The sequence below is a fragment of the Dipodomys merriami genome, unplaced genomic scaffold, assembly GCF_024711535.1.
Source record: "Dipodomys merriami isolate MVZ:Mamm:240054 unplaced genomic scaffold, mDipMer1.0.p SCAF_195, whole genome shotgun sequence".
Classification (NCBI taxonomy): Eukaryota; Metazoa; Chordata; class Mammalia; order Rodentia; family Heteromyidae; genus Dipodomys; species Dipodomys merriami.
The window spans coordinates 1,994,336-2,066,424 of NW_027203326.1; positions in this window are offsets into that span (position 1 = coordinate 1,994,336).

A 72,089-nucleotide genomic window follows, 5' to 3' on the forward strand; every position below is an offset into this window, starting at 1 on the left:
ATTCTTGTTGTCTTTCCAGTCCTCTTCAAACTAGTCTTCTGCTCCATCTCCTCTATACGGGATGAAATTTTCTGGCACATTTGAAAAAAAAAAAAAAAAAGGGGGCAAATGCCACGATGACCCCAGTAAAGTCTGCTTAGCATGGGAAACCATCTATCAGACCATGATAAGGGCTTCAGAGACCTATCTCTGAGTTTTGGGACTTTACCGAAGTCTACCTCAGAGAATGGGGCTTTATAGAAACCTATCTCCAAGTTTTGGGACTTGACCGAAGTCTACCTTGGAGAATAGGGCTTCTAAGAGGCCTACTCCTGGGAAAAGGCTGGCAAAACCCCTGGAAAAAATGTGTTTCTGCCTATCTTTTCCTCATAAGAGTGCCTATTAATCTTTTACTGTTTCTACTGCTCTTTGTACTTGCTCATTGTCAATGTTTCCCTATACAAAGCTCTTTCTTAAGAGTGTTGACGACTCGAAAATCTGATGAGTGTCTTAAAAATATGACTAACTCACCAGAGTTAAGTGCTAACCTGAAGCCCCTCTTATGGAGGCTAGTAGACAAGTCATAAGCAAATATAAAAGTATTGGGGGTTTCACAAAGTCACTTCAGCAGAAGGAATTGTTTGTAAGAGATTTACAAAAAGCTGTAGGCACGGCTAGAACAGAAAGAATGTATGGCAATTGCTGAGATAACTACTTAGGAGAAAGAACTTCCTACTACTCTCTTTCATTTACTAAGAGACTTGCTAGATCTAAGTCTCCTTGGTGTTTACTATTAAAGAAGGAACAGAAAAGATCTTATGGGACAGTTAAGGCCTCTATAGAAATAAGGTAATGGTTAGTTGGTGACAAACATCAAAACCCATTATATTTCTTAGAGATAAGCCGGAAACAAGTGCCTATCAGGCGACCAGCTGGTGACCACCCAAGAATGAAGCCCTGCAGCAAGGTTGGGTAAACTTTTGCCCTTTCAGGCCACCAGCTGGTGACCGCCCAAGAATGAAGCCCTGCAGCAAGATTATGTAACCTTTTGCGCTTTCTTATGGAGACTTTTTGCTATAAAAGTTTGTTATCCTCTGCATTAAATCACACTCAGCATCCACTCCTCTTGTGTGTGAGTTGTCTGTTTGCCATCTCCCCACCTATTCCAGTTCCTCCCCTAGGTGTCCTCCGCCTTCCCGACAGAACACGGTCCCCGGCAGGCTCCAAGCTGGGCTCTGTGAGCTTTTCAGAAAATAGCCCTAGGGAAAAGCTACTGTTTGTTGAATGGCCTCAACTCTACCCAGAACCTAGCCTCATCACTGCATCCCCCTCTTTTGTGATACTCAAAGCAGATCTACCTCCCAATGAAATAGCCTGGGAGGAGGATCACCAAATCCTGGGTAAAGCAGAGCTTTTTTCTGCCTGTTTGAACAAACTGACTTAAGAAACCAACCAAGCCACAGGACCACAAGTAGACCAGAGACTCCAGCAAGAGGCTGGTTATGGAAACAAGGGAGATACACGATTTTTCCCACTCCTCCCAAAAATATCAAAGAACTTTGTTTTTCCTCTTCCTCTTCTTCATCTTCTTTTTTTAATGTTTTTATTTTTGGTACCTCATATAAATTTTATTTCTTTTCTAAAACATTTTTTAATCTTTAATCTTTGCCTTTTTTGAAAACGATATTGTTTTCCAGAAACTTTTTTTTTCGTCTTATAATCTTTATTTTAGGGATACGTGAGTGTGCGTTTTTCTTTCTTTTTTGGACTTCCTTCTCTCTTTTTTTTAAATTATCTTTTTGTTTTTTGTTTAGATCTGCTAAACTTCCCATCTTTTTCTTCTTCCTTGCTTATCCTTTTCACCTTCTCCTCTCATTCGTTCTTTTTCATGTGACTTAATTCTTGTCCTGCACATCCTCAGATAAACCCATATTTGACTATTAGACCCTATCCCCCATTGTGTACACACTTAATCCACAAATTTATTACTCAAGTCAAAACCTCTAAGAATTAAATTCCTTAATAGCAGTAGTACCTCTTTACACCTATATAATATTTTAAGCATTTTTATTTTTAAGTTTTTCACATCTCCTTTATATCCCTCCCATTCTATCATTAAATTCACATTCTTATCTAAATAGATTGTTATCGATTCTACATAATTTTATTAATTTTTACCTTTTTATTTTTTCTGGTCTCTTTTCTTTCCCATTCCCTTTCTTCTTTTTTTCTCTTTCTCTACTTTCATCCTACCCAACCTATTTCCTGCTTTGAGATTAGGACTTAGTTAACTCTCCCTGACCCTCCCCACATCAATCTATTCCTATTTTTTTACCCACATCTCTCCCTAACCCTAATAATTTCTGGTCTTCCAAATTCTTCTTTGCGGTTCGGAGCCCATTAACGTATAGTTGTTTGATGTTGAATAGATGTATCTGTTGAACTAGATTGTATTTGTAGACTATTGACTGTGTAAAATCAGACTTGGGTTGATGCTTGCCTTAAGATAATGTTCTAGCACAAAACTGGTGCAATTTTCATCTCAAATGGGCAGAGTAAACCGGAAAAACACAAGAAAAATAGGAAATCGAGGTATCTCAATTCCCAATCTTGATCATCAGGGGACAGAACAGATCATGAATAATACAGTGGAGAATTCCCAAATAGCTCTACAAACACTGCTGGCAAATATGATAAATCAAAAGATTGAAAGCATACAAAGGACTCTGTATGAGCGTGATAGGGAGAGAGAGGAGGCATTCCAAAAGTTTATACAGGAATATCATAAGCGTGAGGAAGCTACTCAAAAACTGATACAGGATTTGCATGAGCAGCTTGAGAATACTCAAAGAGAAAGGCAAGAATGGAGTGAATAGGCTGAGAACACTCAAAGAGAACTACAGAAATCCCATGAACGGGAGGAAGCTAATCAAAGAGTAATACAGGAATTGAGAGAGCAAGAAGAGAATACACAAAGATCACTAAAGACATGCATGGAATCCATTAACAAAGAGCTGAAGGAAGTCAGGGAGACCACAAAGGGAATGCTGAATGGAACCCAACAGGAGGAATGGGAGTGCAAGGAAACCATAAGCTATCAACTAAGTGATCTGAGAATAAACACTGAACATCAAATTAAAGAAGCAAAGAAGTTCATACAAGATCTAAAACAAAGCTTCAACAAAGAATTTGAAGCCATCAAAGCTGACCAATTAGAAGGAAAAGAGATAAAAACAAAGTAGAAAGTCTTGACAGCAGGTTAGACCATGCAGAAGATAGAATCTCAGGGATTGAATACAGCCTAGATATTATAGAGAAAGAACAGACAACAATCCAAGACAAGTCCAAGTAATATGATAGACTATTCAACACTTGGAAGACACCATCAGAAGGCCTAATCTAAGGATAATGGGTGTAGAGAAGCACATAGAAACAGAAATTAATGGCTTAGGAAATTTGTTTAACAGGAGCCTAGCAGAGAACTTCCCAAACATGCAAAAAGATAGGCCTATTCAGATACAAGAAGCTTTTAGAACCCCAAACAGACCAGACCAGAATAGAACATCACACCATCACATTATAATCCACACAGGATCAACCCAGACCAAGGAAAAGATCCTTAAAGCTGTCAAGGAGAAAAGATTAATCACTTATAAAAGAAAAGCAATTAGAATCACCTCAGATTTCTCAGCAGAGACAATCAAAGCAAGAAGAGCCTGGAATGATGTATGTCATGCCCTAAAAAGAAACAAATATCAACCAAGAATACTGTACCCAGCTAAACTCTCTTTCATACCTGAAGGCCAAATAAAAACCTTCCATAACAAAGAAAAATTAAAACAATACATCTCCACCAACCCAGCCCTACAAAAGTTTCTTAAAGACATCCTGCATATGGAAAACCAACAAGACCACAATAAAGGCCAAGAAACTGCACCCAAACTGAGAATCCAAGAACCATAGTAAGAACCTAGTTTTCGCAGGCCCTAAGAAGATGGATAACATTGCAGAAACTCCCAAACCCCTCTCAGTCCTTTCTCTTAACCTTAACGGACTGAACTCTCCAATTAGGCTACATAGACTGTCTAGTTGGATTAAAAAACAAGACCCTTCCATCTGCTGCCTTCAGGATTCGCATCTTGCCCATAAAAACAAACACATTTTCAATTCTAAAGGTTGGAACAAATCTACCAAGTAAACGGCCCCCATAAACAGGCGGGAGTTGCAATCCTAATATCAGATAAAATAGACTTCAAATTAAAATTCCAGAGAAGAGATAAAGAAGGTCGCTACATACGAATTAAAGGATCTCTCTTTCAAGAGGATATTATAATTCTAAATATCTACTCGCCAAACAATGGAGCACCCAAACTTATCCAAGAAACACTACTTTCCCTCGAATCCCATATAAATCCAAAGACATTAATTGTTGGGGATTTTAACACACCGCTCTCCCCACTAGATAGATCAACTCGGCAAAAACTCAGCAGAGAAACTGCAGATCTAAAAGCTGCATAGATCAATTAGATTTAACAAATATCTACCGAACATTTCACCCAGCAGCATCAGAATACACGTTTTTCTCAGCAGCACATGGAACATTCTCTAACATAGACCACATTTTAGGCCACAAAGCAAACTTGTCTAAATTCAGAAACATTGAAGTTATATCTTGTATTCTCTCTGACCATAAGAGAATAAAATTAAAACTCAACACCAAAAGCCACCAAAGAATGTCCGGTATCACATGGAGGCTGAACAACACACTGCTGAATCATGAGTGGGTCATGGAAGAGATTAGAAAGGAAATTCAAATGTTCATGCTATTCAACAAAAATGAACACACATTTACCAGCTCCTTTGGGAAACAGCAAAAGCAGTACTCAGAGGCAAGTTTATAGCTCTGAGCTCCTACATCAACAAATTGGAAAGATCTGAAACCAACAATTTAATCACAAATCTAAACCTCCTTGAAAAAGAGCAACATGATAAACCCCAATCCAGTAGACGGAAAGAAATAATTAAAATTAAATCAGAATTAAATGAATTAGAATACAAAAAACTATAGAAAGAATCAACAAAACAAAGAGTTTGTTCTTCGAAAAACTTAACAAAATTGACAGACCCATAGCAAATCTTATCAGAAAAAGAAGAGAACACACCCAAATTAATAAACTCAGAGATGAGAATGGAAACATCACCACGGAAACAACCAACATACAGAACATAATAAGGGAATAGTTCTCAAAACATTATGTTAATAAGTTTGAGAACTTGACAGAAATGGACCTTTTCCTAGCAAATATTGACATGACAAAACTAAACCAAGATGAGTTAAACCAGCTTAACAGGCCCATATTAAGCATTGAAATAGAAACAGCAATAAGAGACCTTCCAGCTAAAAAAGTCCAGGACCAGATGGTTTTACAGCGGAATTCTACAAGGCCTCCAAAGCAGAGCTCACACCAATAATCCTCAAACTCTTCAATGAAATTGAAGGAGAAAGTTCACTACCCAACACATACTATGAAGCCATCATCCCAAAACCAGGCAGGGACTCATCAAAGAAAGAGAACTATAGACCCATTTCTTTGATGAACATTGATGCAAAACTTCTCAACAAAATTTTGGCCAACCGACTTCAACAATTCATCTAAAAAATCATACACCACGATCAAACAGGATTCATTTGAGGGATAAAAACCTGGTTCAATATACTCAAATCAATTGATATTATTCATCACATCAACAGGAGCAAGAATAAGAACCACATGGTTTTCTCAATAGATGCAGAAAAAACATTCAACAAGATGCAACACCCCTTTATGATGAAGGTTTTGGAAAAATTAGTTATCCATGGAACATTACTCAATACATTAAAGGCTGTATATGACAAACCTACAGCCAGCATTATACTTAATGGAGAAAAACTAAAGTCAGTTCCTCTTAACTTAGGAACAAGACAAGGATGTCCACTCTCTCCACTTCTCTTCAATCTAGTATTAGAATGCCTAGCTACAGCAATAAGACAAGATGCAGACATAAAGGGGATCCAAATAGGGAAAGAAGAAATAAAACTCTCCCTCTTTGCAGACGACATGATCTTGTATTTAAAGAATCCCATAGACTCCACTCCCAAATTACTCAAGATGATTCAAAACTTTGGCAAAGTAGCAGGGTATAAAATTAACCCCCCAAAAATCAATGGCTTTTCTGTATGCCAACAATGAGAAAAGTGTGGCTGAAATTAGGAAAGCAACTCCATTTGTAATAGCGCCTCAAAATATAAAATACCTAGGAATTTACTTAACCAAAGAAGTGAAGGATCTCTATGATGAAAACTTTAAAATCTTGAAAAAGAAAATCAACAAAGAACTTAAAAAATGGCAAAAACCTCCCATGCTCCTGGATTGGCAAGAGAAACATCGTGAAAATGGCAATACTTCCCAAGGCTATCTACAAATTCAACGCGATACCTATCCAAATTCCAACCTAATTCTTGAAGGAAATAGAAGACGCAATCCAAAAATTCATATGGAACAATGAAAGACCCCGAATACCAAAAACACTCCTCACCGGAAAGAACATTGAAGATGGAATATCAATACCAAATTTCAAACTCTACTCTAAAGTCATAATAATCAAAAGAGCTTGGTATTGGCATAAGAACAGACCTCAGGACCAATGGAATAGAATTGAAAACCCGGAAATGAACCTCCACACCTATAGCCATCTAATCTTCGATGAGGGAGCTAAAACAATGGAATGGGAGAAAGACAGCCTCTTCAGTAAATGGTGCTGGCAAAATTGGTGAACTACTTGTAGGAAACTAAAGCTAGATTCTTATATATCACCCTGCACCAGAATCCACTCCACATGGATCAAAGACCTTGAAATCAAAGCAGACACTATGAAAACATTACAGGATGGAACAGGAGAACACTAGGTCTCCATGGCTCAGGCCGAAATTTTCTGAATAGAGACGCAGAAACACAACAAATCAAAGAAAGGTTGGACAAATGGGATTGCATAAAGTTGCAGAGCTTCTGCAAGGCAAATGACATAGCTAGCAATATCAATAGAAAGCCCACTGATTGGAAAAGATCTTTACTAGCCATACAATGGACAAGGGTCTCACATCTAAAATATACTTGGAACTCAACAACTTAAATCCCCCAACAACAAATCCTCAAAGAAACAACTGCCCAATAAATAAGTGGGTGAAAGAATTAAAGAGAAACTTCTCTGAAGAAGAAAGAAGCATGGCCATTAGACACATGAAGAAATGTTCAACATCCCTAGCCATAAAAGAAATGCAAATCAAAACAACATTGAGATACCACCTCACTCCAGTTAGAATGGCAAAAATCAAGAACTATAAAAACAGATGCTGGACGGATGTGGAGAGAAGGGAAACTTATTTCATTGTTGGTGGGAATGTAAACTTGTTCAACCACTTTGGAAAGCAGTATGGAGGTTCCTCAAAAGACTTCACATAGAGCTGCCCTATGACCCAGCAATCCCACTTTTGGGCATTTACCCAAATGTTTACAAACAAGACCACACTAAAGCTACCAGCACAACTATGTTTATTGCAGCATTATTTACCATAGCTAAGATCTGGAAAAAACCCAGATGCCCCTCAGTAGACGAATGGATCAATAAAATATGGTATATATACTCAATGGAATTCTAAGCCTCCATCGGAAAGAATGACATTGCCCCATTAGTTAGGAAATGGAAAGACTTAGAAAAAATTATGTTAAGTGAAGTAAGTCAGGCCCAAAAAAACATAATTCCCATTGTTTCCCTTATTTGCAATATCTAGTATATGTATGAGTCTAGCGGAAATGGTCAGATAATGTGATGTTAGGAAAATGAACCCTTAGATATGTATTTTAATGTTTTTTTTCTTTCATGCATGTGTTTCTAACGCATTTATAAGATTATTTCTTTGTTGCTTTTTATGTCCCTCCCCCACAGTATATCCCCTGCTTTCACTATATTTGATGTCAGTATATCTTGTGGAGGAGATGTGGAAAAACAAGTCGTTTAAAGATACAGGTGGACCTGTTGCAACAATGAGAAGTACAATTCTCATGTCCAAAATGAGCTTTACAACGTCGGTGCGGAGGGGTGGGTGGGAAGGAGAAGGATTAGGATTGGGGGTAGGGGAGAGGCTGGGAAGGGATACGAAGGGTAAACAAAGGAGGAGGCTGCAATGCTTGGTAAGAAATGTACGCATTATCCTGCCCATGTAATTGTAACCCCTCTGTACAGTATGTTCACAAATAAAATTAAATTAAAAAGAAAAAAAAAAGAAATACATTCCACTATCCCGACCATCTAGGGAGAAATAATGTCCTTATTTTCATTCTCATTCTTCATAGCAGATAGTCAAAATAGAAACACCAATGTGCTATGCTGAAATGTAAAAGTTTAAACCCTTTTTTTGAAAAACTGTTAAGTTATAAAATCAAAATGTATCCAATAAAGGTGAAGTGAACTTAAGAAAATATTAAAAATGCTAACAACCTCTCTGGCTTGGAATGTGTGGCATTTTTTGTCTGCAAGGCCTGGGATTTGAACTCAGGGTCTGGGTAACTCTGTTGCACTGTGGGGGAAAGGAACCTCATCGTGCTTGAAGACTAGAAAGTCAGGTGTATTCCCTAGGCCTGAATTCAAGCCCCAGACCTGGAAAACGTACTCCTTATATACATTATAAAGATATTATTGAACTTCCATGCAGATGTTCAGTCTATATTATGTTTCGTATGTTCATTCATTGTATTTTTTTATTTTTTCATTTATTTACTGTTCATATTATTGACTGTGGTGACTCCTAACTATGTATTACATTGTTTACATACTATCACACAGCATTTAGATTTGTAGATGTGTTCTCCATCATGCCTGACACTCAGGACTCTCCGAGAATAGAAAAATAGGTGTCACACTTGGCTTCTTACTCCAAGATTAAATTTTTGGCAGTGCTAAGATCTGAACTCAGGGCCTAGCAGGCCCAATTCATGAATGGGTGGGTGTGAGCAAACAGTCTTTAGGCAGGGAAGCTCTCAGGTGGTTCCCAGGTGCTGAGATCATGACCCAGGATTGACCAATACAACGACAATATATATACAAATATATATTGGTAAAAAGTGCCATAGCTGTCCCTCTATGAATGACATATACCACGTTCCTACCAACTCTTAGGTATTTATTATATCACAATTAAAGGAATATTATTCTTTTCGTGCTTAATAAACTATTAAGTAAGACTAATCAGCGTACTAGGATTATTGCATCCAATTTTAGGTTCTACTGATGCACAAACTTCACTTTCAATTGGTATTCCTATGCATAGGAATGAGTCTCTTTTGATCCTGTCATTGATAAGAGTCAGAACCTGGATTTGCACCCAAGTCCTATGTTGACAGTTTGGCCTATGGCTTCCCCAATAGTCTGCCTGCCTTCGGCAATGGCAGGTCAGGTCCACTTTGCAGCCGTGACATTCAGACCCAGGACAGTCACTGTCCAAAGGAAAAAACAAAAACAAGCAAAAAAAACCCCAAGCCATCTGCAGCTCTCCACTTTTTGTGCTATCGCAGTTGTATTTTTTTTCTTTCTGCAAGTCCTCTGGGCCTAAGATTTCAGGATTGGGTATGGGTCCCGAGGCTGCACCCAGCCTAGGGTGATCGAAGCTGAGGCAGAGCTACCAGGACCTGAGTTCAAGCCCCATGGACGGCCACAAAAAAAAAAAAAGAAAGAAAGAAAGAAAGAAAAGTAATTATTTAACTAAATAAAAAATAAATAAATAAAGCTCCCTCGTTTGGAATTTCTGCCAGTTTTCTTTTCTAGCCTGGGATTTGAACTCTGGATCTTGGGAAATCTGTAGCAATGTAAGGGAAAAAACAGATTTAACACTACTTGAGTTAAAACCCCGTGCCAAGCCAAAACTTAAAAAATAAAATCATTGATCTCGGTATGGGTGTAGTTGTGGAGATGGCAGGGAAGGGATGGTAGAGGGAAAACAAAGGAGGGGGCAACAATGCTCAATAGGAAATATACTCATGACCTTGCTCATGTAACTGTGACCCCTCTGTACAACATTTTTACAATAAAAAAAAATACAAAAAAACAATGTAGTGTTCAGAGAAGTATTTTGGGGGTAAGGGAAGGACGTCTAAACAGATGTACAAAATTCACTGCTTTTTTAATATTCAGTATGGAACAGAATAAACATAACTGCTACCATTAAAAAATTGTCACTGTCTTGGAACTGGGGCCAGTATTTCTACCATTAGTGGGATTTGATCTCACCATCCAGGTAACTCTTTTGTACCATGTGTGAAAGCAAAGCTCACTGTCCTTGAGGAAAAGAAATTCAGGCTAGAGTTCCCGTGCCCTGAATGAAGGCTCTACAATGGAAAAGATATTTCTATATATGTGTAATATATGATATATACTTACATATGTATATTTATTACATATTATGATTTTTATTACTGATTTTGTATTTATTTTTATTTTTATTTGATTCATTCATTGTTTATTTTATTTAGTATTATAAACATAATATTTATTACACTGTGCACATCTATTATAAAATTATACACAACCATTTAGAACATTGACTTAGTTTTCATTTAAACATTTTAAGTGTTGCAACATGTTACATAAATAAATAGAGGCATTTGTCACAGTCTTCATATGTTTAGAGTCTGTCCCAAGATTGAGCTTTGTCTTTTTTATCTTTGGATACCTTCCTATAGCTATTTATTTAGATGATTTATACTCAGATGCCTTTTCTTGAGGACAGGTACGTTATGGGAAAAAATTGTAAGGGCAAGGCTAGAAATGTGGCTTGGTATTAAACAGCTCACTCAACATGCATGAATACAGGATTTGAATCCTCAATGCCAGATACTTAGAAAAACAAATACAGAAACAGTGGAGTGGCTCACATGGTAGAATGCTGGCCTTGAGAAAAGGAACCCCCAGACCGTCAAAAACAATAGGCCAGATGCCTGTGGCTCACCACTGGAACCCTAGCTTCTCAGGAGTCTGAGATTTGAAGACCACAGTTCAAGGACAATCTAGGCAAGGAAAGCCTGTTAGACTCTTATCTCCAATGAACCACCAAAAAAAAAAAAAAAACATGTGGCACTGTGGCTCAAATGGTAGAGTGTTAGCCTTGAGCTTAATTGCTCAGGGACAGTGCCCAGGCTTGATACAAGACATACAACAGTAAAAAAGTAAGGGTTAATTAAAGTACTTTTCCTGTTTGCTAATTACAAAAATATTTTCTGGAAAATGACTGCTGATGTGCACCAGAATTGGAATCAGAGTAAGGTTCAAGTGTAGCATATCCATATGCCCAGCCTCTCAGATTCTAGCATTATAAATTTGTGTGCTAAAGTGATCTGAAAGGTACAATGTTGAAAGGCTTACTATGCTCCACAAGCCCTTTGTGAGAAGTAGTTGACTTGCATTGTCAATGTCATTACAGTTCTTAGCTCAGGAGGCTGAGGTCTCAGAATCACAGGGTGAAGCCAGCCAGGGCAGGAAAGTCTATGACACTTTGACTTCCCCTTCTGAAAGGTCAGATGTTCAAGAGTTTCTTGTGTTTCCCTTGGTGATGAGAAGTTACTTGCACTCTAAATGTTCTTGGAGTTCTTGAGCTATAGAAGAAGGAAAAAAACATCATTGACCCATCCTGAGTTCAAATGAAGTTCTCAGGATCCAAGCCCTAGCCCTGTTAACAGGAAGAACTCCAGTGTAGCACTGTAATTGAAAAACAGAAAACAGTTGCAAAGGCCAGGCTAGGTGAAGAGTACAAGTCCTAGAGGATTAAGAGGCAGAATGTAGACACTCAACCGGGAAGTGAGCTGCAAAACCATTTCATTCATTCCAAGCATGGCCAGCAATGTTGGCAAACCTGAAATATTTGTTAGAGTTACAACAGGGTCAGGCTTTTCTCAGCCTCTTCAACCAATGACTAATTAACCTTCCTCCCTCAGGTGAAGGGAGCCTCAGGCTATCTTTAGGTTACCAATAGAAATCCAGTTTAGTGAGGTAGAGGGGAGGAACAGAGTAGAAGAACCCTGCACTCTGGAGGGAGTGGGTTTTTGACTTTACATCTGTCAGATGTGAAGGCCCTTCTTCTAACTCTGCCAGTCCCTTCTCCTTCTTCATTCTCCACATCAGTAATGCAAATCCCCAGTCCAAGGGGAGGCAGGCCATTTCTCTTCTGTCTCCAAACAGCTGAGTTAGAACCTGGTTCTGCCCTCTTGGCTCTGGTGCTTTCAGCTGCCTGAGAAGTGGGAAAGAGACAGTCTTCCTGCTCTGTGTTTGTGTGAAGGCAATGCTGGTGGCCTGGAACACTGCAGAAGTCCTCATGACTGGGAATTCGTCCCTCCTTTGCTCGTGATGTCCAAGATCAGTTTCATCTATCATTTTTCTATGTATCTATGTATCAATGCATCAATGTATCTATGTATCTATCTATGTAAATATGTATCTATGTACCTATCTATGTATCTATGTAACAATGTATCTATGTATCTATCTATGCATCAATGTATCTATGTATCTATCTATGTATGAATGTATGAATGTATCTATGAATGTATGTATGTATGTATCTATCTATATCTATCTATCTATCGATCTATCTATCTATCTATCTATCTATCTATCTATCTATCTATCTATCTATCTATCTATCTATCTATATCTATCTATCTATCTACCTATATACCTATTTACCTACCTAACTACCTAGCTATCGGTTGGAAATACCTTGGGTTGAACTCAAGGCCTGGGCACTGTGTCTAGCATTCTACTACTTGAGCCACAGCACCAATTCTGACTTTTGGGTATGTGCTACTGAGGAATCAAACCCAGGGCTTCTTGCATGCTAGGCAAACACACTCTCACCAATCCACATTCCCAGCCCCCTCATCTTTTTTCTTAATGGTAGTTTATTTATTTATTATAATGAAAATACTGTACAGATGGGTTACATTTACATGGGCAAGATAATGAGTACATTTCTTATCAAGCACTGTAGCCTTCTCCTTTGGTTCCCCTTCCAAACCATGCTACTCCCACCACCCCATCCAAAATATCTCCCACCTCACCAAAGTTGTAAAATTTGTTTTCAACATAACAACTTGTACATCTCCTTGAAGAAATGGGTCCACCTGTATCCATAGTAAAACAATTTGTTTTTTTCCCTTCCCCTCCACAAATTATAAGAACATCAAATACAGTGAAAGCAGGGGTTATACCGTGGTGGAGGGACATTCAAAGCAACAAAGAAATAATCTTATAAATGTGTTAGAAACAATTGCATGAAAGAAAAAAAAAACATTTGAATATATATCTTAGGGTTCATTTCCCTAAAATCAACCTAACTGACCTTCTCTACTTGACTCAGACATATCCTAATTATTGCAAATAAGGGAAACAATGGAACCTATGTTTTTTAGGCCTGGCTTATTTCACTTAATATAATTTTTTCCAAGTAATTCCATTTCCTAACAAATGGGGTAATGTCATTCTTTCTGATGGACGCATAGAATTCCATTGTATATATATACCATATTTTCTTGATCCATTCATCTACTGAGGGGCATCTGGGTTGGTTTCAAATAGTAGCTATGGTAATAGAGCTGCAATAAACATAATCGTGCTGGTAGCTTTAGTGTGGTCTTGTTTGTGAACATTTGGATAAATGCCCAAAAGTGGGATTGCTGGGTCCTAGGGGAGCTCTATGTGGAATCTTTTGAGGAACCTCCATATGGCTTTCCAAGGTGGTTGAACAAGTTTACACTCCCACCAACAATGAAATAAGGTTCCCTTCTGTCCACATCCCCTCCATGATCTGTTATTATTAGAGTTCTTGATTGTAGCCATTCTAACTGGGGTGAGGTGGTATCTCAATGTTGTTTTGATTTGCATTTCTTTTATGGCTAGAGACGTTTGCATTTCTTCATGTGTCTATTTGTCATCCTTCTTTCTTCTTGAGAGAAGTCTCTCTTTAAGCCTTTAGCCCACTTATTTATTGGGCAGTTGTTTCTTTGAAGATTTGTTCTTGGGGGATTTAATTTTTTGTGTTCCAGGTACATTTTTGATATTATACCCTTGTCTGTTGTATTGCTAGTGAAGATCTCCTCCCAATTCATGGGCTTTCTATTTATCTTGCTAGGTATGTCCTTTGCCATGTAGAAGCACTGCAATTTCATGCAATCCCATTTGTCCAACCTTTCTTTGATTTGTTGCGTTTCTGGGTCTCTATTAAGAAAATTTCAGTCTGTGCCAAGGAGCCAAGGAGACCTAGGGTTTCTCCTATTCTTTCTTGTAATCTTTTAGGAGTGTCTGCTTTGACTCCAAGATCTTTGATCCATTTGGGGTTGATTCTGTTGCAGGGTGATATATAAGGATCTAGCTTTAATTTTCTACTTGTAGTTAACCAATTTTTCCAGCACCATTTACTTAAGAGGCTGTCTTTCTTCCATTCTAATTTTTTAGCTCCCTTATCGAAGATTAGATGGTTATAGATCTGTAGGTTCCTTTCTGTGTTTTCAATTCCATTCCATTGGTCCTGAGGTCTGTTGTTGTGCCAGTACCAAGCTTTTTTGATTACTATGGCTTTACAGTAGAGTTTGAAATTTGCTATTGATATTCCTCAGGCAGTGTCCTTTCTTTTGAAGATCATTTTGCCATTCGGGGTCTTTTATTGTTCCATATGAATTTTTGGACTGCCTCTTCTATTTCCTTGAAAAATGAGGTTGAATTATTGATAGGTATTGCATTGAATAAGTAGATAACCTTGGGAAGTATTGCTATTTTCACGATGTTAATCTTTCCAATCCAGAAGCATAGGAGTTTTTGCCACTTTCTAAATTCTGTTTTGATTTCCTTTTTCAAGTTTTTAACATTTTCATCATAGAGGTCCTTCACTTCTTTGGTTAATTCCGATGTATTTTATTTTTGTGGGGCTATTACAAATGGAGTTGCTTTCCTTAGTTCAGCTATACTTTTCTCATTGTTGGCATAAAGAAAAGCCATTAATTTTTGAGGATTAATTTTATACCCTGATACTTTGCCAAAATTTTGAATACGCTTGATTAATTTGGTAGTGGAGTCTGTGGGATTCTTTAAATACAAGATCATGTCATCTGCAAAGAAGGAGAGTTTTACTTCTTCTCTCCGTATTTGGATGCCCTTTATATATATATACATATCTTGTCTTATTGCTGTAAATAGGCATTCTAATACTAGATTGAAGAGAAGTAGAGAGAGTGGACATCCTTGTCTCATTACTGAGTTAAGAAGAAATGGCTTAATTTTTCACCATTAAGTATAATGCTGGGTGTAGGTTTGTCATATACAACTTTTATTGTATTGAGGAAAGTTCCATGGATTCCTAATTTTTCCACAACCTTCATCATAAAGGATTGTTGGATCTTGTCAAATGCTTTTACTGCATCTATTGAGATAACCATGTGGTTCTTATCCTTGCTCCTGTTGATGTGATGAATTATATTAATTGATTTGCGTATATTGAACCAGTTTGCATCACTGAAATGAATCCTGTTTGATCGTGGTGTATGACTTTTTGGATGAATTTTTGAAGTCGATTGGCCAAAATTTTGTTGAGAAGTTTTACATAAATGTTGATCAAAGAAATGGGTCTATAGTTCTCTTTCTTTGATGAGTCCCTGCCTGGTTTTGGGATGAGGGTTATGACGGTAGTGAACATTCTTTTTCAATTTCATTGAAGATATACAGGAATATTGGTGTGATCTCTGTTTTGAAGACCCTCTTTCTATGTTTATTTTTGGAATCGAATTCATTTAATTCTGTTTATATTTTAATTATTTATTTCCTTCTACTGGATTGGGTTTTGTCTTGCTGCTTTTTACAAGGAGGCTCAGATATCTCATTAAATTGCTTGTTTCAGATCTCTCTGATTTGTTGATGTAGGAATTCAGAGCTATAAATTTGCCCCTGAGTACTGCCTTTACTGTGTCCCAGAGGAACTGGTAGTTTGTGTGTGCATTTTTGTTAAATATAATGAACGTTTGAATTTCCTTTCTAATCTCTTCCGTGACCCACTCATGATTGAGCAGTGTGTTGTTCAGCCTCCATGTCTTACAGGATTTCCTTTGGTGGCTTTTGGTTTTAAGTTCTAATTTTATTCTCTTGTAGTCTCAGAGAATGCAAGGTATAACTTCAATGTTTCTGAATTTGGACAGGTTTGTTCTGTGGCCAAAAATGTGGTCTATTTTGGAAAATGTTCCATGTGGTGTTGTGAAAATTGTGTATTCTGATGTTGCTGGGTGAAATATTCAGTAGATGTCTGTTAAATTTAGTTGATCTATGCAGTTGTTTAAATCTCCGGTTTCTCTGTTGAGTTTTTGCCGGGTTGATCTATCTAGTGGGGAAAGTGGTGTGTTAAAGTTCCCAACAATTAATGTCTATAGATCTATGTGGGATTTGAGGGAAAGTAGTGTTTCTTGGATAAATTTGGGTGTTCAGTTGCTTGGCGAATAGATATTTAGAATTGTAATATTCTCCTCAATGAGAGAACCCTTAATTAGTATGTAGAAACCTTCTTTATCTCTTCTGAATAATTTTAATGTGAAGTCTCTTTTATCTGATATTAGGACTGCAACTCCCGCCTGTTTATGGGGGTCGTTTGCTTGGTAGATTTTGTTCCAGCCCTTCACATTGAAAATTTGTTTGTATTTATGGACAAGATGTGACTCCTGAAGGCAGCAGTTAGAAGGATCTTGCTTTTTAATTCAACAAGACAGTCTATGTCGCTTAATTGGAGAGTTAAGTCCATTAATGTTGAGAGATAGTACTGAGAGGTATTTGGGAGTTCCTGCCATTTCATTCACCTTCTTGGAGGCTGTGGCAACTTGCTTCTTCCTATGGTTTCTGGACTCTTAGTTTGGGTGCAGTTTCTTAGACTTTATTGTGGTCTTGTTGGTTTTCTATGTGTAGGACATCTTTAAGAATCTTTTGTTGTGCTGGTTTTGTGGATATTGTTTCAACTTTTCTTTGTTGTGGAAGGTTTTTATTTGATCTTTGGTTTTGAAGGAGAGTTTAGGTGGGTACAGAATTCCTGGCTGATAGTTGTTTGTCTTTAGGGCATAGCATACATCATTCCAGGCTGGTTTTGCTTTGATTGTCTCCGCTGAGAAATCTGAGTTGATTCTAATTGGTTTCCCTTTATAGTTGATTGTTCTTTTCTCCTTGACAGCTTTAAGGATCTTTTTCTTGGTCTGAATTGATCCTGTACGGATTATAATGTGAGGGTGGGATGTCCTATTGTGGTCTGCTCTTTTCGGAGTTCTAAAAGCTTCTTGTATCTGAATAGGCCTATCTTTTTGCATATTTGGAAGTTCTCTGCTAGGTTCATGTTAAACAAATTCACTAGACCATTAACATCTGTCTCTAAGGCTCCTCTACCTCCATTATCCTCAGATGGTGTTTTCCTACTGTTGAATACATCTATTGTATTTCTTGGATTTGTCTTGGATGGTTGTATGTTTTTTCTCTATAATATCTAGGCTGTCTTCAATCCCTGAAATTCAATCTTCTGCATGGTCTAACCTGCTATCATGACTTTCTAGCTTCTTTTTGATTTCTTTTTGTTATTGTTGGTCAGCATTGATGGCTCCAAATACTTTGTTGTAGCTTTGTGTTAGATCTTGTATGAACTTGTTTACTTCCCTAATTTGGTGTTCAGTGTTTATTATCATATCACTTGGTTGATTGGTTATGCTTTCCTTTGACTCCCCTTCCTTCTTTTGGGTTCCATTCAGCATTCCGTTTGTGGTCTCCCTGACTTCTTTCAGCTCTCTTTATGGATTCCATGAATGCCTTTAGTGATATTTGTGTATTCTCATCCTACTCTCTCAATTCCTGTATTACTCTTTGATTAGCTTCTTCACGTTCACACAGTTACTGTAGTTCACTTTGCGTGTTCTCAGCATTGTAACGCCATTCCTGAATTTCTCTTTGAATGATTTCAGCCTGATCATGCCATTTCTGACTTTCTCTTTGAGTGTTCTCAAGCTGCTCTTGCAATACCTGTATCAATCTTTTAGCAGCTTCCTCATACTCATGATATTCCTGTATTAACCTTTGTTTTGCCTCCTGTCTCTCCCTATCACACTCATACAGAGTCCTTTTCAGGTTTTCAATCTTTTCATTTACCATGATTACCAATAGTGTTTGTAGAGGTTTTTGGGAACTCTCCTTGTTATCTTTTCTGTCCCCTGATTATCATACCAGGACTTTCCATTTTCTTTGTGTTTTTCGGGGTTGCTCTGCCCATTTGGGATGAAAGTAACACCAGTGTTGTGCTAGCACACAATTTTAAGGCAAGTATTAACCAATGTTGTAGTTGCACATTCAAAAGTCTTCAGATATACTATTTTGTTCAACAGAGATATCTATTCAAAATCAAACAACTATGTATTAATGGGCAACGAACCACAAAGAATAATTCGGCAAAAAGAAATTATTAAATTTAAGGAGAAGTGTGGGTAAAAATAGGCATAGAGGGATATGTAAAGGCAGTGGGAGAGTTAACATAACTAAACCCTAATTTCAAAGCGAGAAATAGGTTGGATAGAATGATAGTAGAGGGAGACAAAAAAGACGAGAGAGAAAGAATAAAAATACAAGAAAAAATATAAAAACAATAATTAAAAATTAAAAAGTGCAAGACTTAAAAATTATGTATAATGAAAACATAATATACAGAGAAGAACGTGGATAGAATAAGAGAAGGGGAGAGTTAGAATGGAGATGTGAAAAACTTAATAATAGAAATGCTTTATATATTTTATAGGTATAAAGAGGTAGTACTGCTATTAAGGAATTTAATTCTAAGAGGTTTTAAATTGAGTAATAAATTTCTGGATTAAATGTGTACACAAATGGGGACTAAGGTCTAATAATTGACTAAGGGTATATCTGAGTATGAGCAGAACAGCAATTAAGTCACGCAAAGAAGAATGAAAGAGAAGAAAAAGTGAAAAGAATGAGAAGGAAAGAAAAAAATAATCAAATTGTCAGTAGAGCTAAACAAAAAAAAAAAAAATTAAAGAAAAAACAATGAAAAAAGTACACACACATATACCCGTAAAATAAAAATTATAAGAGGAAGAAAAAAAAAGTTAATAGAAAACAAAATTTTTTTAAGTTAAATATTAAAAATTTAAAAAGTTTTAGAAAAAAAAAGTTACAAAAAAAGAGTTCTTTGATTTTTTTGGGGGGGAGGAGAATGGGAAGATCTTGTATCTGCCTTGTGTCCGTAACCAGTCTCATGTTGTAGTCTCTAGTCTGCTTGTGGTGTTTGATTTTCCTGTGGCTTAGATGGTTTCTTAAGTCAGTTTGTTAAAGCAGGCAGAAAAATGCTCTGCTTTACCCAGGAGTTTGTAATCCTCCTCGCAAGTTAGTTCAATGGGAGGGAGATCTGCTTTGAGTATCACAAAAGAGGGAGATGGCTGTTTCCTCTAGTTTGGAGATGCTGTGATGAGGCTAGGCTCTGGGTAGGGTTGAGGCCTTTCAGCAAACAACAGCTTTTCTCTGAGGAGCTATTGCTGAGAAACTCAATGAGCCCAGCCATTCTCAGGGTTTATTTTTACTGAATTTCATTTGATTGGCAAGGCTGCAGTAGGGAGGGAAAGCCTCTGGCTTTGTTTACCCAGTGAAGAAAGCCACTCCTTGGGCTGGCACCTGAACTGGGTGACTTTTCCCTGGGGGGAGCTAAGCCTAGCAGGTCAACTTAGGTTCCTGTGACCTGTTAAATGACTCTTGTTTTCTTCCAAGGCCTGAGTTGGAGCTAGCTGCTCAGCCAGGCCTTTGTCAGTAGCAAAGATTGAGATCTCCGGTAGTAGGGGGGGAGGGGTGACCTTCCCTCCTCTGCTCCCTGAGAACGAGTGAGGATATCAGGCTTCTACTCACACTGGAATCTTGGTTCCTGGGTCATCTCTGGTCTACGAACTGCAGGATGAAAATATCCGCTCCTTGTCAGTTCTTGTTGGTGTTGAGTAGAATACGCTCTCCTGCTGCGTCTGGCGCCTTTGTCCTAGACTGTCTGTGTTGCAGGTATGGCAGCTACAGCCGCCGCCGCCACCACCATTGCCGCCGCAGCCGTGGCTGCTGGCAAGCACTCAGATATGTCTCCTTGCCTGGATTTTCCTTCTCTGGCCTAACTCTCTGTACAGTGATGGCACACTTGGTGTGATTCTCTGGCTTAGGATTGTTCACTGAAACATTAAAACTGCTTTCTATGCGAGAGCTTGTTTAGCCTCCAGCTTCTCCTCCCCCATCTTCCTAGAACTCTCTTAATGGTAGTTTTACATAAGTATGCTACCCTTTTGCACTCCTAAGTGTAATTTTCTGAATACCGGTTATTTCTATGAACCTTTATCTTCTCCTCCCCTGCCTGATTTCTGTCTGTTCCTGCATTGGCCTCATAATAAAATGTAAATAAAGGCTGCTGAGAGCCTAATTGTGCATCATATAAGGACACAGGCCTGGATCCCTGGAAGACCAAAGCGATGGGGCTGAAATGAAGAGACTGATGCAGTATGCACAACAAGCATATCTGAAAAATAAATGAGTAAATAAATGCAGTAGCATTGCATACAGCCTGTTTGCACTCAGGGAGGTAATTTCCACACGTAAGTAAGTAGGGTACTGATCCATAAACTTGGCCTTCTTTTTTTGAATTATTTTTTGTGGCCATCTCAAGGCTTAAACTCAGGTCCCAATGCCTTCCTCAGCTGAAGCTCTACCACTACCACCACAGCTCCACTTCCAGCCAGCTGGTCATTCACAGGACATAAGTGCCTCCCAGGCTTTCCTGTCTGGTCTGGCCTGTATCTCCTGCTTGGTTTTCTCTCTCAAAGCTGGAGCTCTGCCCTCTAGTCCACTGCTCCACTTCTGGTTTTCTGGTGGTATATTGGAGACAAGAGTCTCACTGATTTTCCTGCTAGGGCTGGCATGAAATGGTGATCTCCTGAGGAGGCTTCCAGGAACTTTCCTCTGGGATTCACATACGAGCCGCTCCACACAAAACTTTAGTTTAAATCTCGAGAGGTACTAGAGAAAAACAGAAATAGGAACATGCTTGTAGTGTATTCTAGATACTTAAGATTGGAGACTCAAAATACTCATAATTATTAGATCACTTTATTGGCAAAAGGAGCAATGCAGACAGTACAAGGATAAGTGCACAGAGAGTTGGCCTGCCATGGGACAGCATTTGATCCTCATACCCTGAGACAGTAAATTCACTTCAGCTCAATTATAAGTGACAGAACTGGCATGTCCTGTGGATATTTGCTTCTAAATCCTGTCACACTCATTTCTCACATTTGGCTTCAAAACTGGGACCAGAGGGGAAGATGAAGAGAGAAAATCCTCTCAGAGAAGCAGCTTTAAAGAACATTGGGTAGTTTACTTATAAGTCCAAACCATTGGAATGGTTGTCCAGATGATAAAATGAAGAAGAAAGGAAAGAAGGTGGCAAGGGCTGCTGACAACAATGTCAGCTCCTCAGGAGGCTGAGATGTAAAGAATCTGAGTTTGAGTACAGCCAGAATAAGAAAGACTTTTGCACAGTTATTTCTAAGACATCACAGAAAAACCCAGAAGTGGGGCTTTGACTCAACCGTAATGCACTACCTTTGAGCAAAAGGAGATCAGGGACAAGGCCTAGGCTCATGGTTCACCCCCAAAACCTGTCCCTTCAAAAAGAACTTTCATCTCCATGTCTTTGTGTAATGTATGGATGTATTCCTATAAGTGAAGCTCCCAAGAAGATATGATGAATGGCAGCAAGCTAAGAATTATGTGTTCAAGACAATGAGTTCATAACACAGAGACTGATATTATGACATTGTATGTTCCAGGTCCCCTCACTGCTCCCAGTGTAGCCTGAGGGTTTCTCAGCATCCCAGCCTGCTGGAAGAAGTCTCCCTCATTGTCTGGACAGGCACACAAAAGGCCTCACTCCTGCACAGCTATGTAACAAACAACTCCATCCGGGCCAATTAGTGAGGAGGAGTGTGGGAGAGCTCTGAAGGTCAGGAGAAAAAGGCCTGTTTGTACCACAAGCTAGCTCTCTTCCCAGTGTTGTGGTTTGACAGGAAGCCTTCATTTGTGCCACGTCCCATGGCAGGCCATTTTCTGTGCACTTATCGTGCTGTTATGAGAGTATATTCCAGTGTTGAGATACAGTGCTCAGTATAATTCAGAGGTCCCTCTGGCAGACAACTAGGGCACTGAACTTAATGAAATGTTTCATTGAGGGTGATGATGGACTTATGATGACTCTCCTAGGTTTCCGAAAGCTTGGGAAATCCAACCACATGTTGGATATCAAAAACTTCCTATCATCTAGGGCTGGTGAAGCTCATTAGGTTTTGAAACCTCTGACCTCTCCTAGTTGGGCCCTGAGTGGCTAGCTTTGGGGGTTGAACACAGGGCCTGGGTACTGACCATGAGCTCAGGGAAGATGTCTAGTGCTTTATCATTTTGTGTCACAGCTTCATTTCTGCTTTCTCTTTGTGTGTGTGTGTGTGTGTGTGTGTGTGTGTGTGTGTGTGTGTGTATGTGTGTGCGTGTGTGTGTGTGTACACTAGTCCTGGAGCTTGAACTCAGGATATGAGCACTGTACCTAGTTTCTCTGGTAGAAGGATTTGAGCTTGGTTGTAGTGGTATACCTCTGGTAAGTCAGGTTAGATGGCAGCTGTCAGCACCAGACACCCGGCTTGCTCTGTGATGAGGTATTTGAAGTCGTAACTTTATAGAGTTGGAGTCACAAAATTCAATCTTTTTGGTGCCCGTCCTGGGTCTTGAGTAAGGGTCTAGACACAGTCCCTAAGCTTTTATGCTCAAAGCTAGTGCTCAACTGCTTGAGCAACAGCACATCTTCCGAATTTTTATGTGGATGTGGTAGTGAGGAATCGAAACCTGGGCTTTGTATGTACCAATCATCACAGAGCCCCAGGAGTGACAAGTGTATAAACAGAAAACGTGTACTTTGGCATATATATATATATATATATATATATATATATATATATATATATATATATATATATATAAAACAAGAGAATATGTTTGTATATTATGAAATTATATATATATATATATTACTACCAATTATTGACAATTAAATTATTCCTTCCATTTTTAAGTATCATGGTTGAATACATAATAAAATATTAATTGAAAATTAGTCAATGTGGTATAATTGTTGTGTATAATTTTTTGTATACTCATACACTAACTACTAATTTAATTTTTACTTTTATAACATTTGTATGGATGTATATTGGAATGCAATTCTTAGAATCTCCCTCCAATTATTAGTGGTAGTCCCGGGATTCGACATCCAGGCCTAAGTTGAGATTTTGGGTATGGCTTCCCTAATAGCCAGCCAAACATCAGCATGCAAGGTCATGTACACTTTCTGGGCCTTGTCATTTAGATCCATTATGGTCACAATGCAAAGGGAAAAAATGTAAACCCCCCTTCTAGAACTTCTTAGTTTTATCTCTCCCCTTTTTATTCATTTATTTTTTGCCAACTCTGAGATTTTAACTTGGATCATAGGATCCAAGTGTCAGCTGTGGCAGAAATGCCGAGACAGGAGTTCAAGCCCTGTGATAGGCCAAAAATTAATAAAATAAGGCCCTAGCTTGGAATTTGCACCCTTTTTCTGGCAGGCCTGGGATTTGAACTCAGCGTCTGGGTAACTCTGTGGCAATGTGGGTGAAGAAGAAGATCACTGTCCTTGAAGACAAAAAATTCAGACAAGTTCCCAGCACCTGATTTGAAGCCCCAGCACTGGAAAAAATAATGTTCATGTATGATATCTATTCACATACATGGGTTTAGTAAGTATGATGTTTATTAGCTTTATTTATTTAGTATTATTACACATATAACATTTCATTTATTACATCCTATCACACAGGATATATTTGCATATGAATTCTACATCATACTGAGACCCAGTAATTTTTTCAGAAAAAAATGTGTCAAAAGTGGCTTCTTAATCCATGAATATATTTTTGACCATGCTGGGATTTCAACTCATGGCCTACAATGGCCAATCCATAAATGGGGTCACAGTCTTAGCACACCAGCCTCTGGAAAACAGCTACCAAGACATTCTGAGGACCTGTGATTGAGCCACAGTAGTGCCTAAAATATATATTGATAGATGTGTAGATTGCTATATATATATGTATATATATATATATTTATGTGTATATGTACATATATAGAGAGAGAGTGAATGTAAGGATATCATTAAATTACATGTATATAATTACCAATTATTAGTTATTATGTTATGTCTCCATTTAATGAAGTATCATGGTTGAATACTTAAAAAACATTAATTAAAAATTAGACAATATCCTTGCACTAAGGGAATCATACAATGGTGCTAGAATGGAAGATATGAATCCAATAATTTTTGTGTGGCATTCTAAAACAGGATCATGAATTAACTGCAAACTTATTACTTTGATAGCGTTCACATAAATAGGAACAAGTTTGTCAGGATTTCCTCCATTTGTGGGTGGTAGTCCTGTCATTCGAACTTCAGGGCTGGGTAGTTTACTTCGAATGCAAACCATTGGAGTGACACTGTGAAGATTTCAGATTGTCATGATTAAAAGAAGCAGAAGCAGAAGCAGAAGCAGAAGAAGCAGAAGCAGAAGCAGAAGCAGAAGCAGAAGCAGAAGCAGAAGCAGAAGCAGAAGCAGAAGCAGAAGCAGAAGAAGAAGAAGAAGAAGAAGAAGAAGAAGAAGAAGAAGAAGAAGAAGAAGAAGAAGAAGAAGAAGAAGAAGAAGAAGAAGAAGAAGAAGAAGAAGAAGAAAATAAACCCAGGTTGTCAATGGCTCCTGTATATAATCCTAGTTCCTCAGAAGGCTGAGATGTAGAGAATGCCAATTTGAATTCAGCCAGGGCAGGAAAGTCCCGACACTCTTATTTCTAAGTGATCACAGGAAAATATCCCCATTGGTTGGGGCTGTGGGTCAAGAGTAGAGCACTACCCTTGAGCAAGAGGAGATCAAGGATAGAGCCTTGGCTCATATTTCAACCTTGGACCTGCCAAAGAAAAAAAAGCAGGCAGTAACTCCATGTCCCTGTGTATGGATTGATGATGTATGGATGATGGTCATTCAGCAGATTGCCCATGCCCAGTCCCCCAACTTGGGTAAGCTAGGACAAGTCCTCAGAGAGTCCTAAATCTGAGTCAGTAGCTTGAACAAAGCATCCTTCTCTGCCTTTTAATAACTGAAGCCCCAAAGGCTTACCTGGTCTGGCGTATGAAACGGGTGCATTATGTTCTGTCTGAGGGGTCCCACTGGGATATCCAGCAGCCAGCCACTGCCTCCAGGGAGACAACAGTTCCTAGGTTGTAGGATTTGTCGAAGGTTCTAGTTTCATATTCCCTAACCTTCTGTACAATGTGAGCCTAGATCTCTGGCTATAAGTCATTCACAATTCCTCATTACCAAGTCTCAAACTGGTCCCAACTCCTGGCAAAGATACGAAAGGTTCAGTAATTTCTTTTTTTTTTTAATTTTTATTTATTTTATATTGTGAAAATATTGTACAGAGGGGTTACAATTAAATGGGCAAGATAATGAGTACATTTCTTATCAAGCATTGTAGCCTCTTCCTTTGTTTTCCCCTTCCCATACTTTCCCAGCTTCCCCTTGCCCCCCCCCCAGTCGTCCTCCACCCACCAAAGTTGTAAAGTTCGTTTTCGACATGAAAACTCGTAATTCTCATTGTTGCAATGGGTCCACCTGTATCCTTATTTAAATGACTTGTTTTTCCCCTTCCCCTCCACAAATTATACCGATATCAAATACAGTGAAAGCAGGGATTATACTGTGAGGGAGGGACATACAAAGCAACAAAGAAATAATCTTATAAATACATTAGAAACAAATGAATGAAAGAAAAAAATCATTTGAATACATATCTTAGGGTTCATTTTCCAAAATCACCTTATCTGAACTTTTCTGCTTGACGCATACATATCATAGATATTGCAAATAAGGCAAACCATGGGACCTATGTTTCTTTGGGGCCTGGCTTATTCACTTAATATAATTTTTTCCAAGTCTTTCCATGTCCTAACAAATAGGAGAAAGATAGGGGAAGATGGAGGAGGAGAAGCTGGAGGCTAAACAAGCTCTCGCATAGAAAGCAGTTTTAGAGTTCCAGTGAACAAGTATGCCATCACAGGACAGAGAGTTAGGCCAGAGAAGGAAAATCGAGGGTGGACACAGATCTGAGTGCTTGCCAGCAGCCACTGCTGTGGTGGCAGCAGTGGTGGCAGCTGCCGTAGCCACCATAACTGCAAAACAGAGAGTCCGTGATGAAGGAGCCAGACATGGCAGGCGAGGGGATGCCACTCAACACCAGCAAGAACCGACAAGGTGTGGACATCTTCATCCAACAGTTCACAGTCCAGTGACAACTTAGGAACCAAGACTCGGCATGAGTAGAAACCTAAAGTACTCGCTCCTTCTCAGGGAGCAGAGGAGGGAAGGCCACCCCTCCCCCACCCTACTACAGGAGTTCTCCATCTTTGCTACTGACAAAGGCCTGGCTGAGCAGCTAGCTCCAACTCAAGACTTGGAAGAAACCAAGAGTCATTTAGCAGGTCACAAGAACCTATCTGACTTTCCAGACTCAGCTCCACCCAGGGAAAAGTCACTCAGCTCGGGCGCCAGCCCCACGAGTGGCTTTCTTCACTGGGTAATCAGAGCCAGAGGCTGCCCCTCCCTTTAGCAGCCTTGACAATCAATTGAAATTAAGTAAAAATGAGAGTGGCTCCTGGCTGGGTTCTTTGAGTTTCTCCCAAACTAGCCCCAAGGAAAAGCTACTGTTTGCTGAAAGGCCTCAACTATACCCAGAAACTAGCCTCATCACAGCATCTCCAAACTTCAGGAAAAAGCTGTCTCCCTCTTTTGTGATACTCAAAGCAGATCTCCCTTCCATCTATCTAACCTGGGAGGAGAATCAAAAAATCCTGGGTAAAGTAGAGCATTTTTCTGCCTGATTATACAAACTGACTTAAGAAACAATCCAAGCCACAGGAAAATCAAACACCACAAGCAGACCAGAAACTCCAACAAGAGGCTGGTTACAGACACAAGGGAGATGCAGGATTTTTCCCACCCCTCCAAAAAAAATCAGAGAACATTCTTCTTTTTTTTGTACCTTTTATAAAAATTTTTCTTCCAAAACTTTTTTTTTAATTTTAATTTTTACCTTTTTTGAAAAAAATGGTTTTCTAGTAACTTTTTTTTCCTCTTATAATTTTTATTTTAGGGGTACATGTGTGTGTGCGTTTTTCTTTCTTGTTTTTTTTCTTCTTAAATTTTTTTTGTTTTTGTTTTTTGTTTAGGTCTACTGAACTACTGATCTTTTTTTCTTTCTTTCTTATCCTTTTCACCTTTTCTTCTATTTTGTTCTTCTTTATGTGACTTAATTGTTGTTCTGCACATCCTCAAATAAACCCGTAGTTGATTATTAGACTTTATCCCCCACTGTGTACACCCTTAATCCACAAATTTATTACTCAATTCAAAACTTCTTAGACTTAAATTCCTTAATAGCAGCACTACATCTTTATACCTATATAATATTGTAATTATTTTTATTTTTAAATTTTTCACATCTCCTTTATATCCCTCCACTTCTCTCATTATATCAACGTTCTTCACTGAATATTTTTCACTTCTGCATAATATTTTTAATTATTACTTTTCTAATATTTCGGTTCCTTTTTTTTTCTTTCTCTTTCTTCTTTTTTTCTCTCTCTCTACTTTCATCCTATCCAACCTATTACCTGCTTTGAGATTAGGACTTAGTTAACTCTCCCTGTGCCTTCCCACATCACTCTCTTCCTATTTTTTACCCACACCTTTCCCTAAACCAAATAATTTCTGGTTTACCAAATTTTCCTTTGCGGTTCATAGCCCATTAATATATAGTTGTTTGATGTTGAATAGATGTATCTGTTGAACCAGATTGTATCTGCAGACTATTGACTGTGCAAATACAGACTTTGGTTGATGCTTGCCTTAAGATAGTTTTCTAACACAAAACGGGTGTTATTTTCATCCCAAATGGGCAGAGTAAGCCGGAACAAGACAAGAAAAATGGCAAGTCCAGGTATCTCAAATTCCACTCATGATAATCAGGGGACAGAACAGATAATGTATAATCCAGAGGCGAGTTCCCAAATAGCTCTACAAACACTGCTGGCAAACATGATAAATGAAAAGATTGAAAACATACAAAGAACTCTGTATGGGCATGATAGGGAGAGAGATGATGCAAACAAAAGATCAATGGAGGCAAACAAAAGGACAATGCAGGAAAAGATTGAAAAACTACAAAGGAATCTGTATGAGCATCATAGAGAAAGAGAGGAGGCAATCCAAAGGTTTATACAGGAATATCATGAACGTGGGGAAGCTACTCAAAAACTGATACAGGATTTGTGTGAGCTGCTTGAGAACACTCAAAGGGAACTACAGGAATGGCACGAACGTGTAGAAGCTAAGCAAAGAATAATACAGGAATTGAGAGAACAGGATTAGAATACACAAAGATCACTAAAGGAATTCATGGAATCAATTAACAAAGAGCTGAAAGAACTCAGGGAGACCACAAATGGGATGCTGAATGGAACCAAACAGAAGGAAGTAGAGACCAAGGAAACCATAACCAATCAACTAAGTTATTTGATAATAAACACTGAACACTAAATTAAGGAACTAAAGAAGTTCATACAAGATATAAAACAAAGCTTCAATAAAGAATTTGAAGCCAACAAAGTTGACCAATTAGAAAGAAAAGAAATAAAAAACAGAGTATAAAGTCTTCACAGCAGGTTAGACCATGCAGAAGATTGAATCTCAGGGATTGAAGGCAGCTTAGATATTATTGATAAAGAATATACAACCTTCCAATACAAGTCCAAGAAATATAATAGATCTATACAACACTTGGAGGTACCATTACCATCAGAAGTCCTAATCTAAGGATAATGGGTGTAGAGGAGCTATTAGATACAGAAGTTAACAGTCTAGGAAGTTTGTTTAACAGGATCTTAGCAGGGAACTTCCCAAAGATGCAAAAAGATAGGCCTATTCAGATACAAGAAGCATTTAGACCAGACAAGAATAGAACATCCCACCCTCACATTATAATCCACACAAGATCAATTCAGACCAAGGAAAAGATCCTTAAAATTATCAAGGAGTAAAGATTAATCACCTATAAAGGGAAAACAATTAGAATCACCTTAGATTTCTCAGCAGAGACAATCAAAGCAAGAAGAGTCTGGAATGATGTATGGCATGCCCTAAAAACAAACAAATATCAACCAAGAATACTGTACCCAGCTAAAATCTCCCTCATAACTGAAGGTCAAATAACAACCTTCCATAGCAAAGAAAAATTGAAACAATATATCCCCACCAAACCAGCCCAACAAAATATACATTAAGATGTCCTACACATAGAAAACCAACAAGACCACAATAAAGTACAAGAAACTGCTCCCAAACTGAGAATCTAAGAACCATAGGAAGATCCCAGTTTTCACAGCCCCCATGAAGGTGGATAACATGGCAGAAACTCCCAAATACCTCTCAGACCTATCTCTCAACATTAACGGACTTAATTCTCCAATTAAGCTACATAGATTGTCTACTTCGATTAAAAAGCAAGATCCTTCTATCTGCGGCCTTCAAGAGTCACATCTTGCCCATTAAGTTAAACACATTTTCAATGTTAAAAGCTGGAACAAAATGTACCAAGCAAACGGTCCCCATAAACAGGCGGGATTGGCAATCCTAATATCATATAAAACAGACTTCAAATTAAAATTCTTAAGAAGAGATAAAGAAGGTCACTACATACTAATTAAGGGATCTCTCCTTCAGGAGGATATTACAATTCTAAATATCTATTCGCCAAACAACAGAGCACCAAAATTTATCCAAGAAACACTACTTTCCATCAAATCCCACGTACATCCAAAGGCATTAATTGTGGGATTTTAACACACCACTCTCCCCACTAGATGGATCAACTCAGCAAAAACTCAGATCTAAACAACTGTATAGATCAACTAGATTTACAGACATCTACCAAATATCTCACCCAGCAGCATCAGAGTACATGTTTTTCTCAGCAGCACATGGAACATTTTCAAAAATAGACCACATTTTAGGCCACAAAGCAAACTTGTCCAAATTCAGAAACATTGAAGTTATACCTTGCATTCTCTCTGACCACAACGGAATAAAATTAGAACTCAACACCAAAAGTCACCCAAAAAGTCTGGTAACACATGGAGGCTAAACAACACACTGCTGAATCATGAGTGGGTCATGGAAGAGATTAGAAAGGAAATTCAAATGTTCATGCTATTCAACAAAAATGAACACACAAATTACCAGCTCCTCTGGGACACAGCAAAGGCAGTTCTCAGGGATAAGTTTATAGCTCTGAATTCGTACATCAAGAAATTGGACAGATCTGAAACCAAAAATTTAATAAGACATCTGAACCTCCTTGAAATAGAGCAGCATGATAAACCCCAATCCAGTAGGCGGAAAGAAATATTTAAAATTAAATCAGGACTAAATGAATTAGAATCCAAAAAAAACTATAGAAAGAATCAACAAAACAAAGAGTTGGTTCTTCGAAAAAATTAACAAAATTGACAGACCCTTAGCAAATCTTATCAGAAAAAGAAGAGAACACACCCAAATTAATAAACTCAGAGATGAGAATGGAAACATCACCAGAGAAACCACCAAGATTCAGAATATTATAAGGGAATACTTCTGAAAACTTTATGCTAATAAGTTTGACAACTTGGCAGAAATGGACCTTTTCTTAGCAAATATTGACATGCCAAAACTAAACCAAGATGAGTTAAACCAGCTTAACATGCCCATATCAAACATTGAAATAGCAACAGCAATAAGAGACCTTCCATCTAAGAAAAATCCAAGACCACATGCTTTTACAGCTTATTTCTACAAGGCTTTCAAAGCAGAGCTCACACCAATACTCCTCCAACTCCTCAATGAAATTGAAAGAGAAAGTTCACTACCGAACATATTCTATGAAGCCATCATAACCCTCATCCCAAAACCAGGCAGGGACTCATCAAAGAAAGAGAACTATAGACCCATTTCTTTGATGAACATTGATTCAAAACTTCTCAACAAAATTTTGGCCTATCGACTTCAATAATTTATCCAAAAAATCATACAACATGATCAAACAGGTTTTATTTCAGGGATTCCAAACTGGTTCAATATACGTAAATCAATTAATATAATTCATCACATCAACAGGAGCAAGGATAAGAACCACATGATTATCTCAATAGATGCAGAAAAAGATCCAACACCCCTTTATGATGGAGGTCATCTCCAGTGATTTCTGTGAGGAAAAATGTATGCAAATAAGTCCCACACTCATAGCACCTGTTAGAAATGAGCCTTGGGCTTCCACTGAGGCTTAGTGATAGCGTGCTTACCTAACAAACCTAGCCCTGGGTTTGATTCCTCAGTACCACATAAACAGAAAAAGCCATAAGTGGCACTGTGGCTTAACTAATAGAATGTAGCCTTGAGCAAACGCAGCTCAGGAACATGTCCAGACCCTGAATTCAAGCCCCAACACTGGCAAAAGAAATGTGAGCTTGGTACGACATACTCGTCTGGGACTCAGAGCAGGGCTGAGGTTATAGGTGGGAGGTAGCGGGCAGCTGCTGGTGGCTCACCCCTGTAATCTTAGCTACTCAGGAGGCTGAGATCTCAGGATCATAACTGTAATCCAGTGCAGACAGGAAAGTCTATATGAGACTCTTCTCTAATTAAGCACCCAAAAACTAGAGCTGTGGTTCAAGTAGTAGAATGCTAGCTTTGAGCATAAAACTTAGGGATAGCGTCCAGGCCATGAATTCAAACCCTAGGACTGACAAGGTGGGTGTGGAGGTGGGATACCATCTGAGGTCAGAAAGAGGCAGACAGGTACCCAGGAAGGGGATAGAGAAAGATGAGGGAAAATTACAGGCGCGCGCGCGCACACACACACACACACACACACACACACACACACACACACACACACACACACACACACACACACACACACACACACACACACGGACATTCCAAGGACTCAGCAGTTCCTGAGAACAGAACCATGAACTCCCTCCATTAGGATCACATCCATCCTGTGAGAAGACAGCACTATCATACTCAGACTAACGATAGACACAACATTGATCCTCTCTCATATCTGTAATGTCTCATAACCCAGCATGGAATTTCCTACCGTACACACTACTATGTGGAAAACTCAGGCCGCCACTTTGTTTATTGTTGATCATGGGGTTTGAACTCGGGGTCAGGATGCTGTCCCTCAGCTCTTCAGCTGAAGATGAGTACTCTAACTCTTGAGCAGCAGCACCACTTCCAGTTTTCTGATGGTTCAGTGGTTGTCAGTATTACAGACTTTCCTTCCCTAGCTGACTTTGAACCTTGGTCTTTACAGTTTTATGAGTAGCTAGGTGACAGTTGTGACCACCGGCGGCACCTGGCTTCAGCCACCTTCATATACCCAGAGGAAACCCAATTCATCAGGCCACAAACTTCTTGCAACCCTTGAATTCAGATTTTGACAACCAGCATCCAAATCCATCCTTCAGTGGATAAAATACAGACACAACAATCCCACCCCTGCACCCATCCGCCCACTGCCTGCCTGCCACAGGCCTCATCCTCTTGAGTTCTTGGTAAGGCACCACCCATCCTACTATGGTTTCAAACTGGGGCAAACTTGGGGAATTCTTAGAAATGTCTGTACAGTGGGGCCAGGACCAGGTCTTTCAATTACAGCACCCACACACGCACACCTCCAAATCTTTGCAGGCAAAGATGTTTTACTTTCTTTTTTTGTCGGTTGTAGGGCTTGAACTCTAGGCCTGGGTGCTGTCCCTGAGCTCTTCAGCTCAAGGTGAGAGACACAGCACCACTTCCGGTTTTCTGGTGGTTTGTTGGAGATAAGAGTCTCAGTGTCTTTCCTGCCCAGGCTGGCTTTGAACCATAATCATCAGATCTCAGCTCCTGAGTATCTAGGATGACAGCCAATTGTTACTGGCACACGGTCAAAGATACTTTTCCATGCTAGTCATCCTATCCCCTCAGGAGACTGAGATCTGAGGACTGTAGTTGGATGCCACCCTTAGTCCATGAGAACTCTTTATCTCCACTTAAACACCACAAAAAGCAGAAGTGGAGCTGTGGTTCAAATGGTAGAGTGCTAGCTTTGAGCATCAAAGACAAGGCCCACACCCTAGTTTCAAGCTTTTTCTAGCAAAGACCCACCCAAGAAAGGGAAGCAGTTGGGCACACAGGAGCTTAAAGCTAACACATAATACTCAAGCCTCCCAGAACAGACCCCATCCAGCTCTGATTCTCTAGATTCTGTGTCCTACATCATGGCAGTCTTAGATGGGACTGACCATGCATCAAGTTAGGACATTCAAGTACAATCTCATACTGAGGATCCCCTGACTTTATCAAAGAAGCAGGGTCTCTCACTGTCCTGCCTTAACACTGGGAAGTGAGGTGAGGTCTAGTTATCCAACCACATGATATGGGAATAAAAGGGTTTCTTGGTTAAGGGATGGAGACTGGGGGTCTCTAGGTCCCTCTTAGGAAGGTGAAAAGGGCTGATCTATCCCAGGAATGTTCCTCTGTTGTGAATATTATCAAAGAAACAACACTGCTCAGATCCCAGTGCCTCTGGTTGTCCCACCAGCCTCTACCCAGCCCTGTCCCACCTTCAGCTGGCCTTATCTGAATCCCAGATCTTCCATCTAAACTAAAGGCTGAGCCAGCAAAGAGACTCACTTCTGCCTCTGAGAATGGCATTCATGGGGCCCTAGCACCCTCTCGATGAAGTCTCGGGGTGACATGGGTCCCAACTCCTGCCCTCATTCCCAGGCTGTCCTGTGACAGTGGCATGCTTACCTCTGCCTCAGGTGGAGCAATGAACACCGGGGTGTGATCTTCAGATTCAGCCCTGGGAAGTCCCAGTTCCCAAGGATGTACTGCACAGGCATCCTGCAGTGAATGATAGCCAGGACTTTTAATAGCAGTGTGGCTGGATCAAAGGCTCTATCACTGGTAGTCTAGGTTGTCAGGTGAGATAATGACTCCAATGTCCTGACACACCTGACCTGGGATCATCCTCCCTCTTCATCTTCCCGCTCAAACCTTGCCTCCCCCCCTTGACACTTCCTCACACCAATACGTCCCTAGCCCTTGGACACTTTCTTCTTATCTGACCAGAAAATAAACTCATTGGGGCCAGGTATGGCTCAAACCTGGTGACCCACCCTGAGCCCAAGGCTGATTCCCTCTGCAGTCGGTGACCACACAGTTCCTGGATGTCATGAAGTTGCTAAGGTGTCAGTGCCTTGGTCCTACATACTGGCTTTAGGCTCTGAAACTGTCCCCACAGAGATTGTGAATGGTTGGCTACCTTGATCCAGGGACTCCAAGCCAAGACTTGCATGTTCTCCCTTCTTCCTTCCTTTTATCTTTTCCTCCCTCTGTCCTTCCCTCCTCTTTCTCTCTTTCCTTTCTTTGTGTCACTCCTGGGTCTCTAACTTGGTGCCTAGGTGCTGTCTCTGAGCATTTTTACTCAAGGGTAGTAGTCTACGGCTTGAGACACACATCCACATCTGGCATTTTGTTTTTGATAGTTAATTGGAGACAAGAGTCTTACAGGCTTTTCTGCCAAGGCCAAAAGCCTCAAGCCTCCAATCTCAGCTTCCTAAGTAGCTACAATAAAAGTAGTGAAGCACCGTCATCCAGCTCAAACCAAGGTTTCTTCATGTGCTGTGGAACCACACTGGAACCTTTTATTGTCTATGACCCCCCAGAGACTGGCGTGCACTGTAACTGTTTGTGGAAAGATAAATGAACATCTGTCTATGACAATACTACAGAAAAGTCCCATCTGATTCAGATAAATATCCTCTGTGGGGGAGGAGGGACGAAGCCTGAGGTAGCTTCCATAGTTCTCCCACATCCCTCTTCCTTCCCTCCTGGTGCCATTGCACTTATCTGTTTTGGCTCTGAGGAAGTAAGCCACAATGTACTCACTGGATTCTGGGGCCTATGGGATGCCTATCTTCTCAAAGAACTCTGTCCAGCGGCTGACGAGTTCTGTGGCACTCAATTCCCCACTCAGGTGTGAATGAGGTTGCCGTGAGCTGAAGGCCCAGCTGAAGGGTTCTCCTCTCCTCCCCCTGCGGCCAGCCAGGATGGTCAACAAGTTTCATGTTGCAGATAAAGTATCCTCGAGGCATCCCTGGTTTCTGAATCTACAAGAGTCCAGTGTAGGTGCTGCGAATCATATCTACTCACAGCTGGAAGCCTGGGGATGGCGAGGTCACAATCTCTGCTCCCCATGATGTCCTCCACTGTGGTGGTCACCTTAGAGAGAGATGGAGGAGATTCAGCAGCTGCCAGAGAAAGTTAGTCAAGGCACAACGTCCAAAGCAGGAGACAATCTGGCTTAGGAACTCTGCCTGTGCTGCTTTGAACGTCATTTTTTGGCAGCTGAAATTATCCATCTAATTTTACCCATAATCCCAGGCAGTAGTGGAAATTTTCAACGTAAATAAAAGAAAAACCCTGGAAAATGTGTCATTTAATTTGTCCCAATCAAACTTAAAGTGTTCCCAAGTCAGTGTTCTCCTTTTCCTTCCAGACAGCCTACAGCAGGTTACAGAAACTGGCATTCATTGAGCCCTAGCTAACTGCCACCTCCTGATAAAGAGAGGGCTCCAGCAGGAAGAATGGACTTGCCTACCACTACCCAGCTGGAAACAGCCCAGGCGAGACACCGATTGGAGTCTGCAGGACTCCACAGATGATTGACCTGGTACAATGCCCCAGGAAGGAATCCACATCAGCAGTGGGTGCTTAGAGCCCTGTGACTGGATGCCCACAGAGACCATAAATGCCCTAGGTAAGGTTCCCCTCATATCCTCGCTCATGCTGAACCATCTGCCATGTCACACCTTATGCCAGCCCCCAAATCCTTATAGCTTCACAGCCCCTGCCCTACCCTCTCCCCCATCTAGTTCCCAAATGATGTTCGGCAGACACATTCCCAACCTTTGAATTAGCTCCAACTATAAACACAAAAGCAGAGTGTCTGGCTGGAAGAGTGTGGTTGTGGTCACACTCGCCTCACCAAACTTCTGGCTTGGGATAGAAGGATAGGTGTTCACTCTAGTCCAGGGTTCACATAGGTATCCTAGGGGAAGCACATGCAGGCCCACCATCTAAGCTATAGGAAAGGGGGAAGAGAGAGGTGGAAAGAGGAGAAAAAGAATGTATACTGAAATCTTCCTATAAAGGAGCCAAGAAACTGGGAAGGTAAAAACAAAAAAACAAAAATTGTGGCTGGGCTCGTACTTGACATTGAAAAAAGAACAACAACAAATACACACACAGAAATAAAATGCTTTAGCTGTTTTAGACATTGCTCTCATCTCCCTGCTATCCCAACACACACACAAGCACACACACACGCGCACACACACACACACACACACACACACACACACACACACACACACACACACACACACACACACAAATCCAGACCGGTGACAGACGACTCATCATCCATGCAGAATCTGCAATTTGCCAACTGGTCACTCACCTGAGCACAGGCAGGCTGTATAAGGTGAATGATTCTCTCTCTCTCTCACTCTCTCTCTGTCTCTGTCTCTGTCTCTCTGTCTCTCTGTCTCTGTCTCTGTCTCTGTCTCTATCTCTGTCTCTGTCTCTGTCTCTCTGTCTCTCTGTCTCTCTGTCTCTCTGTCTCTCTGTCTCTGTCTCTCTCTCTCTCTCTCTCTCTCTCTCTCTCTCTCTCTCTCTCTCTCTCTCTCTCTCACACACACACACACACACACACACACACACACACAGACTCAGAATAGTGCCTCTCCTAAGTTTGTTGGTTTCTTATCTGGGACAATGTACAAGCTGAAGCATGTAGGTTCCCATTCCCCTTTCCCTTGTAAAACACAAGGGCTCCCACCAAAGGGGAGCACCACCCTAATGACACAGCACCATCCACATCTCCCCTTCTCCAGGACCAGATCCTTCCCCTTGGGAACAACCAGCCTTAACTCTCCACTCACCAAAACCCTAGGCCAGGACACGTGGTGAAGAAACCCCCAGACATGTGGCTCCTCAGAAGCAGGATTGAAAACAAGCAGGGGGTCATGGGCTCCCCAGGGTGGTGTCTGACCCGGGGTGAGGGGGGTATTGGGGAAATGGATTGGGTCCTAAAGGCTACATACATAGACGGACTCTCTGCTTCCAACCTAGATGCTTCTGGGAGACTGAGTGGATTCTTCGGAAGGACAAGGAGACCAGATGGACTGGGAGCACCAACAGATGCTGGTATTGCTGGGAAATGTGATCACCCTGTGAGTAGTGTTGACAGCTGGAGGGGGGTGGAAAGGCCAGGTGTACAATTGTTGGAGAGGGGGTGTTCCTCCCAGAAAGTCAACTTCTATCTGACCTCCAGTGCCCTCACCTCCCTAGTGGGTTTTTCTGGGACTCTCCTCACGAGAAAGTGTGACTGAGCACAGAGGACAAGTGCTCACACAGCAAGGTGGGGGCCTATCTTCTGCATCCAACATCCCCCACCCCCAGAAAAAGGGAAAGACCCAAGAAGGCAGGTGTGGAGGTGCTGCTCCCCACCTTTAACTAAAGCCACCAGGTTCCCATCAGGGAGAAGAAGCACTGCTCCAGGCCAGGGATTCAGTGGCACCCCCTTCTCACCCATTCCTGCATCTCCCTGTTTCCTGGTATGCTGACCATTAGGGATTGGGGTGGGTTCCCCAAGTTGACATCCACTCCCTCACCCCCCCACTCCTGGGGCACATTTGTCTCAGAGTCAGGCCTGACCTGCCTGGCACTGGGAAGGTGTGGTTGGGATGGGAGAGGGGAGGCGGGAGACACTGGTCTGGCTCTGCGGGGGGCGGGGGAGGTTGGGAGGTGTGGGCCCATGGGGCAGCACTCATGTGTACTTCTGGGAGAAGCTGTAAGCTGCGGTTCTAGGTGCAGTGGGACGTGATGGCAGTGGCACGGTGGATACTCAGGCTCAGAGTAGGGGACCTGGGGCTGGGACCGGGTCAGGGCGGCAAGCCTGCCAGGGGCACACCATCGCTGTATGAGTACAAAAGGTGCCGCGGGTCTGAGCTGGCAGGGACATGTTTGAAAAACAGTGCCCTAGGGAGGGCACTAAAGGGGGCCGGGGCCCGGGGCGGGCAGGTGGTGGGGCTGAGCACAACAGCCTGTAGCTGAGCTCCTGGCACAGGGGCCTCGGATTCAGGGCCTACCTAGCCTCTGAGCCTCCCTGGGGCTGTGAGAGGGTTGTGCCTGCTGTGCTGTCTTTCTGTGCTATATGCTCCTGGCCCAGACCCATGCTCCTACAGCAGCAGAGGCCAGCCATTGATGCTGCCTCCCCTGGTGCATGTGCCTGCTCTTCTCTCTGCTCTCTCTCTGTCTCCACTTCTCTCCTGGGCTGCCCCACCCTACTGCACAATTGCACCAGCACCCTTGTGCCCCTGGTTGCAGCAGCCATGTGCCCCCTTGGCCATGTCCTGTCCTCCCCTGGGTCATGTCCCCTCCCTACTCATTGCCTTGTGCTGCCCTAAATCTGCCCTAAGGCTACCAGGCCCTGGAAGAACAACCTCGCCTCAGCTCAGGGCTTCCCCACAACCCCAGCAGCTGCTCATGGCGATTGAATCTCCCCTCAGCCCAACCGCTGGGGAAACTCTTCTCTATCCACCACACACACCAAGCAGGTATACAGTGAATCTGTGTGTGTGTGTGTGTGTGTGTGTGTGTGTGTGTGTGTGTGTGTGTCTGTGTCTGTGTGTGTGATTGTAGGTGATACCTACCTCTCAAGGACTCAGACATAGCACCCTTTGGGATGACAGCACACAGCACACTTTAAAAAAATAGCACAAAGGACCCAGTGTAATGGACTCAGCACAATGCGCCTTTTGAAGGACTCAGCACATAGCAACCTTTGGGATCCTCATGGTAATCTAATGACCAATAAGATTAGACACGCCATTTTGACATCACTAAACTTAATTATCATAGTATTATAACATCATATGTCATAGTGACATTATAGACATATCATGAATGTTATTCTGTGATTTCATTCTATTTCAAGAAAGCAATATTGGAGGATATCAGAAATCCATTGTGACCTCAAAGCCATTGTGACATGAAAATCCCTTTGTGACATCACATTCCCATTCATTAACCTGTTGTGACATCACAAACCTGTCTTGTCCATTGTGACCTCATCACCAATGTGACATCACAAAGCCATTGTGATATCACATTGCTATTGTGACATTACAATCACCTTGAGACCTCCCAAACCCATTATATGACATTTTTACCCCTTTTGAAAAAACCATGGCCTTTTTGACATCACAGTCCCTTTGTGTATCCATATCCTCATTGTGAAATGTCAATTGAGATGAGATATACCATTGTAGTATCACAAAGCATTTACAATATAATCATTGGTGTGACATCACATTGTCATTATGACAACATCAGCTCATTGTGACATCACAAATCTGTAATGACATCATACCACTATGACATCACATTGTGATATCATATATACATTATGAATGCCTATTATATGATTTCATTATATTTCAAATTTGGCATGTATGTTCATATCAGAAACATATTTTGACTTCATAACCATTGTGATATCACAATCCCTTAGTGACATAACATTGCCATTGTGCTATCTCTAAACAACTGTGACAACTGAAACATGTCCTGTTCTCATAGGTTTTGGGAGATGTTGCCACTGTGTTATGTTAGGCCCAAGAAAGCTCACTCTATTTTTGACTTCATATTATTTCAGTTATCACAAGAAATATTAGAAATATACTGTGACATCATGAATATTGTCACATCACAAGTCTGTTCTGACTTCAGCACATTTGTGCCAACAAAAGACTTTGGAGTCCTCAGAATCCCCTGCTAAACTTTTATATTCATTGTGAGTTAATGACAATTGAGGTCTGGAATGCCATTGTCACATCAGCAATCAACTGCGACATCACAAGACTTTTGAACTCATCATTTTATGGCATCACCAACTAATTGTGACATAACACTCTTATGACATTATAATTTGACATCATATTGCAATTGTGATATTACTGTACCATCATGCTTTCACAAACCTATTATGACCTTATCACATCTTAGAAAATTCATGGCCTTTGAGACAGCAAGCTCTTTCTTTTTCTTTTCTTTTTTTTTTTTTTTGAGTTTCAGTAATTTTTTTATTGTGAACATACTGTACAGAGGGGTTACAATTACATGGGCAATATAATGAGTACATTTCTTATCAAGCATTGCAGCCTCCTCCTTTGTTTACCCTTCACATCCCTTCCCAGACTCCCCCACCCCCTCAATCCTTCCCCCCCCAATCCTCTCCCTCCCCGCACCAAAGTTGTAAAGTTCGTTTTCGACATGACAACTTGTATTTCTCATTGTTGCTACGGGTCCACCTGTATCCTTAAACGACTTGTTTTTCCACTTCTCCTCCACAAAATATACCCACATCAAATATAGAGACAGCAAGCTCTTTCTATGAACGTGTATCATTGTGAACTTGTAGCAATTGAAAATTGAAGTAAGATGTGATATTACAAACTAGTTTTGACATCACTTACCCATTTTTATATCTTTAATACTTTGACAACTGAAACCTGTTAGGAACTTTAGCACTTTTGACAAAAAAACATGGCATTTGTGTCATCACAGTTCATTTATGTATGTCATTGTGATTTAATTCTCATATCCTCACTATAATCTAATGGCAATTAAGATCTGACATGCCATTTTGATATCACAAATCCTTTGTGACATCATCACCAGTGTGACATCAGACTGTCGTTATGACACCATCAGCTCATGGTGACATCACCAAGCTACAGTGACATCATAGCATTATGACATTGCATTGCCATTTTGCTGTCATAGACACATTGTGAATGTATATCCTGTGATTTCATTCTATTTCAAATGTGGCATATCAGTTGATATCAGAAAAACATTGTGACCTCATAGCCATTCTAACATTATAAACCCTGTGTGACGTCATAACCAGTGTGACATCACATTGTTGTTATGACATCTTTAGCTTGTGGTGACATCACAAAATGACAATGACATTATAGCATTTGCCATTATGTCATTTTTGTGACATCATATTCACATTATGAATGCCTAATCTGTCATTTCATTGTATTTGAAATGTGGCCTGTGGGTTGATATCAGAAACTCATTGTGATGTCATAACCACTGTCACATCAAAATCCCTTTGGGACATAAATTGGGGAATACGACATAACAATGGCAATGTAATGCTACTAAAACATCATGATATCACAATGGTCATAAACCCACAATGGGTTTCTGATATCAACCGACTTGCCACATTAGAAATAGAATCAAATAACATAATAGGCAAACACAATGTGTCTATGACATCAGAATGACAATGTGATATTACAATGATATGATGTCATTGTAGTTTTACATGTCAAAATGAGCTAGGGTGTCATAATGGCAACATGATGTCACAATTATGATGAAAGGGTTTGTTATGTTTCAATGTCAGTTTTCTGATGTCAGTTGTCATTAGTTCCCCATGAGGATATGGATGCAAAAAAGGTTCTGTAATGTCACAGAGGCCACATGTGTTTTCAAAGTTGGTAAGAAGTCATAAGAGGTTTGGGATGGCACAATGTGATCCATAATGTCACAAGGGAAATGAGATGTCCCATTGGGTTTTTGATTTCACAGTGGTGATGAGGTCATAATGGTTTTGTGATATCACAGTTTGTAATATCAGAATGATATATCCAATTTTAATTACTCATAATTAAATATGAGGATACCAGATGATAGAAGAAGCTTCATAGTACGCGGTCATACTATGTGAAAAACCAATGCAACAGTGATTTCACAATTACAATGTGATGTCTCAACGTCATGTTATAATAATGTTTTGAGGTCACAATTGTTGATGCCATAATGATGAGGGGTCACAATAGATTTGAGATGTCCCAAGGGGTTGGTGATTTCACAATGGCAAGTGGGATCTCAATTGTTCTTAACTCACCATGAGTATATGAGTTGCGGAAGGGATTCTGATGTCACCAAAGTATATGTAGTCACAAAGGTGAACTAACAGGTCTGAGATGTCCAAAGTGACACAATGGTTATGATGTCCAATGGTGTGATATCATGATGTTACACTGGATTTTAGATATCTCATGTCATATCTGAAATATGTGGTCGAACACAGATTTTCACCTCACAAAGGGCTTAAAATACCACAATGGCATGTCACAAAAGTTATGAGGACAGGAAAGGTATTTGATGTCACAGTGGGTTAGTGATATAACAAAGGCAATGTGCTGGAACAAAGAGATTTGATTTCACAATGATTTCCTGATATCTACCCACATGGCACATTTGAAATAGAATGAAATCAAAGAATAGGCATTCACGATGTGTTTATGACATCAAAATGACAATGTGATGTCAAGGCAGCAATGTTTGATATGTACTCATTACCTTGCTCATGTAACTGTAATCCCTCTGTACACTATACTTACAATAAAAAACAGAAGAAAAAAAAAGAAAAAATGATGTGGTGTCTTTGGGGTTGGGTGATGTCACAATGAGATGATGGTGTCATGATGACAATGTGATTTCACAGTAATAATTTTTACTCAAAGTATTTGTGATGATACAATGCTATGTGTGATCACAATTTTCATTAGTTCACTATGAGAATATGGGTACACAAGGGGTCTGGGATGCCACAGAGGTCACGTGTTTTTTAAAAGGTGTTAAGACTTCACAATAGCTTTGTGATGTCACAATGTGATTTTGAATGCTCAACAGCAATGTGATGTCACAATGAGTTTGTGATGTCACAGTGGTGATAAGGTCACAGTGAGTTTGTTATGTCACTATGAATTTTGACAATGACATGTTCAATTTCAATTTCTACTAGTTCACCATGAGGATACAAATTCAAAGAAAGAATCATAAGCTCCAAAGACCAGGAGTTTTTAGTCATAACATGTAATATGTTTCCATTAGGATATTAGGCCTTTAGTAAGCTTATAATCTGTTTTCAAACTCATAATAATTCAAGTATGACATATGATATCAGAAATTTACTCTGATGTCTTGAACATTGTGACATCACATTGTTAAATATCAAGACCATTGTGTCACATTGTGAACTCACAAATCCATTAGGACTTCATCACTTTTGTGCCAACACATGACTTTGGAGACAACACAGTCCCGTTGTGAACTCATATCTTCATTATGAATTAATGACACTTGAGATCCGGCATGCCATTGTTACATTTCCAACCAATTGTCCCGGCACAAACCTATTATAGTAGAAACACATTGTGATATAATAGCCATATTGGTAGCACAATCCCTTTGTGACCCCATATACCATAGTGATATCACTAACCCACTGTGAAATTCCAATCCTGTCATACCCAATGAAATGTGATACCTGAATCCAGAGTGACATCTAGATTATGGTGACATCATACTGATAGATGTTATTAACATTTTGTCACATTCTGCCAACACACACCTGTTAGGACTTCTTCACTTTTGTGACAATGCATGCCTTTGGAGACATCACAGTCCCTTTGTGAGCTCATATACTCATTGTGAGTTAATGACAATTGAGATCACATGTGTCATTTTGATATCACCAACCCATTATGACATCACACACCTCTTGTAAACTCATCACCAGTGTGGCATCACAAATTGTGATATCAAAATATTATTAAGTCATCATATTGCAACATGACATTGCCATTGTGAGATCACTGTTTCATTGTGTTTTCAAAAACCTAATATATCTTCATAGCATTTTAGAAAATTCATGGCCTTTTAAACTTCAGTCTTCTGTGAACTCATATCCTCATTGTGAAATAGTAGCACCTGAAATTGGACATGTGATTATGAGATGTGACTTCCCAAAACTATTTGATTTCATCACCAATGTGACATAAAAACCCATTGTGAGCTTTCATTGCCATTTGACATCACTATCACATTGTGACATCCCAAACCTATTAGGACCTCTTAGCACCTTTGAAAAAAAAAAACATGGCCTTTGTGACATCACAGTACCTTTGTGGAACTATACCCTAACTATGAACTGACAATTGATATCAGACATGCCATTGTAACATCACAAACCCTTTGAGACATCAGAAGTGTGATATAACATTGCATGAAGACAGCAACAACTACGTTTGACATCACAAAACTACAATGACAAGATAGCATTAAAAGATCACATTGTCATTGTGATGTTACAGACAGATTGTGAATGCCTTTTTGTTTCAGGTTTTGATACATGTTTAATAGCAACCTTTCTTTCTGTCTCCAAAGTTATTACAGATTAATAGCACAATTTTATTTATTTACTACTTTAAAAAGTAAACCAAATAACAGAAAAAAATGTTGGCCTCTTTCTCTGTTCATTGTACTATTATTGCTTTTTGTGCATAAGTGTGGCTACACTGGGGCTTGAACTCAGGGCCTCAAGTACTATCAATTGTCATTTTCTTTTTTTTAAATTTAATTTAATTTTATTTGTGAACATACTGTACAGAGGGGTTACAATTACATGGGCAGGATAATGCGTACATTTCATACCAAGCATTGCAGCCTCATCCGTTGTTTACCCTTCACATCCCTTCCCAGCCTCCTCCCTACCCCCAATCCCAATCCTTCTCCTTTCCCCCCTTCCCCCCCCACCGACACTGTAAAGCTCGTTTTGGACATGAGAACTTGTACTTCTCATTGTTGCAACAGGTCCACCTTTATCCTTAAATAACTGGTTTTTACGCATCTCCTCCACAAGTTATACTGACATCAAATATAGTGAAAGCAGGGGTTATACTGTGGGGGAGGGACATACAAAGCACCAAAGAGATAATCTTATACATGCGTTAGAAACACATGCATGAATGAAAAAAACATTAAAATACATATCTAAGGGTTCCTTTTCCTAACATCACATTATCTGACCTTTTCCGCTTGACTCATACATATACTAGATATTGCAAATAAGGGAAACCATGGGACCTGTGTTTCTTTGGGCCTGGCTTACTTCACTTAATATATTTTTTTCCAAGATTTTCCATTTCCTAACAAATGGGGCAATGTCATTCTTTCTGATGGAGGCATAGAATTCAAATGTGTATATATACCACATTTTCTTGATCCATTCATCTACTGAGGGGCATCTGGGTTGGTTCCACATCTTAGCTATGGTAAATAATGCTGCAATAAACATAGTTGTGCTGGTAGCTTTAGTGCGGTCTTGTTTATAAACATTTGGGTAAGTGCCCAAAAGTGGGATTACTCGGTCATAGGGGAGTTCTATGTGAAGTCTGTTGAGGAACCTCCATACTGCTTTCCAAAGTGGTTGAACAAGTTTACATTCCCACCAATAATGAAGTAAGGTTCCTTTCTGTCCACATCCCATCCAGCACCTGTTGTTGTTAGAGTTCTTGATTTTTGCCGTTCTAACTGGAGTGAGGTGATATCTCAATGTTGTTTTGATTTGCATTTCTTTTATGGCTAGGGATGTTGAGCATTTCTTCATGTGTCTATTGCCAATCCTTCTTTCTTCTTCAGAGAAGTTTCTCTTTAAGTCTTTCGCCCACTTATTTATTGGGCAGTTGTTTCTTTGAGGATTTATTGTTGGGGTTTTAGTTTTTTGAGTTCCAAGTACATTTTAGATATGAGACCCTTGTCCATTGTATGGCTAGTAAAGATCTTCTCCCAATCCGTGGGCTTTCTATTGATCTTGCTAGCTATGTCATTTGCCCTGCAAAAGCTCTGCAACTTTATGCAATCCCATTTGTCCAACCTTTCTTTGATTGGTTGTGTTTCCGGGTCTCTATTCAGAAAATTTCGGCCTGAGCCAAGGAGACCTAGGGTTTCTCCTATTCCATCCTGTAAGGTTTTCAGAGAGTCTGCTTTGAATTCAAGGTCTTTGATCCATTTGGAGTTGATTCTGGTGCAGGGTGATATATAAGGATCTAGCTTTAGTTATCTACAAGTAGTTAACAAATTTTGCCAGCACCATTTACTGAAGAGGTTGTCTTTTTTCCATTCGATTGTTTTAGCTCCCTTAGCGAAGATTAGATGGCTATAGGTCTGTAGGTTCATTTCTGGGTTTTCAATTCTATTCCATTGGTCTTGATGTCTGTTCTTATGCAAATACCAAGCTGTTTTGATTACTATGGCTTCATAGTAGAGTTTGAAAATCGGTATTGATATTCCTCCAGTAGTGTCCTTTCCATCCCTATTTGGATCCCCTTTATGTCTGCATCTTGTCTTATTGCTGTAGCTAGGCATTCTAACACTAGATTGAAGAGAAGTGGAAAGAGTGGGCATCCTTGTCTTGTTCCTGAGTTAAGAGGAAATGGCTTAATTTTTTCACCATTGAGCATAATGCTGGCTGTAGGTTTGTCATATACAGCCTTTATTGCATTGAGCAATGTTCCATGGATTCCTAATTTTCCAAAACCTTCATCATAAAGTGGTGCTGGATCTTGTGGAATGCTTTCTCTGCATCTATTGAGATAACCATGTGGTTCTTATTCTTGCTCCTGATGATGTGATGAATAATATTAATTGATTTGCATATATTGAACCAGCTTTTCATCCCTTAAATGAATCCTGTTGGTTCGGGGTGTATGATTTTTTGGATGAATTGTTGAAGTCGATTGGCCAAAATTTTGTTGAGAAGTTTTGCATCAATTTTCATCAAAGAAATGGGTCTATAGTCCTCTTTCTTTGATGAGTCCCTGCCCAGGTTTGGGATGAGGGTTATGATGGCTTCATAGAATGTGTTCGGTAGTGAGCTTTCTCTTTCTATTTCATTGAAGACTTGGAGGAGTATTGGTGTGAGCTCTGCTTTGAAGGCCTTGTAAAATTCCGCTGTAAAACCATCTGGTCCTGGACTTTTCTTACCTGGGAGGTCTCTTATATCTGTTTCTATTTCAATTCTTGATATGGGCCTGTTATTATAGTTAAACTCATCTTGGTTTAGTTTGGCATGTCAATATTTGCTAAGAAAAGGTCCATTTCTCTCAAGTAGTCAAACTATTTAGCATAAAGTTTTGAGAAGTATTCCCTTATAATGTTCTGAATCTTGGTTGTTTCTGTGGTGATGTTTCCATTCTCATCTCTGAGTTTATTAATTTGGGTGTGTTCTCTTCTTTTTCTGATAAGATTTGCTAAGGGTCTGTCAATTTTGTTAAGTTTTTCGTAGAACCAACTCTTTGTTTTGTTGATTCTTTCTATAGTTTTTTTGGATTCTAATTCATTTAATTCTGATGTAATTTTGATTATTTCTTTCTGTCTACTGGATTGGGGTTTATCTTGCTGCTCTTTTTCAAGGAGGTTTAGATGTGTCATTAAATTGTTAGTTTCAGATCTCTCCAATTGGTTGAAGGAGGAGCTCAGAGCTATAAACTTGCCTCTGAGTACTGCCTTTGCTGTGTCCCAGAGGAGCTGGTAATTTGTGTGTTCATTTTTTTGAATAGCATGAACATCTGAATTTCCTTTCTAATCTCATCCATGACCCACTCATGATTCAGCAGTGTGTTGTTCAGCCTCCATGTGATACCGGACTTTCTTTGCTGGCTTTTGGTGTTGATTTCTAATTTTATTCCCTTGTGGTCAAAGAGAATGTAAGGTATAACTTCAATGTTTCTGAATGTAGACAACTTTGCTTTGTGGCCTAAAATGTGGTCTATTTTATAAAACGTTCCATGTGCTGCTGAGAAAAACGTGTATTCTGATGCTGCTGGGTGAAATGTTAGGTAGATGTCTGTTCATTCTAGTTGATCTATGCAGCTGTTTAGATCTGTGGTTTCTCTGTTGAGTTTTTGCCGAGTTGATCTATCTAGTGTGGAGAGTGGTGTGTTAAAGTCCCCAACAATTAATGTCTTTTGATTTTTTTTGGGATTTGAGGGAAAGTAGTGTTTGTTTGATAAAGTTGGGTGCTCCATTGTTTTTCGAATAGATATTTAGAATTGTAATATCCTCCTGAAGGAAAGATCCTTTAATTAGTAGGTAGCGAACTTCTTTATCTCTTCTCACAAATTTTAACTTGAAGTCTATTTTATCTGGTATTAGGATTGCAACTCCCGCCTGTTTATGGGGGCCGTTTGCTTGGTACATTTTGTTCCAGCCTATAACATTGAAAATGTGTTTGTTTTTACCGACAAGATGTGACTCTTATAGGCAACAGATAGAAGGGCCTTGTTTTTTAATGCAGCTAGACAGTCCAGGTCGCTTATTTGGAGAGTTCACCCCGTTAACGTTAAGACATAGGACTGAGAGGTATTTTTGAGTTCCTGCCATGCTATCCACCGTCTTGGGGGCTGCAAAAACTGGGTTCTTACTATGGTTCTTGGATTCTCAGTTTGGGTGCAGTTTCTTGGCCTTTATTGTGGTCTTGTTGGTTTTCTATGTGTAGGATTTCTTTAAGAAATTTTTGTAGGGGTGGGTTGTTGGAGATGTATTGTTTCAATTTTTCTTTTCTATGGAAGTTTTTTATTTGGCCTTCAGTTATGTAGGAGAGTTTAGCTGGGTACAGTATTCTTGGTTGATAGTTGTTTGTTTTTAGGGCATGGCATACATCATTCCAGGCTCTTCTTGCTTTGATTGTCTCTGCTGAGAAAACTGTGGTGATTCTAATTGGTTTCCCTTTATAGGTGATTATCTTTTTCTCCTTGACAGCTTCAAGGATCTTTTCCTTGGTCTGAGTTGATCCTGTGTGGATTATAATGTGATGGTGGGATGTCCTATTCTGGTCTGGTCTATTTGAGGTTCTAAAAGCTTCTTGTATTTGAATAGGCCTACCTTTTTGTTTGTTTGGGTAGTTTTCTGCTAGGATCCTGTTAAACAAATTTCCTAGACCATTAACTTCTGTTTCTAGGTGCTCCTCTACACCCATTATCCTTAAATTAGGCCTTCTGATGCTGTCTTCCAGGTATTGGATAGATCTATCATATTTCTTGGATTTGTCTTAGATGGTTGTATGTTCTTTCTCTATAATATCTAGGCTGTCTTCAATCCCTGAGATTCGATCTTCTGCATGGTCTAACCGGCTGTCAAGACTCTCTACTTTGTTTTTTATCTCATTTCCTCCTTATTGGTCAGCTTTGATGGCTTCAAATTCTTTGTTGAAGCTCTGTTTTAGGTCTTGTATGAATTTCTTTACTTCCTTAATTTGGTGTTCAGTGTTTGTTCTCAAATCACTTAGTTGATTGGTTATGGTTTCTTTGAACTCCCATTCCTTCTGTTGGGTTCCATTCAGCATTCCCTTTGTGGTCTCCCTGACTTCCTTCAGCTCTTTTTTAATGGATTGCATGAATGCCTTTAGTGATCTTTGTGTATTCTCTACCTGGTCTCTCAATTCCTGTATTACCTTTGTTTAGCTTCCTTCCATTCATTGGATTCCTGCAGTTCTCTTTGAGTGTTCTCAGCCTGCTCATGCCATTCCTCCCTTTCCCTTTGAGTATTCTCATGTTGCTCACACAAATCCTGTATCAGTTTTTGAGTAGCTTCCTCATGCTTATGATATTCCTGTATAAACTTCTGGGATGCCTCCTCTCTCTCCCTATCACGCTCATACAGAGTCCTTTGTAAGTTGTCAAACTTCTCATTTATCATGTTTGCCAGCAGTGTTTGTAGAACTATTTGGGAACTCTCCTCTGGATTATTCATTATCTCTTCTGACCCCTGCTTATCAAGATTGGGAATTGAGATATCCGGATTTGCCATTTTCCTGTTTACTCTGCACATTTGAGATGAAAATAGCACCAGTTTTGTGCTAGAACACTATTTTAAGGCAACCATCAACCAAAGTTTGCATTTGTACAGTCAATATTCTACAGATACAATCTAGTTCAACAGATACATCTATTCAACATCAAACAACTATATGTTAATGGGCTTCGAACCGCATAGTAGAATTTGGAAAACAAATAATTATTAGGATTAGGGAGAGATGTGGGTAAAAATAGGAATAGACTGGTGTGGGGAGGACATGGAGAGTTAACTATGTCCTAATCTCAATGAAGGAAATAGATTGGGTAGGATGTAAGTAGAGAGAGAGAAAAAGAAGAAAGGGAAAGGGAAATGAAAAGAGACCAGAAAAATTAGAAGGGTAAACATTAAAGTTATTATGGAGATTAAGAGACAATCTATTTAGAGAGGAATATGAGTATAATGAGAGAAGGCTAGGGACATAGAGGAGATATGAAAAACTTAAAAAAATGCTTTAAATATTATATAGGTATAAAGAGGTAGTACTGCTATTAAGGAATTTAAGTCTCAGAGATTTTGAATTGAGTAATAAATTTGTGGATCAAGTGTGTGCACAATGGGGGATAGTGTCAACTAGTTAACTACGGGTTTATCTGAGGATGTGCAGGACAAGGGTTAAGTCACATAAAGAAGAACAAAAGAGACGAAAAGGTGAAATGGATAAGAAAGGTAGAGAAAAAGATCAGAAGTTCAGTAGAGCTAAACAAAAAACAAAAAGATAATTAAAAAAAAAAAAAGAAAGAAGACAAGAAAAGAAAGGAAAACGCACATTCACGTATTCCTAAAATAAAAATTATAAGAGGAAAAAAAAGTTACGGGAAAACAATTTTTTTTCAAAAAAGGCAAAAATTTAAGATTAATAAATGTTTTAGAAAAGAAAAAAATTATATATAAGGTACAAAAAAAGAAGAAGAAAAAGAAAAAAAAGAAGAAAAAGAAAAATAAAGTTCTTTGATTTTTTTTTTATTTTTTTGGGAGGGGTGGGAAGAATCCTGTATCTCCCTTGTGTCTGTGACCAGCCTCTTGTTGGAGTCTCTGGTCTGCTTGAGGTCCTGTGGCTTGATTAGTTTTGTTAAGTCAGTTTGTTCGAGCAGGCAGAAAAATGCTCCGCTTTACCCAAGATTTTGAGATCCTCCTCCAGGTTTGTTTAATGGGAGGGTGATGTGCTTTGAGAATCACAAAAGAGGGGGATGCAGTGATGAGGCTAGGTTCTGGGGAGAGTTGAGGCCTTTCAACAAACAACAGCTTTTCCCTGGGGCTATTTTGTGAAAAACTCATAGAGCCCAGCCTAGAGCAATTCTCAGGGTTTCTGTTTTTCAATTGATTATTGAGGCTCCTAGAGGGAGGGGCAGCCTCTTGCCCTGGTTACCCAGTGAGGAAAGCCACTCCTAGGGATGGCGCCTGAGCTGGATGACTTTTCCGTGGATGGAGCTGAGTCTGGCAGGTCACTTCGCTGTTAAGTTCTTGTGACCTGCTAAATGACTCGTTTTATTCCAAGGTTTGAGTTAGAGCTGGCAGCTCCTCTGAGCTTTGTCAGTATCCAAGATGGAGATCACCGGTGCTGGGGGGGGAGGGGTAGCCTTCCCTCCTCTGCTCCCTGAGAAGGAGTGAGGACGTTAGGCTTCTACTCATGCCGAGTCTTGGTTCCTATGTCGTCTCTGGTCTGCAAACTGCAGGATGAAGATGTCCGCTCCTTGGTTCTTGCTGGTGTTGAGTAGAATCCGCTTGCCTGATGCATCTGACTCCTTCGTCCCGGGCTCTCTGTGGCTCAGGTATGGCTGCGGCTGCCACCACGACCCTGCCGCCACCGTGGCTGCTGCTGGCAAACACTCAGATGTGTCTCTTTGCCTTGGCTTCCCCTCTGTTGCCTAACTCTCTGTCCTGTGATGGCATACTTGGTGTGATTCTCTGGCTTAGGACTGTTCACTGGAACTCTAAAACTGCTTCCTAGGTGAGAGCTTGTTCAGAATCCAGCTTCTCCGCCGCCATCTTCCTGGAACTCCTGAATGCCTGTTTTTAATCTTTTTTTTTTTTTTTTTGTCAGTCGTGGGGTTTGAAGTCTTGGCTTAGGTGCTGTCTCTGGTCTTCAGCTCTAGGTGAGTGCTCTATCACTTGAGCCACAGTGCCACTTTTGTTTTTCTAGTGTTTTTATTGGAGATAAGAGTCTCATGGACTTTCCTGTCTGAGCTGGCTTTGAACTGCATTGCTCAGATCTCAGCCACCTAAGTAGCTAGGATTAGAGGCATGAGCCACCGGCGCCTGGATTTTTCATTCTATTTCAAATTTGACATCTGTGTGGATATCAGAATCACAATGTGACCTCATAACCATTGTAACATCATAAATCAGCAGTGACATCAAACTGTCATTATGACACCATCAGCTTGTTGTGACATCTCCAAACGACAATGGCATCATAGCTTTATAAATCAGAGTGGCATTGTTACATCATAGACATAACAGTGTGAAGGCCTAGTCTGTGAATTCATTCTATTTCAGAAACCCATTTGAGACCATATAACCATTGTTATATGACAATACTTTGTGATATCACATTGCCATTGTGATATCATTAACCTGCTGTGCCATCACAAACCAGTCCTGTCCTTATAAGTTTTGTGACATGCTGCCATGGTCATATATTAGGCCCTTTGTGAGCTCATAATCTGTTCTCAATCTCATATTTCTGGTTTGACATGTGATATCAGAAATCCCCTGCCAGATGTCATGACCATTGTGTCACACTGTGACATCACAAACGTGTTAGAACGGCATCATATTTGTGACAAGACATGCCTTTGGAGACATTACAGTCCCTTTTTTAAACTCATATATTCATTGTCAATTAAGGACAGTTGAGATCAGCCATGCCACTCTGACATCATGGACCCATTGTCACAAACTTATTGTGACCTCGTCACGAGAATGTCATCAACTAATTGTGGTATCAAAGCATTATTTTGACATGATTTTGTGGTATTGCCGTTGTGATATCACTTTCCCATTGTGTTTTTGCCAACCTAATATGGCCACATCACATCTTAGAAAATACATGGCCTTTGAGACTTCAAGCTCTTTCTGTGAATTCATGTACTTATGACCTCTAAGGCAAGGAGACAAACCATCAAGTCACATTTAATAGAATAAACCAGTTTTCACTGGAAAGGGGACTGTGATTACTTTATCCTCGACTGTATACCCAGGTCCAAGAGCAGCCTTGACCACCAAATCTCAGACCTCCAATGGGCAGCTTTACCCTTTCTTAATTGGTCTGCAAAACACCAGCCAAAAAATTATGATCTCCAAAGCTACAAACCTCAATGGACAAGGCTTTTTACTTTTCCATTACTCCCTCCATTGCTACAGACATGTTCTTCCTTCCTGATCTTTCACTTTTTCCCTTCCACCACTTCCTTCTTCTCATCAGGCCTCTCCACTCTCCACAGGCCTGCCCTACTCTACCCGAGTGCCACTTGCTAACCTTCTGCTCTCCCTCAACTTCCTCTCTCCTCAGGTTATTCCCTTACTGCTGTCTCGCCACTTTTTTCCATCCGGGGAGCTCCCATTTTTATCTCTCCTTCCAATCTCTGAAAATGCAACCTATATATAGGTTGTACCCCTCCTCAATCCAATGGCTCTCCTGCCTAACAGTTTTCAACAATCACTTCCCAAACTGCCCAATGCTCAATCACTTCTTGACAGCTCACCATGTGAGGCTTGACACCTACACCATTGGCAGCATTCCCCACACTCTCTTGTGGGCCAGGCCAAGAATTTACGATGATTTTCAGCTCCTTCAGATAATTCTGGCCCCACTGGTTATTACAGTATCCTCATAGTGAATTAGAAGAAATTGAAATTGTATATGGCATTGTTATATTACAAACGTGATATCACTAACCCATTGTGACCTCATCACCGCGGTGACATCACAAACTCATTTTGATATCACATTGCCATTGTGCCACCATGATCACATTGTGACATCCCAAACCTATTATGACCTCAGAAGTTTTGAAAGAAACCATGGCCTTTGTGACATAACAGGCCCTTTGTGTACCCATATCCTCATTTAGAGCTAATGAAAATTGAGATCAGACATGACATTTTAGCATTGCAAAACCTTTGTGACATCATCACCAGTGTAACATCATATTATTATGTCATTATGAAAACATCAGCCCATTGTGACATCATAAAACAACAATGACATCATAGTGTTATGACATCACCTGGTCATTGTGATGTCACAGATACATTGGTATGCCTATTCTGTGATTTCGTTCTATTTCAAATGTGGCAGGTGGGTTGATATCAGAAATACATTGTGATCACATAACCATTATAACATCACAATACCTTGATGACACCACATTGCCATTGCCACAGTGACATCACAAAACTGTCCTATCCTCATAAATTTTTTTGACATCCTGGTAGTGTGATCTCTTTGGTCTCTCCGAGTTCATAGATTGTTTAACTCATAATACTTCAGGTATGATATATGATATCAGAAACCCACTGTGACATCATGACCACTGTGACATCACACTGCCAGATGTCATGACCACTGAGTCACATTGTGACAGCATAAACCTGTTAAGACTCATTACACTTGTGCCAACATATGCCTTTGGATACATCATTATCCCTTATGAACTTATATATTCATTGGCAATTAGAGATCTGGCATGAGATTGTGGCATCTCTATCCCATTGTGAAATCACCAACCTATGTGACCTCATCACCTGTATGCCATCACAAACTATTTTTGACTTAAAAACAATACTATCTCATGTAATGATAACATCACATTGCCAATGGGATATCTCTGTCCTATTGAATTTTCACCAACCTATTATGTCCTCATATTTGACAAAATTCATGGCCTTTCTGACTTTTAGCTCCTTATGTGAACTCATATCTTCATTATGATCTAGTAGAATGAAATTGGACATGTAATGGTGATATTACAAATTCACTGTGACATCACTATCCAAGTGTTACCTTACCATCATTGGGGCATCACAAACCCATTGTGACATGACATTGCCTTTTAGCACCCTTGAAAAAGCACATGGTGTTTGTAACATCACAGTCCCTTTGGGTAACCAAATCCTCATTGTTAACAAAGGACAACTGACATCAGATATGCCATTGTAGCATTACAAACGTTTTGTGACATCATCTTCAGAGTGCGATCACACTGTTGTTATGATAGCATCAGCCCATTGTGAAATCCCAAAATGACAATGACATCATAGCATTATGACATCACATTTTCATTGTGAGGTCATAGAGAAAATGTGATTGCCTATTTTGTGATTTCATTCTATCTCAAATGTGTCATATAGGATGATTTCAGAAACCCATTATGACCACATCACCATTGTGACATTACAGTCCCTTTTTGAACTCATATTGACATTGTGATATCATTAATGCAATGTAACATGGCAAACTTGTCTTGTCCTCATAAATTTTGTAACACGCGTCTACCTTCACCTGGGCTGGATGCCCAGAGCTAAATGCAGCCTCAATCATGAACGCTCAGACCTCCAAAGAGCAGCCCAGCCATTTGTTAACTGGTCTGCAAACAACCAACACCAAAAATTATTATCTCTAAAGCTCCACACTTCAAAGGACAAGGCTTTTTCCTTTCTCTTCATCCTCCTTCTCTACAGACCTGTCCTCCCTTTCAGGTCTTTTCATTTTTTTCCTTCTACCGTTCCCTTCTTCTCTTCAGGATGCTCTACTCTTGACAGGCCTGCCCTGCCTTGTCCAGGTGGCCGGTTGCTGTCCTTCACCTCCTCCTCTCCCTCATTGTCCTCTCCTCTCAGGTATTTACCCTCCTGAAGTCTCATCACTTCTTTCCTTCCACGCCTTTCCCCTTTTTCTCTCCTATTCTGTTGCTCTGAACATGCAGCCTATATATAGGCTCTACCTTTCCCCCACTGCAATATGCTTACTGCTTAACAGTTTTCAATTATAATGTCCCAAATGTCCATGCCCAATCATTTCTTGGCAACTCACAATGTGGAGCTTGACATCCTATCTCCTTTAGCAGCATGTCCTGCCCCCTCCAGTAGCATTCACCCACATCTCTGTTGGTCCAGACCAGGAGGCCATGATGATTATCTGTTCCCATGGGTAATAGGGGCACTTCTGGTTATTACAGTGTCCTCATGATGAACTAGTAGCAATTGAAAATGGACAAATAATTGTGATATTACAAGCTTGTGACATAACTAACCCATAGTGACCTCATCACCACTGTGACATCACAAACCCATTGTGGCATCACATTTCTGTTTTGACACCAGAGTCCCATTGTGACATCCCAAATCTATTATGACCTCTTATAACCTTTGAAAAAATACATATATTTGTGACATCACAGTCCCTTTGTGTACCCAAATCCTCACTGTGAAATATTGACAATTGAGAAGCAGACATGACATTTTAACATAAAAAGCAGTTTGTGAGATCATCACAATTGTGACATCACATTGTCATTGTGACACCATCTGCTCATTGTGAAATCACAAAACTAAAATATGATAGAATTATAACTTCACATTGTCATTGTGACATCATCCACACATTATGCATGCCTTTTTGGTGATTTCATTCTATTTCAAATGTGGCATGTAGGTTGATATCGTAAACAAATCGTGAATTCATAACCATTGTGACATTACAATCCCTTTGTACATTATGTTGCCATTGTGATATCACTAACCCACCATGACATCACAAACCTATCCTGTCATAACTTTTGTAACAGCTGCAATTCTGGAGCATGCCACTGGACATGCTGGTGAGCTGCCAAGAAGTGATTGGGCATCTGTTAAGCAGATCTTTTAGTCCTCATAATGTTGTCAACCTCATTAGATTTCACATATGACATTAGATATAACAAATTCCCAGTGAAATCATGACCATGGTGACATCTCACAACCAGCTATCATAATTGTGCCAAATTCTGTCATCACAAACATTTTAGGATTTCAATGTATTTGTGACAACACATATTTTTGGAGAAAACACAGTCCCTCTGTGAACTCAGATACTCATTGTAAGTTAAAAACAATTGAAAACCATCATGTCATTGTGACATGCTCAACACATTGTGACATCAAATCTTTTGTGACCTCATAACCAATGTGGCATCATCAACTAATTGTGACACCAAAACAATATTTTGACATGATATGGAGTTGACATTTCCATGGTGATATCACTGACCAATTGTGTATTCACAAACCTAATATGACCTCATAAGATTTTTAAAAATTCATGTCCATTAGGACTTCAAGCTCCTGTGAACTTGTACACACATCATGAAATAGTAGCAATTAAAATTGGACATGTGTTTGAGATATTTCAAAATTACTATGACATCACAAACCCATTGTTACCTCATCACAACTATGTACCATAAAGCTATCATGATCTCTAAGTACCTTTGAAAACACACATGGCATTTGTGACATCACAGTCCCTTTGTGTACCCATATTCTCATTGTGAACACATGAGAATTGAATTCATATATGCCATTATAACATCACAAACCCTTTGTGACCCTATCACCAATGTGACAACACATATTCATTATGACACCGTTACCTCCTTGTAACATCAACAATTTACAATGATGTCATAGCATTATAACATTATGTTGGCATTGTGATGTCATAGACACTTTGTAAATGCCTATTCTCTTTCATTCTATTTCAAATGTGGCATGTGAATTGATATCAGAAAAACAATGTGATCTCATAAATATATGGCATCACAATCACTTTGTGACATCACATTGCCATGGTGATATCACTAACACACTGTGACATCACAACTTGCCCTGTCCTCATAAGTCTTGTGATGTGCTGCAATTGTGATGTCTTAGGTCTTTTATGAGCTCATAATCTGTTTGAAACCTTATATTTGAGTTATGATATGTGATATCAGAAATCCACTGTGACATCATGAACATTGTGACCTCATACTGACAGACATGATGAACATTGTGTCACACTGTGACATCACAAGCCTCCTAGGACTTCACATTTGTGACAACACATGCCTTTGGAGATACCACAGTCTGTTTGTGAACTCATATTCTCTGTGATTTCCTGACAAATGAGATCCTTTTTGCCATTTGTATATCACCAGCCAATTGTGAAATCATAGACCTACTGTGACCCCTTACCTGTATGGCATGACCAACTAACTGTGGCATCAAAATCTTTTGTAATGTCACAATGTGACACGATGATCATGACATCTGTCAGTGTGATGTCACAATCGTCATGATGTCACAGTGGATTTCTGGTATCTCATGTCATTCATGAAATATGAGGTTGAAAACAAATTATGAGGGCAAAAAGGTCTAAGATATCACAATGTCAGCATGTCACAAAAGTTATGAGGACAGAAGAGGTTTGTGATGTCACATTGTGTTAGTGATATCACAATGGCACTGTGATGTCACAAAGAGATTATGATGTCAAAATGGTTATGTAGGCACAAAAATATGTTTCTGATAGCAACTCTCATGCCACATTTGAAATACAATGAAATCACAGAATAGGCATTCACAATGTGTCTTTGATGTCACAATGAGAATTGTTGACATAATGCGATTATGTCATTGAGTTTGGTGATGTTAGAATGAGCGGATGTGACATCCTCCAGAAGTCATCTGCAGCGTCCTCAAGAGGCAACCTGCGATGTTCTCTCTGTCACCTGGGACCTCCTGTGGAGATCAACATTGAGAGGTGTTGGACATGTGGGTTAATTGTCTGTGGCTATTGGTCTGTGTATGTATGCTGATAGTTCTATCTGTGTCCTTTATGCACCTATATTTACTCTTTTTCTCAGGATGGGAAAACAAGGTCTAAAGTTGTCATATCCAAAAAATATTCTCCCCCAAGTTTACAAAATCCCTCAGAGGAAGATGCACTGATATCTCTCTCTCCTATTCTTTGCCATCAGCACCTCTAAAGTTAAGTCCTCCCATACCAAAAGTGGTTACTTGTACAAGCCTGAGGTGGTACAATGTGGTATGTTACCCTTATTACCCTTGAGACAGGAACATGGAGGATATGGTGGGCAGGCCCCCTTTGTAATATATGTTTCCTTTACAACTAGTGACCTGTATACCTGGAAACAACAAAATCCATCCTTTTCAGAATAAAAACAGGGGCTCATTACTTCATTACAGATAGTAATATTCACACACAAGCACATCTGGGGTGAGTGTCAGCAAATTTTACAGGTGATTTTCACCTGGTAGAAAAGGAAGTGAATCCTACTTGGTGACTTGAAGGTGGTCCTTGTACCAGACAGTAGCTCCACTACAGAACCAGACCATTTGGAGCAATTCTTTCCCCAGACTTATCCAAGCTGAGACTAACAGCAATCGAGGTATGGAGGTGCTTACCAATTATTGCCAGGTTCGGTTAGCAGGGATACCATAGTGTCTAGAAAGTGAAGTCATCAATCTAAGTTGAGTGAGATGGTACAGTCTCCAGTGAGTACCTTCATGCTTTTCTGAAACTTCTCCCAGAAGCCTATAAGACCTATAGGCCTATAGATCTTGAAGCACTGGAGAATCAAAGAGCCTTAAATATGGCCTTCGTTACCCAGTCAGTCCCAGATATAAGAAGAAAGCTTCAAAAGTTAGAAGGTTTTGAGGGAAAGGTGGATTCTAAGTTGGAAGTGGTTGTCGAGTGGGTGTTTGAAAACAGAGATACCCTGGAAAAAACGAGTCTAAGAAGGGGGTTTGAGTTTTGGTAGGAGCACCAGAATAGGGATCAAGAAACCCAGTACAATTCATTTGAAAATGGCAGTATGGAACCTCTAGGACGAAATCAGTGTGTTTATTGCAAGCAAAATGGACATTGAGAAAAGGAATGTCCAAAGTGGAGAAAGATAGAAAATGACAGGTTTTGTACTCCCATTAACGACCTGGAAAATGTGTTTATATCTCTGGAGAAACATGCAAAGGAGCTTGCGGCTCTGAATTCCTACTGTGTTGAATTTAAAAAGCAGCCCTCTGAACATAAGAATAAATGTGACAAAGAAAAAGTTCAAACACTTCTATCTCAAAACACAGGCTTATAAAAGACTGAATCTCCAATATGTGAAAGTCAAAATCCATCAAAACATTAAAAGCACATAGAAGAGCACACTGGAGAAAACAGGGAAAATTATTTGACATGAAGAAAAGATTTGAAGATACAAATTAAGAACTTGTGAGAGACAAAAATGAGAAGAAAATCCTCAAAAGGAACCTAGAAAACACTCATCAAATGAAATTCAAGTACATTAACCTGGGTGAGCATGAAGCAAATTAGGGGACCACAGGTCAGAGGCCGACAGTAACACAAGACAGCAATGCTGCCATCATTACTAACCACAAGTGAGGCCAAGAAGAGCTCCTGATGCTTCATTAAGAAATCATGGCCATAAAAAAGGAGCTAGACCTGATATAAGAATGTATTAGGCTGAAGTACATATCAATTATAAGCTTTGAAGAGTGTCACCAGAAATTCAAAGCAACAGAGAAAAAAGATAAGAGTAGTTAGCAGAAAAGATGGGGAAGTGCTCTGTCATACATGATGAGGCCAAGAAAAGTGAACAGGAAAATAGCAGGCTCAAGAAAGAGATTGTTACTCATCAGAAAGAGTTAAAGGACCACATGCTCTGATAGAGAATGCCGGGGAAAGGGAAAGAGCATTAGGAAGAAAAACAGAATAGTTAAAAAATCAGTTGAAAGATCTCTCACAAAAATACACTGAAGTGTAAAACTAGAAAGAGAAACTACTAGAGTAAAAGGCCAAAAAGGCTGCTGAGATCTTCACCATAAATGTAATGCAGAAGCATCTTGTTCCAATGGAACAGGTGGAGATGGGAAAATTTACCTCTCAATAGCACATTTGTGAACTTAAGGGAGGAACTGGAGGGCAAGCAAAGGTGTTGGCAGAAGGAGCAGCAGTTGGCCAGTCAAAGGAACTCTCCTGTGACCCAGCCAAAACACTTGCAGGTTAAGGAGCACATCGAGAAGTAGAGTGGGATCATGAAAGCACATTTAAGAGAAAAGGAGGAGAATAAAATGGAAGAAGACTCCAAGGTTCAGAGTAACATACAGGAGTTAAAGAAAATAGAGACCCTAAGATACAGGGAAACATCTGAGCTGATCAGGTAGCTTGTGAAACCACTCTAAAATCAGTGGGGTCTCTAGAGCTATTAGTCATTAAGATTAAAGGAAGAAGCAAAAACAGTGGTAATAAGTATGTAAATGTTGACACTGAACTTGTGAAAAATGCATACAGACTCAAGCTTTCTGTCAGTTTACATGTAGATATTTGCACACTGGTAAATTGCCCCAGGCCACTACTTAAAACTGCTCTGAAAACCAGTGTGGCCTCAGCCTGATAATCCTTTGTAATGAGTGTAGGTAATTTCCAAAAGGTAAAAGCTGAAAAGCTGGAACATATGGAAAGAATTCATATGTGAGGAACCTCAGATGGTGAATTTGGGAAAGTGAACTTGACAGAGGTAAAGCCTGGAATGTGTGGGTGTTGGTGTCTGTTAGTAATAGTGAACACCTTTTCAGGCTGAGCAGAGGCATGTAATAATTCCTTGCTTGGCTTACTCTTAGCTGCCGAGTCCAAAGATAGCCTGAATTCATGGCACAAGTTCTCAATTATTAACTAATGCCCTAGGAATAAATTGGAAATTACAATCCATTTATAGACCTCAATGTTCAAGGCACTAGAAAGAATGAATATGACCTTAAAGGAAACTTAAACTAAATTAAATACAGAGACTGGCCATTGCTAGGTAAGCCTCCTCCACTTTGCTCTCCTTAGAGCAAGATGTAGCCTTTATGTCTAAGGATTTAATCCCTTTGAAAATGTTTAGGGTAGACCATCCCCTTTGGTTCCTAAACTTGGAAAGGCTATATTAACAGAAATGTCTAACTACAATCTGTAGGCTTCACAACATATTCTTTTATGTACCTATCTTTTGATAACCAAGGCCCACTGGCCGCCTAAGAAAAACTCATTCTGAAGGGGAGGGGCCAAGATGGCAGGGAACAGCAGGGAAACACCACAGCCCTCTCCAACCAAATACAGATTTTGGATTTCAATGCTCTGCTTCACTAAGTGACCCCCCACACACACACACAAAAGGCGATTACTCAGAGAGATACAGGAAGTGAAAAAATAAAAGGGAAAAGCCTACACAGACAGTAAAGTGGGAAGACCCTTCCCCCACCCCTTGTTGGTGATGGGGCTCCGCACTGAGCAGCTTAAGTGGTGGGGCTTCGTGCCAGGCTGCTTAAATGGCCGGGCTCTGGACCTTCCATGGACTACACACCCACAAGCATCCTAAGGCTCCCAGAAAACTCCCAAGGGCCAGTGCCAACCCAGAGAATACAAACAGAAATCTCAGAAGGCAGAGCCAGCATGAAGACTTCCCTTACCCTCCCTGGCATGGCGGCTTTACCTGGCTGGTGCTAGCAGCCCAACCAAGTCAGGAGCAGCAGCAGTTGTCAGCAGTGCTGAAAGACCCTAGACTCACAGCATGGCATCTCTGTCCTGTTGGTGTAAACAGCCTAGACTAACCTGGAGCAGCAGCAACAGCTGGCAGTGGTGGCAAACCACCCAGACTCTGGGCACAATCCTTCTTGGCACAAGCCCACAGGAACAGCCTAGACCAGACCGGGGCAGCAGCAGTGGCTAACATCTGACTCATGGTGGGATGCCTGGCTTCCATAAGTGGCCCAGCTGATCATGCGGCAGTGGCAGCAGCTGCAGCAGCACCAGCAGCATCGACAGCAGCAGCGAACAACTCCACACCCATAATGGGGTGCGGCGCCTCTCCATTCTGGCTTGCATAAGTGACCCAGCCCAGCCCATGGTTGCAAATGTGGGGAACAACCCCAGACTTGAGACAGGGTGTGGTTCGGAACAACCCCAGAAAAGCCTCATGAACTTCCTGCCTGGGCTGGCTTTGAACCTTAATACACAGATCTGAGCTTCCTGAGTAGGTAGAATTACAGGCATTCACAGCAGCAGGGTCTTACTCTTGCCAACCTCCATACTTTTTCTAAAATAGATTTCTTGATTCATACAAGGAACTTAAGCAAATACAAGAGGATTGACATAATACCCTGTATTCTATCTGACCATAGTGGAATCAAACTAGCTCTCAATAACAAGGCATAAAGTAGAAAAAAGTTAAACACATGGAAATTAAACAACACTCTGTTGAACAATACATGGATCACAGAAGAAATTAAAGAAGAAATTAAAAAGTTCCTACAATTCTAAAGCAGTCCTGAGGGGCAAATACACTGCTCTCAGTGCACATATCAAGAAAACATAGACCAAGTAAATAATCTTATGATGCAACTAAAATCGCTAGAGAAAAAAGAAAAAATTGAACCTAAAGTTGCTAGAGAGAAATAGATAACCGAAATAAGAGCTGAAATTAATGAGATATAATCTAAGAAAATTATACATAAACTGAAAAACAAAAGCTTTTTTAAAAAAAAAAAAGTCAATAAAATTGGTGGACCGGTAAGAGTAACTAAAAAAAGAGAGGAGACCAAAATCAATAATATCAGAGATACCACAAGAAAAATTATAAGAAACATCCAAGACATCCAAGCAATCATAAGGAAATAATTCCATACTCTAATCACAAAGGAAGGAAAACCTAGCAGAGATAGATGAATTTCTACAGAAATACGAATTGGTATCCCCCCTTTCCTTTTCAGCCATGCTTCTCCACATCGTATGGTGGGGACAGCAGTTCATTAAATTAATTTCTTTTCCTGCCTGAATAGAGTGTGGTGTTCCCTTCATCTGCTACCTAATGAAACCTACATATTTAATATACCTTACATATGGTGCCGTGACTCAGATGGCGTTTTTTGAGTTGGAAATGTTAGAGTTTCCTAACCACCCCTTTTCTGCAAGCCAAACTGCCTTGTGACACCACGCGAGACTTTTCACGAATACCATTGCTGGCCTTCAAATCCACGTACACACCACTTCTCTACTCTGGTCAGTGAAAATACTCTATGGCTCTCTGTTGCTCAATCTCTGTTCAGATGTGGCACTATGCCAGACAGCTCCTATGGCCTTCAGCCAAAAAGCTGGTCACCTCCAAATCCGATGGTGCTTGGTTTTGGGGGCTTGGCCATTTCTCTCTAGAGGACTCTGGGGGAAGACGGAACGCTGCTTCTGCCTGGTCAGCTTTCCTTCACTCATCAGACTGACTCTCCCACACATTTAATGTGGTGCTGCAAGTCATGCCTGAGCCGTGAAACCCCTCTGAAATGCCTCCTGTGTTCCCTGGATAGCCACCTAATATTTTTATCCTGTTCTCAGATTTAGACAATTTTTGCCTCTTCAATGGTACATGGTCAGAAATCTGTATACTTTCATGCTCTCTTTGCTTTCTGCTATTCATGTCCAACTTTCTATCTCTCTCGTTTTCTTTTCTACAACTTTTTGGATTGTGCCCTGAAGAGTGCAACATGGGCTGGGTCCAGGGGACCCCCTCTAGGTTCCTTCTCAAAAGCTAGCCAAACTAGGCTTGATTTTTTGCTCAGGCTTTCTTTGCATTTTTTTCAGAAATTTGCCATCTTGAGTAAACCATCTTGGCCACATGGTGGGTTAAGGGTTTGGCCCCATCCAACCCATACCCTTCCACCAAATTTACTACTCCTCCATCCATCTATTCTAATGTGCCTTGCTATCAAGTTGCTCTTTTTACAGACCCTGGTTACTGAGGCCCAACCATCTGATGTGCTTTGTTAGCAAAGATGTCTACACTTTATTGTCAAAAATTTTAGGTTTTGAGTTTTCCCTATTTTGTTTTGTGTTGTGTAGTCTAGTACGAACTACGTGATTCTAAAATATTGGGAATATCTATGCTAAGATTCTCACATCTAACAAGTTTTGTAATTGCAGAATATTTGGTCAATTCTGGATAAGGACCAGGTAAGCTCTACTTATTCTATTTGATCTCCTTGTTGCTTTAATTGGAAATAACAAAGGGCTTTTGTGGCTAAGATTGCAGTTCAAAGCCAGCCGGGGCTGAAAAATCCCTCAGACTCCATCTCCCAACTTACCTGTAAAGAGCCAGGCTGGAAGCATGGCTCGAGCCTCTTATCTCTAACCAGCAAACACTGAAAGTGGTACTATAACTCAAAGTGGTATAGTGCTAGCCTTGAGTAGAAGTGCTCAGGGACAGTGCCCAGGGCTTGAGTTCAAGCCTCCTTGAATATGAACTGAGACAAACCATCCCAGCAATGAGCACCTAAACTCAGCCAGTCTGGGGAACAAGGGAACATGGAGAGGACTATAAGGAGATGATATTATATCAGCCATTTTGTGGCTGCCCTTTCAAAATTAACCAGAGCTGGGAGATCAACAGAAGTAAGAAGACTGCCCATCTAATATCCATACCTGTCTACCTTTCAATTGGACAGGAATCTATATTCTTGCCTTTCTCACTTGACTTCTTCTCTACTTAGTTGCCAGATGTCAGAAGTAGCTAGGGACATTTCTACCAACATTTTCAGCCCCAAGTCCTGCCTCTTGCCATTTATTTGCTCTTTAGTATTTTATTTCAGTCCATCAATGCCTCATGAGACTCCTCCAGACTTCATCCAAGAGATTTGCCTCCTCCAGACTTCATCTAAGGACCCAGTGCCCAAGTGACAGATGTTGCCTGCTGCTTTCTCCCAGAGGGGACTACATCTCAGCCTTTTACCCCTACTGTCGATGCTCCTTGCAAACAGGAAGTAGCCAGAGAGAATCTTCGCCTTTTTTCATAATTGTCAAAAGGCTGGAATGTAAAGTCTGAACAGGGACACCTCCCTCCCTCTTGGCTATGTTTCTGAACAGTATCTGTTACATAGGTAACTGGCATACCTGGAAGCAGTCACCTCCCCCTCCTGCTAGGTCACATCCTGGGCCATCTCTGGTCACATGCCTCCCATCTGACCTTAGCAGGGTCCCAGACCCTGAGGTCACATATGGATCCAGTGTGGCCACACCTGGGGACTCAGCACTGTTAAATATTATAAGACAACGGGATCTTTGTGCCCTGGAACTGTCTAATCCCTTCGGTCTGGTTGGTGGCAGAAGGAGCTTGGGAGGTCCTGGGGGTGGGGGTCACCCCAGGGGGGTGGTACCCCCCAGGGGGACAGAGAACCTAGTCATCACTTAGTAAGGGTGCGAGCCCAGTTTGGAGCGTATTGGTATGGGTCACACTCTGGGTCTTCTCATCATGACGTCTTATGTGCGAGGCCAACCCTATTTTAAATCTTGACCTGTGATCTTAGGATCACAGCCTCCGGAGTAGATAGGATTATAGGCATGAGACTCTGGCACTGGGCCTCTGATTCTTTTTGGTATATTAGGGTTTGAATTCAAGGCCTTAGCCTTGCCAGTCAGGTCTCCTACCATGGGAGCCAAGCCTTTCTGTCTTGGGCATTTCTGAGATAGAGACTCAATATATGCTCAGGTTGGGCTGGATCATGGTCCTCCTGTGACAGGTGTGCACCATCATGTCTGGTCCTCTTTAGTTGGCATGCTAGACATGTAGCACCATGATCAGTCATCGGTTTAGATGGATTGTCCCAAACTCAGTCCACGACAGCCGATTCTTGACCACAGTTGAAGCTCTGGGTTGGACTTGGAACCATTGGACCTCAGTCTCCTCACAGGACACTTGTGAGGAAACAAAGATCAATACAGGGGGATCTCTGGGGCAGGGCCAGGCATAGAGAGAGGGGTTGTCAGATAAGGTTCTTGGCAATTTTGTGAGCATATGACAATAATATACCTGGAAAGGGCTCAGATGGGGCCTGTTATTTATTGTGCCACAGGTATGGGATTATGCAACAAAACATGGCTCTCTTTCATCCTGCACTATCCCCATGAGGAAGGGGATCCTTTACTGTTCAGTTTTGCAGGTGGGGAAAATGAGGCATGGAGGAGCTCCGTGACCTACTCATGACCCCCAGCTAACAGGAAGCTCGGTCTGACTTCTCTTCCATGCTCCCTAGGACAATGAGTGCTATTCTGTCCACTTCTTGTGGTTGGATGTCCACTTCTTATGGTTGGAAGTCCACTTCTTGTTGGTCATGGGCCTTGAACTCTGGGCGTGGGCGCTGTCCCTGAGCTCCTTAGCTCAAGGCTAGTGCTCTACCACTTGAGCTACTGTGCCACTTCCAGTTTTCTGGTGGTTCTTTGGAGACAAGAGTCTCACAGTCCCTCCTGCCCAGGCTGGCTATGAACTGTAATCTTCATATCTCAGTCTCCAGTGTAGTTACCATTATAGGCCCATGCCACCTGCACAAGGCTTAAGTGTAATTCTGACTTTCTCTCTCTCTTTCTCACAGGAATTTGTTGAATGGGTGCTGGAGAAGTTTGCCCAGCGTCCCTATGTGGCTGGGACCCAAGGTGGGCCTAGCTTTCTCACTCAGCCTGTTGAAATCATTCCCTGAAATCATTCCCCTCTGTGCCCAGGCTAGTCCATGATGGTTATTCATTGTCAGTCCATCTGGTGAGTCCTTCCTCACTATCCACTTTTAAGACTGTTAAAGGAAAGTGGATGAGGAGGCATCACATTGTCCAACCACACAGCACTATCCCGGGCCTCTGATCCTAACTGCCACCTATCTGGCCAGACCCTGACTATATGAAAATGAATTCACTCTATGTCTACTTTGCTTTGTTGGAGTGTGTCATTTCAGAAGTGAGGTGTTGTGCAGAGGAAAGACCCCAGAACTGACACCTCCTGGGGGACATTTGTTCTTATGACACAGCCAAGTCATTGCTGTGGATAAGGAGGAAGCCACCATCACACTGACCCGGGACTATGCTCAAAGGTAGGTAGTCTGTTGAAGTATCAAACTCAACCATGTCTGCTTCCCACTCACAACAATGGGAGTGCAGTGCGGGTGCCCCAACAATAGGTTAGGGGATTATGAATGGATGGTGGTGTCAGGTGTCAGTGGCTTCTGCCCATCATCCTGGCTATATGGGAGGCTGAAGGCTTATGGTTGTGACTCAGAGCCAGCCCAGGCAGGAGAGTCTGGGAGATACTTATCTCCCATAAACCACCTCCACCCCCACAAAAAAAGCCAGATGTGGTTCTGTGGCTCAAGGGGTAGAGCCTCAACCTTGAGTAAAAGAAGCTCAGGGATGACTGCGAGGCCCTGAATCCAAGCCCTGGGACTCACCAAAAAATAAAATAAAATAAATGAATAGTGGGCACCGGTTATCTTAATACCAAAAAGGATGGATTCATTCTTCTCTTTGGTACTTGTAGCCAAAGGTAAGGGCTTCCTTTGATGTTCCTCTAAACCTCTCCTTATCTCTATTATCTCTCCCGGCTTCAGTTGTAAGATAGAATTCATATCATCCCACTTAATGTGACCTTACATACCCTCTCCTACCCACCTTCTTTGAGGTAGGGATCCTGGATGTAATCACCACTGGGAGAATGAAGCACTAGAGAGATGAGAGAGATGGGGGTAGGTATCCCTGAAACTCATACTCTCACAGACACCCTCATCTAGGCCAACTCAGACTAGCCTTTTCCAAAGACATTTTATCTCCTTGGATTAACTGATCTAGGAGAGGAACTTGATCCCTTGTAAATGACTTGTAAATCCCTTGTAATCCCTTGTAAATGACTCTGTAGATGACATGAGATTAACAGAAGCTCAAAAGGAAGGCTCTGGTGCCCTTCACCTCTGGCTCAGACTCATGCCTGACATCCTGGCTACTCGGGAGGCAGAGCTCTGAGGATCAAAGATCAAAGCCAGCCATAAACTGAAAAGCCAGTGAGACTGTACTCTCCATGGAACCACCAAAAATTTAGAAGTGGAACTGTGGCTGAAATGGTAGAGCATCAGCCTTGAGCATGAAAATTCAGAGAGACAGCTCCCAGATACTCAGTTCAATCCCACACAAAGAAATGGCCCCATTTGTTGCCCCTAGACTTCCTGAGCCTTGAGTGTCTTTTCATGAAGTGTGATACAGCACCGGTCCCTGGGCAGTGTATCAGAGGCTTCAGACATTGGGTGGGGGAAGCCAGGCCTTCCTCTTTGTGTGTTCTCAACTTACACCAGCCAGAAGGCAGAGCATGACAAGGCCGGCATCCTGCAGAGCTGAGAAGATCCCCCTCTGCCAGGGCGATTGGAGCAGGCTTCTTAGAAGCAGCCCTTGAAAGGGGGTCTTGCTTAACAAGGAGGATCTGAAAGGAAGCACAGAGAGCAAAGATGCAGTAGATAAAGGACAACGTAGTGGAGTGTGTTCATTTCCAGCCAGGGCTGCTGGTGACAAACTCAGTAAAGATGTGCAAGATTGTCCCAAGACAGGCCCAAGGGGTCACAGAAGAACAGCTATTGAGGGTTGGGATTGTGTCTTAATAGTACTGGGCTTGCCTAGCTCACAGGAAATCCTGGGTTAGATTCCTAGGTCCTGTAAGTCAGAAAAAAAGCCAGAAGTGGTACAATGGCTCAGGTGGAAGAGTGCTTGCCTCGAGCAAAAGAAGCTCCTGCACAGTGCCTGGGCCCCAAGGTCAAGCCCCAGGACTGTCAACATAAAACAGCACTCCTAGGTACCTGGGTGACAGGTGGATGGTTATGCCCTGTAGCTCTTAGTAGATCCATCCATGCTTTGTGTCTCCTTTTTTGACAGGGGAGAGCTGGACACTCCTTCTGCCCAGAGCATCCCTAGACCCTCCCATTGTCTTCTACCAGGTCATGGAGTAGCTGGCCCCAAAAATCCTCATGTACCAGTTGGGTTGGACGGAGGAATACAGGGCAAGCCCCAGAACTTCTTTTGTGTCTGATCTGCCCTGGACGACCAGGCCATCCAGAGGAGGCGGATGGGAGTTTAAGAAGGGTAGTGATGTGAAGGGGCCCTTTAATACCCATAGCCCTACCCAAATTCCAACCCTCCCTTTGCTGTCCCCATGGGAGGTAGAGGAGTGTCTAGGTGGTAGTGTCTAGAGGAGAACTAGGTGGAAATTCTAAAGAATTAGACACAATAAGCCCTGAGCTGGTGGCTCATGCCTGCATCCTGGCTACTTGGGAGGCTGAGATCCACAGGATCTTGTTTCCCAGCCCAGGCAGGAAAGTCCCATGAGAGTCTCATCACCAATCTCCAACCAGAAGTGGTGCCATGTCTCAAGTGACAGAGCACTGGACTTGTGCAAAAATCATCATCAGGGACAGTACCCAAGCCCTGAGTTCAAGACCCTCAACCATAAAAAAACAAGAAAGAAAGACACCCCTTGCTTGCAAGAGATGGTGAAGTAGTGGGGTTGCTGTGGTTGAGAGATGAGGTGCAGGCCTCAGTGTACAGACATTTCTAAGAACTCCGCAGATATGCCCCAGTGTGAAGTTACAGGAGGGTGGGCGTTGCCTTTCCAAGAATTCCAGAGGTTGTGGTCTTAGGCCGGGAGAGGGCAAATGGGAGCAAGGATGGGAGGGTAGTGTCAATTATATTCTCTCCATCCAAAGAAGAAATGGTTTTGGATACTCGTGTCAAAGTCTGAAGTGAAGGGTGGCATATGCTTTGTAGCCTGACAAGTTGGGTTCCCCTGGGTGTTAGAAGGTGGCTGAAGCCAGGTGCTGCCACTGACTCACGACTGCCATCCTAGCTACTCAGGAGGCTGAGATCAGAGGATCACCGTTCAAAGACAGTTTGGGCAGGAAAGTCTGTGAGACTTTATCTTCAGTTAACCACCAGAAAACCAGAAGTGGCGCTGTGGCTCCAGTGGTAGAGCGCACACGTTCAGCTGAAGAGCTGAGGGAGTGTGCGCAACCCAAAGTTCAAACCCCATGACCGACAACCAAAAATAAGGTGGCTGAGTTTTCTTCATAGAATTGTGTACAGTAGGAAATGCCATGCTGTTTTATGAGCCATTCCAGATGTGTGAGAGGTTCTGAGGTTTGTCTACATTTGGTCTGAGGACAGTAGTGCCATCTTCTCGGGATTGGGATGATGAGCTGCTCAGGGACTGCTGAGGCCTTTGGCTACGTGTGTGTGTGTGTGTGTGTGTGTGTGTGTGTGTGTGTGTGTGTGTGTGTGTGTTTGTGTGTGTGTGTGTGTGTGTGTGTGTGTGTGTGTGTATTTTTCCCTCATCTCTCTGTCCACTTCCTGGGTGCCTGTCTGCCTCTTCCTGAACTCGGATGTTGCTCTCCTCCATGGCAATCTTGACGTTAGCCCACTATCAGCGTCCTAAATGAGTCCTAAATTGCCAGAGACCTGCATATTCCACCTTTTCTTTGTGGCCCAAGTCCGGCTGTCCATATCTTTGTCAGCTTCCAGGGGATTCTGGGTCAGCAGGGCTGGCTGGCATAGATTCTCCTCTGCCTCTTGGGGGGGGGTGCAGGGTCTGTCATGCTATGTCCCATCCTTTTCCTCAGCTGGGCCTCTGGATGCACGTCCCACTCCCAGCAGTCTGGCAGTGGAGTGGGAGAAGGGTGGTTCCCAGTGGCTCTGGCCAACTCAAGTTTGTTAGCTGACTAAAGGCTGCCCAATCAAGGATGATCTGGAAGTACATGGGAGGTGAGGCCAAGGTGGCTTGGAAATATTGGTCGGTGTCTAGGAAATGTTAAGGTACCTTATCGCAGGCAAGCCTATCTTCTGGCCCCACCTGGGCCTCTCAGTTCCTTCTAGACAATTCTGAATGCCCAGAATACAAAGCACACACTTTAGATTCCAGGGCCAGGGAACTGGCAGATAAGAGAATGGTATGGCCAATACCTCAATGTCCTGGGGCATTAGTCTTGACCTGGCTATGCCCCCATTTGCAGAAGAGAGTCTCACAGACTTTTCTAGCTGGGCTGCCTCTGAAT